Source organism: Arachis hypogaea, chromosome 5 (assembly GCF_003086295.3).
Source record: "Arachis hypogaea cultivar Tifrunner chromosome 5, arahy.Tifrunner.gnm2.J5K5, whole genome shotgun sequence".
NCBI classification, from domain to species: Eukaryota; Viridiplantae; Streptophyta; class Magnoliopsida; order Fabales; family Fabaceae; genus Arachis; species Arachis hypogaea.
The window spans coordinates 27838746-27910666 of NC_092040.1; the positions used below are offsets into that span (position 1 = coordinate 27838746).

Genomic DNA, 71921 nt, shown 5'->3' on the forward strand with positions numbered 1-71921 from the left:
GTTGATGTTGTTGAATGGTTGATATATATGATGTGGTCATATATGTGATGATGATTATTAATGCCTTGATGGTATGATGTATGAGAAATATGCATGTTGTGATATATGCTTGATGATTGATTATGGTTGAATTGTGGGTGAAATCATGTTGATGGTGAGTATGATATTGATTATGTACAATGATGGTTAATTGGAATTGGTGTTGTTGAAAATTGGCATGAGGAAGAGTATATGATATGTCAATGTATTTGAGTTTGAGCCACTTGGGTGAAGTGGGTTAAAATGATGGGATAGTGATTTTGGTGAATTGTAGTAAAGTGTCAATGTGTGAGTTGAGGAGGCTTGATATGTTGAATTTGATATATTTTGATTGATTTCAAAGAAAAGGGATGAAATTGGCATGTTTTGATTGATTTTGAAAAGAGTTGAAAATGGCTTGTTTTAAAATGGCACTTTGTGGTTTTGTATGAAAAACATGGTTTTTTGGGCATACTTTGACGGGACATAACTTGGACTACGGATTTCTGTTTTGTGCCAAATCTATTTAGAAATGAAATTGGATCCGGGATGTCCATGCCGTTCGAAGAACCGGTGAAAAACGATTTAAAATGAGAAAGTTATGTCCGTTGGAAGATTGGGGGTTGAATCTGTGAATTCTGCAACTTTTAACTTTGAAAAATTTTACCAGAATGACCCCCCCGCGCATAGGCGCACTTAGCGCGTACGCGCCGTTCTTCCAGAAAGCGCCATCCACGCATGCGCGTGATGTGTGCGGGTGCACCGAATGTGCTGCACCCAATGCCCAACCATTTTGCAGAGAGTTGTGCCAGAATTGTGCCAGTTTTGTGCCTGGGGCACGAGAGCACCCACACGTACGCGTGGTTGAGGCGTGCGCGTCGATTGGCTAATTTTCAATCCACGCGTTAGCGTGCATGACGCATACGCGTCGATGAGTTTTGTGGCCATCCATGCGTGCGCGTGGAGTGCGCGTACGCGTGGCCTGTTTTCATCCCAAAGTTGATTTTTGAGTTTTGAAAGCCAAATCTCATACTTCTAAGCCTCCGATCTCACCATTTATGTCTTAAATCATTATGATATGCCTAGCTATTAGAAAAGGAGTTAGGGGATGTGGTAACTTGCGAGTGAAGCAAGGGAGAAATGAATGATCAATGAAGATCAAAGATGATTATGTGAGAGGTGGAGGATGGTGGTGGAAGTGCTTGTTATGCCATGGGCCGAAAGGTCGTAATTGTTAATGAAATGGCTGGTTATGGATTTAACCGTGAGCCGAATGGCTGGTTATGGATTTAACCGTGAGCCGGATGGCTAGATTATTGCCGTGTTACGGCGGAGCCATGATTATGGCTATGTATAAATGCATATATGCTGTTGAATGAATTGTGAATGTTGCACTTCCACTGTTGGAGATGAGAGTTTTCCTGGAAGGAAGCAGTGGCTAGCCACCACGTGCTCCAGGTTGAGACTCGAAGCTCTTTTGACCCTATGTCGTAAGGGTGGCCGGGCACTGTGAAAGCCCCGGATGAGCTCGCCCCCGTAAATATTCACCAGTGAAGGTGATGGATATAGATCATGATTATGATCAAGTTTATGATGAGTATAACTCGAGTTGGGGATGCGCGACAGAGGGACAGTCCAATGGTTAGCTACCAGGACTTGTCGGGTTGCCTTTATAACTGACAGATGATATCATCTGCCACTAGGGACAGGCATTCATCATATGCATACTATGTGAATTGATTGAGATTTGCCTATTTGACTGCATATTACTTGCTATTTGTCTAAGTGCCTTACTTGTTCCTATTTGTATATTTCTTGTCTGATATAACTGTGTTTGCTATATTATACTCCTGTTGGTGGTTGGGAGGTCTGAAGGAATTGGAAAGGGAAGTATTAGTTAGACTGAAGGATCTTTAGTCAGATACCCTTTATGGTTTAACTTGTTTATAAGCTTTGAATTATCTGGAGGAAGTTCTAGGATTGCCTTCGGCTTTCCTCTATTATTATATATTATATATGTGGAAGTTGTTACCATGCTGGGAACCTCTGGTTCTCACCCATGCAGATTTTGTGGTTTTCAAATGCAGGACGTGAGGTTTCTCGCTGAGGCATGCTGGAGACTTATGGATTAGCGAAGATCCTTTGTTCTCGGGACTCTGTTTTGATTCATATGTTTTATTTAGATACTTTTATCTCCACTAAATAATACAAACTGTGATGACTCCTCTTATGGGAGATTTTGGAGAATAGGTTTCTGTATTTGTGTCCCTTTGGGTTTTCCTTTGGGGTTTTCCTTATTTTATCATATGTATATATTGCTATGCTCAGACCGGTTATCTTCGCAGCCGGATTTTGAGTCTTGATATTCCTGTTTTTGACACTCCTTTGTATATATATAATCTCGCGTTGGTTTATCCTTGTTCGTTACGTTATAGATCGGAGTGTTGCGCTTTTGAGTTGCGATTTTTGTTTACCCATTTTTCTACAAAGGCTCCTAGTTATAATCAATCATTCATACTACTATACGTACTAAATTTTTATTTTAGAGGTCGTAACCTTGCCATCTCTGAATTATGACTTAAGCATAAGACTCTGTATGGTAGAGTGTTACATTATCGTATCAGAGCAGTTCGTTCCTGCAGAGCATGATGGATGGACTGACTATGCTTCTGTGCATTCTCTGTGTGTGTATTATGTGCTATTAGTATATCTGCTTGATATAATTGGCATAAACATTCATGAGCATGCATTTGGGACCTTGAAGTACTAGACTTCCGATATTGAGACTGATCAACTTAATATCGATTGTTTAGTGTGTGTAGGAACCAGATGGCGCCTCGTGGACGCGGTAGAGGCCGTGATAGAGGTCGTACTAATGCTCGTGCACCGGAGAATAACCCTAATGATCCGGTGAACTTTATGACGGCGTTGAAGAATATGGCTGCTGCTATGCAAGCCACTGCTGAGGCTCTTGGTCAACAGATGAACAACCATGGTAATGATGGAGGTGGAGTTCAGGGCCCGATGACACTGGAAAACTTTTTGAAGGTTAATCCACCTAAGTTCAAGGGAACTCCTAGACCGACTGAGGCTGATACATGGTTTCAAGCTATAGAGTGAGCACTGCAAGCACAAGTGGTACCTGAAGGACAGCGTGTCGAGTTTGCTACCTATATGCTCACCGGTGAAGCGTCACATTGGTGGCAAGATAGCCGACGTCTTCTGCAGCAGGGTGATGATTATATCACCTGGGATGTCTTCCAAGAGGAGTTCTATAAGAAGTACTTTCCGACTTCTGCTAGGACGGCCAAGGAGCTTGAATTATTACAGCTGAAGCAGGGTACTATGTCCGTATCTGAGTATACTGACAAGTTTGAAGAGCTGTTCAGGTTCTCTCGTATGTGTCAAGGGACTCCGGTGGAATATGAGGAATGGAAGTGTGTTAAGTACGAAGGAGGACTCCGGAGCGATATCTTCAGCTCAGTGGGACCAATGGAGATCAGAACTTTCTTCGAGTTGGTAAACAAGTGTAGGGTTGCTGAAGAGTGTGTAAAAAGGGCAACCGCTGAGAAAGGGAGTCACAAAGGATCATTTCCACAGAACCGAGGGAAGAGCTTTGCACCTAGAGGTCTGCCTTTCAAGAGGGGAAGCTCTTTTAGGAGGCCCAACAACAACAACTCCCAAGGAAAGAAGTTTGGGAAGCAGCCTCAGTATGATCAACTTGTACTAGATGTGGGAGTCACCATCCGGGAGCACCATGCAAGGGCAGATGGGGGTTGTGCTACAGTTGTGGAAAGGCGGGACATAAAGCCGCAAGCTGTCCAGAGAAGCAGAAACAAGGTGCTGGGAAAACACAACAGACTGGTCGGGTGTTCACCACCTCAGCTATAGGTGCCGAGGGATCTGAGATACTCATTCGGGGTAACTGTGAAATGGCTGGTCAAACTTTAAATGCTTTATTTGATTCGGGAGCATCGCATTCATTCATTGCATTTGAGAAAGCCCATGAGTTAGGATTGAAGATTGTAACTTTACGTTATGACCTAAAAGTATATAATGCTACCCATGAAGCCATGGTAACTAGGTTAGGATGCCCGAAAGTTTCGTTTAGGTTCAAGCAGCGTGATTTTGTCCATAATTTAATCTACTTACCGATGATCAGTCTTGATCTTATCTTGGGATTGGACTGGTTATCTGAGAACCATGTCCTGCTTGATTGTTCTACAAAGTCGGTGTACTTTATGCCGGAAGATACAGAAAGGCCGGTCGTGGTGAATAATTATTACTTGAATTCGATGATGGTGAACTGTTCCGGAACCGAATGTCAGGGTATCCTGTTGTTAACCGCGGGTGTTTTGGGTGATGATCAAAGGTTGGAACATATTCCGGTTATGTGTGAGTTTCCGGAAGTGTTTCCCGATGATATTGATGAGTTTCTACATAACCGAGAGGTTGAGTTTGCTAATGAATTGGTGCCTGGGGCAGGACCAATCTCAAGTGCTCCTTATAGGATGTCACCATTAGAGATGGATGAGCTAAAGTCTCAGTTAGAGGATTTGCTGGGTAAGAATTTTATACGACCAAGTGTCTCTCTGTGGGGTGCGCCAGTGCTATTGGTAAAGAAGAAAGATGGGAGTATGCGGCTCTGTGTGGATTACAGGCAGCTAAACAAGGTTACAATAAAGAATAAGTACCCATTGCTGAGAATTGATGATCTCATGGATCAGTTACAAGGAGCTGGAGTTTTCTCCAAGATCGATTTGCGATCCGGATATCACCAGATAAGGGTGAGGGGTGAAGATATCCCTAAGACCACTTTCAGGACTCGTTATGGTCATTACGAGTACACTATAATGTCCTTTGGGTTGACGAACGCTCCTGCGGTATTCATGGATTACATGAACAGGTTTTTCCGTCCGTTTCTGGATGAATTTGTTGTTGTCTTCATTGACGACATACTAATTTATTCCAAAACTGAAGAAGAGCATGCGGAACACTTGAGGACCGTGTTGCAGATTCTAAAGGAGAAGAAACTTTATGCAAAACTATCTAAGTGTGAGTTTTGGAAGAGTGAGGTGAAGTTTTTGGGTCACGTGGTGAGTAAGAAGGGAATAGCCGTAGATCCAACTAAGGTGGAGGCTGTGATGGATTGGAAGCAGCCAACCACCGTAACAGAGATAAGGAGTTTTCTGGGCTTAGCTGGCTATTATCGAAGGTTTATCAAGGGCTTTTCACAGATAGCTTTGCCAATGACAAAGTTAACCCGCAAAGACACTCCGTTTGTTTGGACTCCTGAATGCGAAGAGAGCTTTCAGACATTGAAGAAAAAGTTGACCACTGCACCTGTGTTAGTGTTACCTGAGCCGAACGAGCCATTTGAGGTGTACTGTGATGCCTCATTGAAGGGTCTAGGGTGCGTGCTGATGCAGCATCATAATGTGGTGGCGTATGCCTCACGGCAGTTGAGACCGCATGAAGTTAATTATCCTATGCACGATTTGGAGCTTGCTGTGGTCGTGTTTGCACTAAAGGTGTGGAGGCATTACCTCTATGGGGTTAAGTTCCAAGTTTTCTCTGATCATAAGAGCTTGAAGTACCTCTTTGATCAGAAAGAGCTTAATATGAGGCAGAGGAGGTGGATGGAATTGTTGAAGGACTACGACTTTGAGTTGAATTACCATCCGGGAAAGGCGAATGTAGTGGCGGATGCGTTGAGTCGAAAGTCGTTATATGCGGCTTGGATGATGCCACAAGAGGAGAAGTTACTCAAGGGATTCGAGAGTCTGAAAATTGGTGCTCGAGAAGTATCCGGAACTTTGTGTTTGAGCTGATTAGAAATCTCAAGTGACTTTAAGTCCCAACTCCTAAAGGCTCATCAAAATGATGAAGCATTATGGAAAGTGTTACCGGCTATTGAGCAAGGAAAACAATGGAGAGTGTCGGAAGAAAAAGATGGGTTATGGAGATTCAAGGGTAGGATCATTGTGCCGGATGTTGGCACTTTGAGGCAGGATATTTTAAAAGAGGCACACAAAAGCGGATTCTCCATTCACATGGGAAGTACTAAGATGTACCATGATTTAAAGGCGATGTTTTGGTGGCCGGGTATGAAGAATGATGTGGCGGAATATGTTTCAAAGTGCTTAACTTGTCAAAAGGTAAAGATTGAACATCAAAGACCTTCCGGGATGTTGCAACCCTTAGAGATTCCGCAATGAAAATGGGAAAGTATTGCAATGGACTTTGTGTCAGGATTGCCAAGGACTAGGGCTAGTTTTGATGCTATCTGGGTGATTGTGAACCGACTGACAAAGTCAGCTCACTTTTTACCCATTCGGATGACTTACACCCTTGAGGAGCTAGCACGGTTATACATAAAGGAGATTGTGAGACTTCATGGTGTACCTACTACCATAATCTCTGATAGAGATCCTCGTTTCACTTCAAGGTTTTGGGGTGCATTTCAGAAAGCTTTTGGAACCTGATTAAGCTTGAGCACAGCTTACCATCCTCAAACAGATGGTCAATCCGAGAGGACGATCCAAACACTAGAGGATATGTTAAGAGCTTGTGTTTTAGACCAACTGGCGAGTTAGGATCGGTATATGCCATTAGTGGAGTTTGCATACAATAATAGTTATCATGCGAGCATCGGAATGGCTCCGTATGAGGCCTTATATGGGAGGAAATGTCAATCTCCACTATGTTGGTATGAAGTTGGGGAGAAAGGTTTGTTGGGGCCGGAAATGATAGCTGAGACCACTGAACAAGTCAAGAAAATCCGAGATAGGATGCTTGCGGTGCAGAGTCGTCAAAAGAGTTATGCCGATCAGAGGCGAAAGCCATTAGAATTTGAGGAAGGAGACCATGTTTTCCTTAAGGTTACTCCGACTACGGGAGTAGGTAGGGCGATTAAAGCAAAGAAGTTGAATCCTCGATACATTGGTCCATTTCAAATCCTGGAGAGGGTTGGACCGGTGGCATATCGGATGGCTCTACCACCTCATCTTTCAAACCTGCACGACGTGTCTCACGTGTCGCAGCTTCAGAAGTACACTCCTGATGCTAGCCATGTGTTGGAACCTGAATTGGTTCAGTTAAGAGAATATTTGACGCTTCCGGTGGCTCCGGTCAGAATTGATGATACTAGTATCAAACGGTTGCGTGGAAAGAAGGTTTAATTAGTCAAAGTGGCTTAGAGTCGAGGCAGTGTTGAGGAACACACTTGGGAACTTGAGTCGGAGATGCGAACGGATTATCCGCACTTATTCTCAGGTAATTGCATTTGAATTTTGTGGGCAAAATTTCCAATTAGGTGGGTAGAATGTAAGACCCGGTTAATTAACGGCTAATTAACCCATAAATGAGAATTTATTCTAGAAAACCTAAAATGTGATTTTTGTGGTTAAATGTGATAGAGGAGATTGAGACGAGAATTTCGGTACCAATTTTATAGAATTCAGACCAAGATTGGACCGAACGGGCCAAACCGGGCCAACCGGATCCAAAGTGGACCCTTGGCCCAACATAACTAAACCAAAACTCTAGTTTTCAGCACTCTCTCTCCTCATTTGAGACACTAAACACGCTGAAATGGAGGCCATGGAGGGAAGAACACTCTCTCAAGTTCTTTCTCTCACTTGATCTTCAAACCACCATAACTTTTGATCTAGAGCTCCGATTGCCGCACCGTTTGCGGCCACGCGTTCACTGCAGAGAGCTCTACAAAACCCATACAATTAATCTTGAGATAAGTCACGTTTTACTCTTCGAATTTCTAGCCTTGATTTCGAGTTTCATGAGCAAAAATGTTGAGACTTTAGGCTCTTTGATGTTATAGGACCCAACTCTCTTGAAGGAGAAGGCTAATCTTGTCTCCTTGGACCTTGGTTATGGTAAGATTCTCAACCCTAGTGTAATTTTTGGTTCTATGATGTTTGGGTTTTGAGATGTTGTGTATGGGTGTGATGATTGTGGCTTAGGTTGTGTATATGTGAATATTGGAGCTTGATTGGTGATATTGAAAAGCTTGAAAAGGGTTTGTGGTGAAAATTCTGTTCTTGGAGGTGTTGAGGCCTTGAGAGCTTGAGGAAAAAGTGGTTTGAAAGTGCTCCGGTTGAGCTTGGGAAATCGGCTAAGGTATGGTCTCAGTTTCCCGTATCTAATATGTAATGTGGTAGGAAATACTTAGGCTAGAGACCCTAAGATAGGCATTGAATTGTTGATGTTGTTGAATGGTTGATATATATGATGTGGTCATATATGTGATGATGATTATTAATGCCTTGATGGTATGATGTATGAGAAATATGCATGTTGTGATATATGCTTGATGGTTGATTATGGTTGAATTGTGGGTGAAACCATGTTGATGGTGAGTATGATATTGATTATGTACAATGATGGTTAATTGGAATTGGTGTTGTTGAAAATTGGCATGAGGAAGAGTATATGATATGTCAATGTGTTTGAGTTTGAGCCACTTGGGTGAAGTGGGTTAAAATGATGGGATAGTGATTTTGGTGAATTGTAGTAAAGTGTCAATGTGTGAGTTGAGGAGGCTTGATGTTGAATTTGATATATTTTGATTGATTTCAAAGAAAATGGATGAAATTGGCATGTTTGATTGATTTTGAAAAGAGTTGAAAATGGCTTGTTTTGAAAATGGCACTTTGTGGTTTTGTATGAAAAATATGGTTTTTTGGGCATACTTTGACGGGATATAACTTGGACTATAGATCTCTGTTTTGTGCCAAATCTGTTTAGAAATGAAATTGGATCCGGGATGTCCATGCCGTTCGAAGAACGGGTGAAAAACGATTTAAAATGAGAAAGTTATGTCCGTTGGAAGATTGGGGGTTGAATCTGTGAATTCTGCAGCTTTTAACTTTGAAAATTTTTAGCAGAATGACCCCTCCGCGCGTAGGCGCACTTGGTGCGTACGCGCCGTTCTTTTAGAAAGCGCCATCCACGTGTGCGCGTGATGTGCGCGGTTGCGCCGAATGTGCTGCACCCAATGCCCAGTCATTTTCCAGAGAGTTGTGCCAGTTTTGTGCCTTGGGCACGAGAGCACCCATGCGTACGCGTTGTTGACGCGTGCGCGTCGATTGGCTAATTTTCAATCCACGCGTTAGCGTGCATGACACATCTGCGTTGATGAGTTTGGTGGCCATCCACACGTGCGCGTGGAGTGCACGTACGCGTGGCCCTGTTTTCATCCCAAAGTTGATTTTTGAGTTTTAAAAGCCAAATCTCATACTTCTAAGTCTCCGATCTCACCACTTATGTCTTAAATCATTATGATATGCCTAGCTATTAGAAAAAGGAGCTATGAGATGTGGTAACTTGCGAGTGAAGCAAGGGAGAAATGAATGATCAATGAGGATCAATGATGATTATGTGAGAGGCGGAGGATGGTGGTGGAAGTGCTTGTTATGCCATGGGCCGAAAGGCCGTAATTGTTAATGAAATTGTTGGTTATGGATTTAACCGTGAGTCGAATGGCTGGTTATGGATTTAACCGTGAGCCGGATGGCTAGATTATTGCCGTGTTATGGCGGAGCCATGATTATGGCTATGTATAAATGCATATATGCTGTTGAATGAATTGTGAATGTTGTACTTCCACTGTTGGAGATGAGAGTTCCCTAGAAGGAAGCAGTGGCTAGCCATCACGTGCTCTAGGTTGAGACTCGAAACTCTTTTGACCCTATGTCGTAAGGGTGGCCGAGCACTATGAAAGCTCCGGATGAGCTCGCCCCCGTAAATATTCACCAGTGAAGGTGATGGATATAGATCATGATTATGATCAAGTTTATGATGAGTATAACTCGAGTTGGGGATGCGCGACAGAGGAACAGTCCAATGGTTAGCTACCAGGACTTGTCGGGTTGGCTCTATAACCGACAGATGATATCATCAGCCACTAGGGACAGACATTCATCATATGCATACTATGTGAATTGATTGACATTTGCCTATTTGACTGCATATTACTTGCTATTTGTCTAAGTGCCTTACTTGTTCCTATTTGTATATCTCTTGTCTGATATAACTGTATTTGCTATATTATACTCTTGCTGGTGGTTGGGAGGTCTAAAGGAATTGGAAAGGAAAGTATTAGTTAGACTGAAGGATCTTTAGTCAGATACCCTTTATGGTTTAGCTTGTTTATAAGCTTTGAATTATCTGGAGGAAGTTCTAGGATTGCCTTCGGCTTTCCTCTATTATTATATATTATATATGTGGAAGCTGTTACCATGCTGGGAACCTCTGGTTCTCACCCATACGGATTTTGTGGTTTTCAGATGCAGGACGTGAGGTTGCTCGCTGAGGCATGCTGGAGACTTCTGGATTAGCGAAGATCCTTTGTTCTTGGGACTCTGTTTTGATTCATATGTTTTATTTAGATACTTTTATCTCCACTAAATAATACAAACTGTGATGACTCCTCTTATGGGAGATTTTGGAGAATAGGTTTCTGTATTTGTGTCCCTTTGGGTTTTCCTTTGGGGTTTTTCTTATTTTATCATATGTATATATTGCTATACTCGGACCGGTTATCTTCGCAGCCGAATTTTGAGTCTTGATATTCCTGTTTTTGACACTCCTTTGTATATATATATATATATATATATATATATATATATATATATATATATATAATCTCGCGTTGGTTTATCCTTGTTCGTTACGTTATCGATCGGAGTGTTGCGCTTTTGAGTTGCGATTTTTGTTTACCCCTTTTTCTACAAAGGCTCCTAGTTATAATCAATCATTCATACTACTATACGTACTAAATTTTTTATTTTTAGAGGTCGTAATACCTTGCCATCTCTGAATTATGACTTAAGCATAAGACTCTGTATGGTAGGGTGTTATAAAGGTCACCTAAATCCTCAATCCCAAACCAAAAATACAAAATCTACTCTAAAATCAAAGAAGGTATTTCAACAAAACACTTGGAAGGCATAAAATAAAAATATCATAAATTGTAAGAACTAATAAAAATCATAGCTACCAAATTTAAATAAGGCAATAATAACAACTAAAAGAAGCAACAATAAACATGAAAACATAAAATTGTATTAAAGAAAAATTAGAATTCGAACAAGTGTCCGTAAACTAAAATTGAAAAAAAATAAAGAAACTAATAAGTAAAACTAAATAAGGCATGCATAGTATGCATAACCATGAAAATCTCCAATCTTTATTTCTTCATGAATTCTCCACTTTTGCATGTTTTTTCTTCATTTCTTCAAGCCATCCTTACCTTCTAAACCTTCAATCACTCAAACAAATATATCAAGGCATTGAATGAAATAAAAGTGAATTAAATTTGACAATTTTCAAGCATAAAAATAATATTTTTTATAATTAAGCACAATTAGGAGAAATTTACAAAATTATACATTTTCTATGAATAAATGTAAGATAAGTTGATAAACTCCACATTTTTCTATCCAAAAATCATCATAAATAGGAGTTTATCAACCTCTCCATACTTAAACAATAGCATGTTCTAATGCTAAACATCAAGAAAGATAAAATCAAGGGATATTCAATATTTATTGAAAGTAAACTATGTATACCTATTTTATCTATATCTATATATCTATCTACTTGTATTTATTAGTATCTACTTGGTTAAAACAAATCAATTTTCAAGAAAATATATATGTATAAAGGGCTAACTCAATATAGCAATTGCACTACTAGAAATAGGATTTTTTTCGGACGAATTTTGAGACAAAATTAAAATAAATTTTGAACAAATTACAGACAAAATTTTTTTTAAAACAAAATTGGGACGAATTTTTTTATCCCAAAAAACCTTGTTGCTAATTTACATTTTGTCTGAAATTTCGTCTAAAATTTTTTTTCAGAGGATTTTGTGCCAAATTTCGAACAGGCATTTATCTGCTAGATTTCTAACTATTATGATATATTTTAGACGAATTTTAGACAGATTAGCCAACATAAAAACAATGTATTTCAGACAAATTTCAAACGTAAAAATATTTCAATTTAGACAAATTTCAAACAAAAATATATTTTATTTCAAACAAATTTCTAACGAATTTAGTCAAATATAACAAATTTTTTTCGAACAAATTTTAGACAAATCAAATATTTCTTTTCAATTAAATTTCAGACAAATTTAATTTAAAAGAATTTACGTATTTAAAACAAATTTCATACAAAACAAAAAATTATTTTCGCACAAATTTTTTACAAATTTAATATAATATTTCAAACAATTTTCATACAAAATAATTTGCTATTTATTATATAAATATTTTAGAAAATAAATGGTATTCGATCTACTTTCTATATTAAGACCATCATAATCATTTTTTTCATATTACATCATCGAAATTATAAACACATAATAAAGTCATGAAAAAAGTAATTACCATAAAAGAGTTAAAAAATATTTATTATTAAAATACTTTTGTCCATAAATATAATCAAACTAAAATAAGAAAAAAAATACTTAAACTAAAACAAAGAAAGCCTTTAAAAAGGTCAAATATCATGAATAAAATAAAATATACTAACTAATTCACCTAAAAATTTCTTAATCTAAATCAGAAAAAACATGTACTCTTGACATCAATCACTTATGTTATCATTGTCATCATCACTAGAGCCTGTCCCAAACTCATCTTCTGCAGGATCAGACAAGGTTGAAGGAAGTGAGAGATTCAACTTTTTATACAAAGATGAATTGTCTTTTTAGAAGAACCAATTCTTTTCTGTTGAACCTTTAGTTGACGTCCTTGATCTTTTAACTTGTGCTCAACATCATTCAACTTAACATTTTGCTCTGACCACTGGAGAATACATAAATCAAAACAAAATGTTAAATTGAAAGACATTGGCAAATGATAGAAAAAGAAAAGTGTTAATAGAGTTAAAGGAAAACTACTAGCAGTGCTAATAGGATCAAGAGTTTGTATTGAATCAACAACCATAACACGAGGAAAAAGAAGCTGAGCTTTCTTCAATATGTCCTGAAAACTAAATTAAATAAAAAAGCATACAAGTATTTAGACTTCACCATACTGTTCTCGCAAGTTAAGGCTATTACATAAAATAATCGCTTAATAGGACCCAGACAATAACTTCAACAAAAATCCATGTATAAAACAGAAAATAATATAGCAAGAAGAATGCTAGCAGCAAAACTAATAAAAAAATCCAAATTTTCACCTCAATATCAGTACTTGAATATAAATATATATCTGATTTAATCCTAAAGCGTTCTGCTCTGTTACCAATTTTCTCAAGGCTCTGTTACATGACACAAAACAAAATAAATGCAACCAAATTAGAGAAGGTTAACTGACTCTAAACTCAAAGTACAGTCACAAATCAAATGTTAAACTTCAGTGCCCACATCAGAGAAATCAAATATTATCCCAAACTACAATACCAGGATGCAGGAAAGAAACCCAATAAAAGCTAACCTCTTCACCAGACACATATAAAACTCGAGACGCTTTGCCTTCACTGCAACCCTTTGCTATCATTGTTGTCATTTTCCAATCAAATTGTGACAATAAAAGAAAGCATTAGTGGTAAGAGTTTTGTATCCTCTTAATTTAAAAGAAATCAAATTGAACTCCTCCCAAGTCTAATAAACAAAATCTGAAACAAGATAGATAATAATAACATTACAATCCACAAGATCGATTCTGTTACAAGTGAGCCAATCATTTCACTTCATTTGTATCCTCTTAATTTATTTTGTGGCATTGCAGATGCGATCCAGAAAAAACTTATTATTGTATAAATATTGCTCTCATAAAATTTTAATATCAAAAATAAAATCTCTCACACAAGGACATATTTATAAAGTTTAACTTTAATGCACTTTCAGGTTATGCAATTTTAGACATGCATTCAATTAGGTAAAGTCACCTAGCAAAAGTAAACTACTTTTTTACATTAATTGTATGAATGAGAACAATTGTAATTGAGCAACTGTGTAAAAACTGTGTAAAAATTTTAGATTATTTTACTCACATCAAAATTGGATTTATTTTGAGATATATATATATATATATATATATATATATATATATATATATATAACTGATTTATTTTGAGCTTATTTTTCGTAAAAGCTTACCATAATAAGATGCACCAACTAAGTTAGATCATAGCTCTTGACTCAAATTTAGAAAATACCTTTTGCACTTGCTCTTTAAGACAGTAGAAAAAGAAGGATTGCTGTGCCAATTCCTCTTCCTCTGATCTGCTTTAATTACAGACCAGTTTTCTGCATCAGCCTTACCTTATCTTTCTCCTGAAGAAATCACATAAATGTTCATCAATCTTTATGGAATATCCAATGTGAATGTGAAAAAAAAACATATCAATATATTTAAGAGTTTTCCCCTTGAATAACAATGTGATCAAGTAACTACAAGATACCATGAATGAATACCAATTATATTAGATACCATCAAGATAAGAACTTGGACGCATAAATAATACTATAAAAAGTCAAATGCTTCAACTGCTCTATCAATTTCTAATACGAAGACAGAAGTGTGTATCTTATCTATCTTGTCTAATGATGTTGTACTAGTAATAGAAGTTAATATACAATAATGTTTTTGTCCTATTATATCACATGGTGTACATATGATTCTCTGCTAGGCATTATCCAATAAATTTTGGCGAGGCTCACTAATTCATTTGAAAGAAAACAAAATACAAAATGCTAGATGAGTACAAATTAAACAAGATTCTTTAATTCTAGAACAAACTATTCACCATTTCTTTTTTTCTATTTTCTCTATCCCACATGCTTTATATATACACATAGAAACTATGGTTACGAGTTTACATACATGGCAAATAATAACGCTGGCACTTAAATTTAACTTGAAGATATTCTTATTTTTAGCATAGTAATACAAGCACCAACGGTTATTGGGGAAAAATGAAAAAAAGAAAAAAGAAGACAGTTGAATTTGGAGAGAAAGTTACGTTGTGATGTATATTACTTCCTATTAATTAATTAATAGAAGTTACCAAAGTTTTCTTGTTCTTCCAATTCGATACCAACCTCAGCAAACCTTTTCTCTTTGTAAACGTACCACTTGTATATATAAAGTTTGCAGCCAAAACAAAAGTGATATGTCTGTAAATTTGGATCCAACAACAAGAAGTAGCCAAAGTAAAGAAACACCCAAAATAATCAAAATGAAACTTTTCTGCAGCAAGCATCATTAACCCTTAAAATTAAAGATGACAAATTTCTCATTCTAACACAAGCATAGTAAGCTATGTTCTTTAGCTGTGATTGCAATGCAACAACAAACCGTTATGTCCCAATGTCATACACGACATTAAGGTAATACATTAAAAAGAATAAATAAATAAACAAAAGGAGTTCAGCTCAAAACATGAGTAAGCCCTTCAAATAGTTAAAAGTTTATTTGGTCCTTCGAATATGCATTTGACATCAAATTGATCATCAATTTATATATATTACTAAAATGGTCAAATTAGTCCCAAAGATATATGAGACATCTAGTTGTCTCTTCACTATCAATCTGTTACATTTCTCCATAAAATTAGACCTCAAAAACATAAAATTGGTCCTTGATGAACAAAAAATTGATTATTAAAGGACCATTTTGATGCTATTGACACAAATGAGCATCAATGTGGGTACCTGAACTTTTCTAGGCCTACATGAAACATAAAGATTTAAAATAACAGCATAAAAAGCAGCAGAAGCAAAACTTTAAACAGAAACTGAATTTTAATTCAATTCTCTAGCAATAACTTGATACATCATATGCATTGTTGGCTCTGTATAAGAAAAGAAAGATCTGAGAAAATATTTTCCTTGGAATTATATCAATTCATACAGCATTTAAAATCCAGAATTATATTTAGCAAAAGTCAATGTAGCATTCGAAATCCAGAGTCCCAAAATTGTATCAATTCTATATGGCATTCAAAATCCAGAATCCAAAATTGTACTTATATCAAATTTATATTAAACAAATTCAGAATTACAGAATGATTAATTCATATTATTAACAAAATAAAAAAAACTGAAAAGCAGAAGAAGAACTCTGCATCAAGCCATCAATTCATATAATTAACAAGACAATTGAACTAACAATCTTCCAACAAACAATTCATATAGTTAATTAACAAAATAAAAAAATTAATTCAAAAACCCAAGAACTCACTGTGGCAGAGAGCAAGAAAGCCTGAGTTCCAGGACGACCAGAACGACGACGCCGACGACCAGGGCGACCAAACGACACCGACGCCAGAAGCTCCAGCGTTCATACGACTAGATGACGATGCCGCTGACAGAAGCTTCGATCCGTGACCAGGAGTTCCTTCTGCCCGTTGGAGTTTCTTTACCGGCGTCGACTGTGGAGCTTGTTGCCGGATTAGGGTTCAAAAATGGAAGAGGAAATTAGGGCAGCTATGGGTTAGGGTTCGAAAATGGAAGAGGAAATGGATGGGTTGGGTGGGTGGGTCACTAGTACAGTAAGTTTTTTTTCTCGGGGTCAAAACAACGCCGTTTTGATGGATAATGAAAAACCATTGATTTGAAAAACCGGACTGGTTTACCTGGTTTGCCGGTTAATATCCGGTTTGGCCGATTTTTCTACCAGTTTTTTGTAAGACGATTCTAAGAGTTATCCGGACCGGCTAAATACCGATTTCCGGTTATCCCGATCGAACCGGTCGGTTCGGTCTGGTTTTCAGAACCTTGATATATATATATATAAGCAAAACGAACTGGCCGGTTATTTAAAACCGCCGGTTGACCAGTTTTATCAAAACCATCTGATTCAAACCGGTTATCATTGGTTCTTTTCCTTCTTCGGGCAGATATCTCAACCGGATCGGTTACTTGATCGGTTCATCGATTTTTCGGTCAAATCAGTCAGTTTGGTCCGGTTCTTACAACTATGGATTTACAGCCAGAGAACCAAAATAATGGCCCTTATCATAAGAACAGAGAAACAGAGGGAAGAAATAGTTACCTTGTACTATTCATAGCGAGGGTTGAGCGCCAATTGAGGGATAGGCAGTGACGGTTGAGCACCGATTGAGAGATAAGCAACAATGTCTTTGGTGTTTAGGGTTTACGACAGACAGCGCCGATTGAAAAAGGGCACGCCGATGCAAAGTACACCGACAGAGCAGTGACGACGGAGCAATGCCGATGGAGCAGTACCGATAGAGGGTTGTGAGAGAGGGTGCGAGGTTGCGAGTCTGAGGAGGAGTCTTGCAGGTAGGGTGCGAGGGTTGCGACAGAGGAGGTGCGACGGAGGCCTGCAAGATAGGGGTCGGAGAGAGGACTGAGTGCAAGGGTTCTTAGCAGTAATAAAGGTTCTCAACAGTAATGAAGATGAAGGGTTTGGAGAGAGGGCTAGGTGCGATGGTTTTCATAGCTGTGATGAAGATGAAGAGTTGGATGCCAAAAAGCCTTTGATGTATTCATTTGTATTTTTTTTAATTTTTAATATATCTTAATCTTATATGAAAAAAGTATACGATTTTTTTATTTTACGTAATTTTTTTATTCTTATTTATTATTTGTATTATTTTTTTAAAAGATTTGTTATAATTTATTTTTAAGTTTTTATATATGTGATTCTTTTAGATACACTTTGTCTTAAATTTTAAATTATTATAACGTAAATAATTAAAAGAATAAATTTAAGAAAATAGACTAATTTAAAATATAAACAATATTTTATACTAAATGTTAAAATTTTTCAATAAACATTTGAAATTCATTTGAAAACTGATGCACTTTCAAACAAAATTTACAAATAATGTTATTTTCATCCCAAATTTGCGGGAAAAAATTTTAGCTACTTCAAAGGGTAAGCTATAGTAAAAGCATTTAAGACTAATTATAGACAAATTTGGGATAGAATTAACATTTTTTAAAATGCGTCCCAAATCTGCTGAAATTATTGCACATATTCAGATGGAATACAGACGAATTATAGTTTTTGTCCAAAATATGTTGCTAATCTGTATGAAAATTTTGGCGCCATCCAAAAAAAATTTGGCGCCAAAATTTGGGACAAAATTTAGACAAATTTAGGACATAATATATTATTCCAATGTCTCCACTAAAAGTTGTTCAACATTTGTCTCAAATTTGTCTGAAATAAAAAAGTCATTCATACGGAATAAATTTCGCTTGAAATTTTCGTCCAAAAAAAGCTCACATCTAGTGAGGGGTTCGATTGCTCAATTCTATATTTTTACCTTTTATTATCTATTATCTTACAAGTTATTATATCTTTCAGAATTTAAATTAATTCATGGGATTGCATTAGTTGATGCATAGGGTTGATTCACTCAATTCTCTTTTAATTTCTTTAGCTCAAGTTATTTTCCTTAGAATGTGAAGAGGTCAGCTGGCGCCTTCCATGCTGGTGCTATGCTCACCTTGTGTTTTTCAGGGTAAATTGCAACCTCAAATCCAGTGTCCACTTTAAAGTGTTATATATGGTTAAAAAGCTCTTGAAGTCTAATTTCTATTGACATTACTAGAATCATCTCATTTGAAATTTTATAGCTCAAGTTATCTATATTTAAAGGTGAGAAGGTCAGATTGCAAAATTTTCATAAACTTTTCTTTGCTTCATAAATTTCATCTTTGAGCACCTTAAATCCCAGATCATTCTTCATTATCATTCTCCTAAAAATCATTAAACTTAAGTGCATCAAATCTTGGTTCATAATCTAACGAATAACTACAAGATGAATTAGTGTACATAAGTGCAAAAAATTTAGTTCTTATAGTCACAAAAGTACCCAATGTACACAAGTGCATCAATCTTAGCTTACATGTTCATGAATGAACATAAAATCAACTAATGTTTAATGATTTTTTGCATGCAAACATAATTGAAATTTAGGTACTAAAACACTATAATTAAGAATTATACATTGATTTTTTATATGAAAAAATATAGAAAACACAACATGATGTGTATACATCAAAGAGTGCATGCACGATCATTAGGGTCAGAAGCCCTCATGTGACCGCTCACTACTAGCCGACTTAGCCAGGCAGCAAAGATTTGGGCCCATAGAAATGTGTCATCGTCCATACCAGACCGCCATGTTTAGAGGCACTATTATGGACCCGAGTTCCAACCACTACGGCCCAACAATGACTCGGCCCAGAAGTTAGATCATCTCTTGCAGACCTAAGATCCCACCGCCTATCAAATTACCGGACCACTAACTAATATTCAAATTCAAATATCAATTATATCTCAAGTGACTAGAAGATAAGAGAAGATGACCAAACCTATATAAAGGGGAGCCGTAGGCTTCCTCAAGTACATTACACACATCCCCTAAAATCCTATCTCTGAAATCAATTTTGACTTGACCATCGAAATATCTTTGTAGGTCATTCCACTATTCACCAGACCAAAAATCGTAAAACTTACTAACCAAAAAACTGTAGATCCTGATATTTCAAGTAACCCACAAACACCTATTAATCCAACAATATGCAATTATGCATGTCAATTTTTATTATGTCTTTTAATCTTTTACCAAATTCCGTTATTTTCTCGTATCTCCTTTTTCTTTTTTTTTTTATTTCTCTCTCAGTCTCTTTAATTTTCTCCTTATTTTAGTAAGATTATGAAAATTCATGTAACCATTAAATTGATAAAATTAAGTATTTAAAATTTTAAAAATTTAATCAAGATTTAATCGATTATAATAAAATATTATATATATAATTTTTTCAAACTTAAAATTTTAATTGGTTTTTTGATTAAAAAAAACTGTATCCATTCAGTCGTTTTGATTATTTTGATAGGTTTTTACAATAAATTTTTTAGCCTAAACCGAACCAACCAGTGATTGAATTTGGTAGTTCCAGTCCCATTATCAACACGTTGATTTTGTTCTTTTATATTCTTTCTCTATTTGAAGTCAGAATTTATATTCTTTAAGTGATTGAAAAGATAGAGTGAGAGATTAATCCTCTTTATTATTTTACTAATATTTTTTCCAAAGAAGATCTTACTCTTGAGGTTTAGAAAGATGGATACGTCTCTTTAGGCCCTAATTAGAAGACCTCATTGATCCAGTGTGTAAATCTCCTATGATAGAAAACTTGCTGTTATTTGGAAGTGGCCCATTGTGCAAATATGGATCTTACTATCTCAATTCTCAAGTACTAGGCCTCAGGACCCCTTTGTTAACCAGAAAAAAAAATCTCAAGTACTAAGCTAGCTCTCTAAATTAATTTTTGAAAATTATCATTCCGTGGCTGAGGCAATCACCAAAAAAAATAAGTTTGCCTCGAATTAAGTAACACCCAAGATGTATACAAGGGTTTGAGTTTAGGTTGGACTATGGGTTTTCGTAGAATTATTGTTGAGATTGATTCTGCGGCAGTGGTGAGTCTCTTGAATGGGAGGAAGGAGTTGGGGAGACACCCTAACCACATAATCAGAAAAGTGAATGAACTAAGGAGAAGAGAGTGGAATATAGTTTTTGTACAGATTTATAGAAAAGGAAATAGAAGTGCTAATTACCTGGCTAAATTGAGTATGAACTCAGAAACTGACTATGTTTTTTGGGACTTACCTCCTCCTGAGATTCTAAGTATTCTCTGAGATTCTAAGTATTTTTAAAGATGATGAAAAAGAAATTACTTTATCCCGTTTAGTTTGTATGTAGATTTCTCTTTTCTTGAGCGTCAGTCCGTATAATACCAAAAAAAAAAAATAAGTAACACCCAAGATCGATTTCCACTTCTAGCAATAACTGGAGTTAATGTGTGTGAGTGGAAAATGTGTGTGTGCATATGTCCAAAGAAAAAAAAAAACGGAAAATTATCATTCCAGGCATGCAGGATGCCCACTCCAAATAAAAAAATAAATAAAATAAATAAATAAAAAAAGCTGCAACTTGCAACCTGAAGGTAGGTACATTTGTCTAGCTATAATAAAGCTGCTGTCTTAAAGTTTGAGGTTGATAGGGTTTCTTTTAGCTAGCTAGGTTGGTGAGATGGCTCCATAGCCAGTGAGATTAGTATGACTGATCAAAACCGTAACTAATTTCCTTTAATTTTTCTGCGGGTATATAATATAATAAAATTGACACCATATAGAATTCGTTTTTTATAAGATACATTACATAGGAGTTTTTCAAAATAATTTATTGAATTGAAATTAGAATTATATTTTTTATTTATTAGATTTTTTTAAAATTATGAATAATAAAAATATGTGTCTTTATTCTACACAAATATATAAAGTTAAATGTTATATATTTGGTACAATAATCTACGCATCCCCCGGACATTTACCTAGTATAATATAATAAATAGAAAAATTTAGAGGTCAGCGACATTTATGTTTTTTAGTCAGTACTTAATTATCAATATAAAAATGAATAATTTTCTGTTATTAAATATAATTTCATACTGTTAAAAATATTATTAATGATCAATTGATAATTATAAAATACTAAAATTACTGTCCCCTAATATTCCTTGTAATAAATATCTCCACAGCCATCAAGTCTTGTTTTCTAGGACTTGGGGGTTTTGATATAATTAGATAGATAATTATCATTTTCGTTTCATGTCTTTGTACGAATTCTTGTATAAAATAATGCTGAACCCTTTTGTTGAATGACACCCTTTTCTTTCACTACAAAAAAACTTGGTAATTTCGGCGGTTTTTTTGGGTTATTACGGCGGTTTGAACCGCCGTTATTACCTTGAATGACGGTTAAGAAAAACCGCCTGAATTCTAAGCGCCATTTGGTTATTACGGCGGTTTTTAAAAAACCGCCACAATTTCCATGGTTAAAACGGCGGTTTTTTAACATGTTAAAACGGCGGTTCAAAACCGCCGTTATTTCCGGATAAAACGGCGTTTTCTTGGTTGGTTAAAATGGCGGTTCAAAACCGCCGTTATTTCCGGATAAAATGGCAGTTCAAACCGCCGTTATTTCTGGATAAAATGACATTTTTTTAGTTAGTTAAAATGGCAGTTCAAACTGCCGTTATTTCCAGATAAAACAGCATTTTTTAATTGGTTAATACGACGTTTAAAACCGATATTTTTTCCGAATTAAAATGACATTTCATATTTTTTAAAACGGCATTCATGAACTACTTTTACTAAATAAAAATGACATCTTTTATCGTTTAAAAAGGCATTTTTAACTATTATTTTTACATTAAACAAATAATTTTTTGTTTAAAATTTCACAATAACAAAAAATCATAACCCATAAACAAAATATTACACAACTCATAAATAAAGTATCAAATATAATATATAATTTTTTAGTATTAGAAATCAAAAGTAATAACTTCTATACAGCAAATCATATCCACTAATTATTACTTTGAGAAGTATTAGCATAGGCATGCCAGAAAAAAAAAAAGCTCAAAGGATATGAGTTGTGAGCTAAAAAGTTGATTTCTGGCATCATAACATTTCTGATAGCATTGGCATGAGCTTGAAAAAGTAACCCACCAAAATTCCTAGTCTCCAAAGAACTTTCTTTAACTTTCCACTGCTTTTAAGCCTCTTCAAATTCTTTTCGTCCCAAATCAGTAGAGCATAAGTAATAATTAGTATGAGGAAAGGAAAATAAGACTTTACCTGCAAAACAAAAATGAATGATGGAACCAACCTTTCATTATTTTCTACTTACATCAAGTCATATATATATGACCCTCCTCAAGAGAAAAAGAAAGGAAAATAAAACAAGTTCAAAAGATCAAACAAAGACATTAGGTATAAATGAGAAGGTGGTGACGAAAAAGGATAAAAGTACAAAACTAATATCAAGAAACAAATCAATTTAAGAGAATAAAATATTAGGTATAAGGCCAAAAAATTGTTTTATACCTCGCTACACACCCACATGCTTTGGCCTTTAAACATGGATAAACATAGCCTAGTTTTTCCATGTGCCAAAAATTAATTTAATTATGAAGAATGAGGAAGCAAGCATCAAACTCCTAATCCTTGATAAAGGAATCACAATTTTACCTGTCTCTCTGTTCCAAGAAATCCAGGCATTAGAAAATCAAAAAGGGACCACAAGTCCATGATGTTATTCTGCACACAAAAAAAAAGAGGTAGTGTGTTTATTTAATTAGTCATGATATGTTTACCTTTAATGAGAACAGAAAATCACCACACCAACCTGTATTGGAGTCCCACTCAATATCAAGTGGTGTTGGGCTTTTAACTGCTTTACAGCAAGTGTAACTTTGGACTTAGCATTCTTGATTATATGCCCTTCATCTAAAATGCAGTAATTCCACAGAAGCTGTCCCAAATAATCGATGTCTTTACGGACAACATCATATAAAATTCCATAAGCTTGAAACGTTTCAAAAAGCTCTAGAATAAGACCCAGAAACATACCATAACATAATAGTCACCTTACCTGCCCTTGTAATGTACTTGAGGCACACCATGACTGCCACCAAGAATTCTGTACAAGCAGAGGGAAAAGATTGAAAAGAAGCAAGGTACACAAACCGAGCCAAGAGAAAATACAGAGGTCAAAACTAGCACTCACTTGTACACTTGCCACTCGTATGGTGGTCCATAATTACATCCTTTACTACTTCTATGCTCAAATTTTAACGCAACCTGGGAACAAAAGTTTAACGTATGGTGGTCCAGTTCTCTCATTCAAATTTCCACCAGAAAGATGTCGACCAACATATACTTGACCAAATCCACCCTTTCCAAGTTTTCTTTCTAATTTATACAAAGGGGAACCAGTAACCACCTACTTGAATCTATGCCAGTGACAAAAAGATTAGTACACAGGTATCAATTAAACAAAAGTATGGTAGGTTCCCTCTAGAAGCACACCATTCCCTAGCTTTCTTCTCAGTCACTTGCAACAAGTTGAATGAGATTTCAACTTCAAAACTATGCATATTAATCTCAAAGGCCCAAACTCTTTTTAATACCTTTCTACTGTTCCCACCATCTACATCAACCTTGTTCCCAAGTAACACAAAGGGAAATGCTTTATGATCATTCAAATCTGCCTGAGGCCAAACACCAAAACATATAAGATATAATCTTCATGTATTGCTCATTTAGAAAGGTGCTAAATAGTACACACCTGCTTAATGAACTCATCATGCCAATTGTTTAGTGTGTCAAATGTGTTGTGTGCATTTACATCATACACCAAAACACAACAATCTGCACCTCTATAAAATGCAGCACCTAAACTATTGAACCTTTCTTGTCCTGTTGTATCCCAAATCTGCCAAAAGAGTCTCATTTATTGTTTTGACCAAAATAAGAATGTGTTAGTTAAAAGTAAAGTTATCAGATAACTTAAAATTACTTACATGTAAAGTGACGAGTCATCTACTTGTAGCTCCTTTGTAAAGTAGATTACATAATTGGTTTAGGTAGAAAACCTGAAAATTTGATCCTCACGAAGATACTGCTTGAGCGATTTTGTTAAAGCAGCTGAAGATTCTGAGTCTCGACCAAAAGGCTTCTCAACAATGACTCTTGTCCAACCATTACCAGAAGATGCTGATGAACTGGCACATTTTACAGCATCTATGAATATGTTTGGAGGAATTGATAGATAGAACAGGCGATTAGAAGCTTTCCCATTCTACAAGCAAAAACCAGATGGCTAAATTAAGATCAGAAAGAAAAGCTTAGAAGAGCATACATAGAATGAAAAGAAAAGGATAAGTTCATGCATCCTTCATATGTTGATCTTGAGTTCTTGACACAAATTAAAATGATGCGCCATAATTAAAATTACCTCATGTTCCTTAAGCTTCTTGTCCAGTGTTGCAAAGTTTTCCTGAGAGTCATACTGACCAGAATGGTAGAAGCATCTCTTAAGAAATTCATCCATCTTTTCACCGCAGTTCTCTCTGAAAATCAATAGAATAAGTTTTCATACATTAAACATGTTTCTTAAGCATGACAAATAAGGAAATCCCAATGGAAAATTTATTCTCCATTATGAACTAGTTGACAACTAAAGATGATCATAATCACACTGCAATGGAAAAAACATTAGTTGATAACATAAAGTAAACTTTTAAATAACCAAAATAACCTCTTAAGAAGATCATATTTATCACCTGGATAACCGGAGAATCAGGTTCCAGTTCTGTCATAAAAGCATTGATAAGGGCAGAATTTAGTTGAAGCATTTCATCGAGCAGGTTGTGTGCTAGTAAAATAAAAATGAATTTTAATGCAAACAAAATTTAAAGCTTTCAACAAAACAATCCACCACATAGTAAGATATAAAGCATGAGCTTTCATATTAAGAATCAATGAAAAATTGAAAATTACAAGCAACATTAGAAGTACCAAATTATATCAAATCAAATGAAATAAAAGAAAAAGAACATAATCATTATCAGAAGTGAACGGTTGAATAGCAAAATTGAACATTTATAATGTAAGAATGGAAACAAATCAATAATCATGGATTCACTTTTTCTTTTCTTTTTTTGGAAGAATTAAAGCAAATTTGATATGGATAGACAAGAATACTCACAGTTAGTGTTGCCATAAATAACCAAAGAATAACACTCACCAGGGCTTTCTCCCATAAATTTTCTGCCAACTTCATGAACAAATAGAACAAATTATCAAGAATTTAAAGAATGTACTTTACAATTTACATCTGAAAAGAATTCGATTGTTAACCACCAATTTAGAAGCACAATAGAAGCTGATATACAAAAGTACCAATTTAGATACATTAACCATCACACACACATAAAAACAAACACATGGTGCTCAAAACACAATAAGCTACAATTCCTGTCTCTCAAAACCCTAACAATCATACAATTAAGATGTCATGCTTAACCTTAATTATTAATCAAATTGAACCAGCAACACAAGAACAAATATTAATTAATTATATTGTTATACCGCAAAAATAAAATAAAAAATTAAGGAAGGGACAAGAGAAAGGATGAGAGAGATCTATAGTACTTACAGAAAAACAGAGGAAGCAGGGGAGAGTTGTGCTTGTTCTGTTTGTGATGGCTTGGATTTACAGATCTTCAATAGAGAGATGTCATCGAAGAAGACACTGAGGGAGGCGCTGAGGATTTTGGCAAAGAAGGCGCAGAGCTAGGATGGAAAGGAGAGGAAGTTAGAGGTGACATCACCGGAGGAGATTACCATGGGAAGAGATGTGGCCAAAGGAGGTCGTCGCCGGAGGAGATGTCACCGGAGAAGATTCGGGATCTGAAAGGAGATCCGTTATCGTCGTACAATGGGGAAGCAAGGTGTGTGGCTTGGAACCTTTGATTCTGTTGAAGAGGAAGCGATGGTGGAGGGTGAAAGTGGCGGTAGCGATGGATTGAGCACGAGGACGAGGGAGAGATAGAAGGGAGATTGAGCGAGCCATCGTGTGTATATGTACAGTGTTTCAGTTAGGGATTGCACTTTTTCCTTTTATATATTGGGATAATGGCGGTTCAAAACCGCCATAATCACCAGAACTGCCATTAAATACACAGTCAATTACGACAACAACCAAAAACGCCATAAAGTTTGGATATTACGGCGGTTCTTTAAAACCGCCGTAATATAAATGCCATTTTAAAACTCTTTTTTTGTAGTGTTTAATTAAAAAAATAGTTGAGTATATATTATAAACTTTATTGTTTTATCAAAATTGTGGCTATTATAATTTCTCTTTCTTAAAAATATAATACTAAAATAATTACTGTTCTATTTTTGGATTTTTAATTTCATCTTTTTAATAACCATGTAGATACATATATATTTCTATTATAAAATTATTCATTTCAAAAATTTTAGTTGTTAAGAGAAAAATATAATATTATGAGTTTAAATCCACTTACTCAAAATACTTAAATTAATAAAAAAGATATATAAATAAGAGAAAATATAAAGAACTATTTTATAATTTATGATTCAGATATAAAATTCAAAATAAATAAAAAATAATATTAAAAATTTTGACTTATGATAGTAAAAAAAATTCATTCTCTAACATTACTCAAAGTAATATTAGAGAATTAACATTTAATAATATAACAGCTAATTTTAACTAACACTAAAGTGTATTGTTAAACAAGCCCAGTATAAAATTTATTTAAAATGAGTTTTTGTTAAATTTATATTTATATTTTTCCCAAGACTTTTTCTTGCATTCATAACAATTTCATAGCATTCTCCGTGTCTCCATAATTTTTGAGCCTCACGCCAGAGATTGCTATCAAAACAATATCGAAAACAAAAACGAAATCAAGTAGAAGACAGAACGTAAGTAATTAATTAACTGCTTACCATAATTTGAAGCTTAATTAGTTTGTTACCACACTTCAGAAATTAAACACGAAGCAAGTGGCCAAGTGGCCTAGTATTCGTCAGTCCCGTGCCACGAAATGCCAATCATCAATATGGAAACCAACGTGTATATGTCTTTATGACTATTATCTTCCCAGAAAGTTATATATACTTATTATTATATTCATCTTCTGTCTATTATTCAAAACAAACGGCTGAAACTGATGGCCTGTTGGGTATCAGTAGTATCCTCTACTAGTTAATGGATAGGTAGGTACATACCCGTGAGTCACATGTTAGGTTCGTACCTTTAGTGATTTTGCATGACACTCAATTTTGTGTGACCCATTTATAATCTTATGTTAATTAAATTGATATATGAATGTTAATGGAATTCACATTTCATAATCTATTAATGGTATGCGATTATTTTTTAGTTCTATGATATTTTTTAATTCGATAGATCAATCACGTATTTGAACTCTATTTAAAAGTTTGTTATTAAGAATTATTACACGTATAAAATGAAATTCGAATCTCCAATACTTATTTACTTATTTAAGTGGATTAATAAAGTAATTATTAGACCAACCGAAGTTGTTATAGAAGTTGATTTTTGGTGGGCGGATATATATAGATAAAGATTTACATACATATATACTGTTCCATATATTACCTCATTTTATTATGAATAAATAATAGTCTCTTAAAATTTTAGTTTAGCACGCACATAAAAGCATATATGTTTCCACATTCATCTGTGTCATAATGGGTTCCACCTCCAAGAACTTACCGAGTGAGCTTCCAAAACCACTGGCTGGGCTTCTTCTGATCCGTCCCTAGACATTGATTCTTCTTTGTCCGATCTTTATGGACGCACATATGTTATATATATTGCCATCAATTCCCTTATTTGGAGAGAATTTTCAAAGCATTGTCAGAAAATTTAAGGATACATTAAAGATAAAACTTCCTCAAGAGGCTGACAAAATTGGATATGATTGTCTATAGTTTTCTAGTTTGTGAATAGGAGTTTATTTACTGAAGAGAAAATCGCATCAATATATCAAAAATTAACTTAAACATACAAAATTGAGTAACATATACACACAATTTTTCTCTCGGATTTAATTAATATCTGAATGATGGTTTATAATCAATTTTATTGAGGAATCTCAGTTTTTATTTATGTTATTAGCGTTAACTGTCCTCTTGTAGTTCCTCTAAATAAATATTATCTTCCATACAAAATTTAATGTGTAATTAAATGGATTAAAATATATTGAAAACATAAGGATGACTTCTATTAATATTATATTTTTATATTTCCTTTTCCTTCGTGCTTATATTATGTTTTTCTTTCATTTAATAAAGTTATTAGTAAAAACCAAAAATTAATATTGTCTAAATTGTTAAATGCGTGCGCAATTATTTTGGACCAACAAAATTTAATATTAAACATTGTTTTGTTCCGACAGAAAAAAGTATACCTTTTAAGCATTATAAATAAACAGAATTTAATTTTATAAAAATATTATGTACAAAAGCAATTAACAGAATTTAATTTTTACATATACTAAACATGGTTGTAAATTTTAATATATTGACCATGTAAAGCCTTTTTATACAATTATTTAATTACTTTTTTATGACTATGTAGACGGTAAATGAGAAAATTAAAAAAATAATCTAATTATTTTTATTAATGTGATAATACATCATTTAAATTTAGAATAAATATTTAAATTAATTTTTAAAAAATTTTATATTAAATATTTTGATTTTCAACAAATTTTTATTCTCAAAAATAAATTAAAGTGTTTAGAAATTATTTCTGTCAGATATATTGATACTTGTGTGATTTTAAATGAGAATTAATTTGTCCTAAAGTGTATTTTTTGAGTATCTAATTATCTTATAATAAAGTTTATTAGGGATTTATTTGTTTAACACATATGGAACAATTGATTAAAGTAACTTAGGACCAATCTATCTGATGAGAGTGATTATCAAAAAATTTTAGAGAATAAAAATTTGTTGAGAATTAAAGTGGCCGACCAAAAATTTTGTAGAGACTAAAGTGAGTATTTACTCTAAAATTTACATGTATAATTATTTTCTATACTAATAGTGTATCAACATTAAATTCTTATATTTAAGGTATTAAGTAGAGTTGTGAAAAATTATAAGAGTCGAAATAAATTGAAAAGAAAAAACGAGAAAGAAAGAAGTTAGAGAGAAGAGAAAAATACAGAGAAGTTATTTTAGAAAAGATTGTTTAATTGATAGTAACAGTTACAAAATTTGTACATATATATAATTGACTCGTATAACTAATTTGAACAAACTGAGCAGCTAGCACAAGTGATGCAATTAACTAATGAGCTAGTTGCGTTGTTGCAAATTAGCCTTGATCTGTTATCTAAACACTGACCCACCACAATAATCTCGGAATCGAATTCCACCAAAAGAGATAACCTCTTCGAGAATCTCTCCAACCAAAATCACTAAAATCCCGAAAATTGGAGTACCATAAAAAGACTCCGTCAAACCAGTAATAAAGATGCAAAGAATTGCCACAGAGAAACTCAATATATACAAGTGACTCATTCAGTCAAAGGTATGTAATTCATTCCATATAACTCTGAATAATCTCATACTCTTAATCACTTATGCGTTGGAGTCCCTTTGCAGGTGTCCAACGCCGCCGCCCTTACAAGAAGACAACGTTTTTTCCCTTTGATTCAAGAAAAGCGAGGTCGAGCACCAGCGAGACAAGCTATACCTTGGAAACAATCATATACGCAGGAATATTTGACGCCCATCGTGGGGCTCGAAATTTATATAACCCCACATAAAATGCCTGGACGCAACAAATGCTAAATTAGCAATGGACGAGGTTCACGAAGGCGTCTGCGGAACGCATATAGGAGGACGAAGCTTGGCCTCCAAAATACTTCGAGCAGGCTACTATTGGCCAACATTGCAACAAGATTGCACATACAAGGTTCAACATTGTGACCATTAATAATGACACGCACCGATTATTCACAACCCAACCGAGCAGTTACATTCGTCAGAGGTAAGCTGGCCCTTCAATAAATGGGGGCTAGACATCCTCGGACCCTTTCCACCAGCTCCAGGCTAGGTTAAATTTTTAATTGTTGCTATTGATTACTTTATGAAATGGATAGAGACAATACCATTAGCAAAAATAACTTCTGAAAAAATGATATCTTTCGTATGGAAACACATACTCTGCAGATTTGGTATTTCTCATTCCATTATAACTGATAATGGTAGACAATTTATAGATAAAAAATTCACAACTTTCCTACAAAATTTTAAAATAACTCAACAGTTCTCGTTTGTAGAGCACCCGCAAACTAATGGTTTAGCTGAGGCTGCCAATAATGTTATCTTACAGGGACTCAGAAAGAAACTCGAAGATTCCAAAGGAGAATGGGCCGAGCTCATCCCAGAGGTACTATGGAGTTATAACATAACAGAGCAGTCATCAACAAAGGAAACTCTCTTCAGGCTGGTGTACGGGTGTGATGCTATGCTACCTGTTGAAATCTCTCTACAATCTCCTAGAACCAAAAGCTTGAATGAAGACAACAACACTGAAAATAGAAAAACCGAGCTGGATCTCATCGAAGAACATTGCAACAAGTCAACACTTCAACAACTCGCTACAAAACGAGCTATAGCTCCGAAATATAACAAAAAAACTCAAACGAAGACATTCCAAGAGGACGACCTTGTTCTGAGAAAAATAAAAGATGTATGCAAACCACAAGGACATGAAAAACTAAGTGCCAACTGGTAAGACCCATTCCGGATTTACAGAATAGTTGGCAGAGGAGCATACAAACTCCAAACACTAGAGGGTATAATATTACCAAACAATGCAATTGGAACATTTCTTCCTTAAAACTGTACTACAGTTAGCCTATAAGTCGGGAACGGTGATGTACTCTTTTTTCTACTACCAGATTCTTTTCCTAAGTTGGATTTTGTTGGAGAGGTTTTAGTGAGGCACACTACCCCACCTTTACAATTATAAAAAATTTACAATCCAACAAACTACAAGTTACTTTACATATTTGCTTTCTATCCTACTCGGCCGAATACCATGGCACATGCTACAAACTCATAACACAAGTATTCAATCATTCAAAAAGAATTTCAAATAACATAAATTACTAAGAACGCACTGAAAGTGCAATCACAATCCAAGAGTCAAATAATAACATGTTTTCGGCCAAATACTAAAAGCCCACAACTTTCAAAACAACTACATTAAACAGTTTTTGGCTAAAAGCCAGAAATTTCAAAATACATACACAAGAAAAATAGTGTATCAACAAAAATCTATTACAAACAGTTCCTTAGCCATCCGGGTTCTCACCCCCCTCCATCATTTTCATCATCCTCCACCAACTCACTGCCAACAACAACCTTGCACGGATCCATCGCCGAGAAATCTACACTAGGAGCTAGAAGTTTTGCCTGCTCCATAGCCCTATCAAACCCGACAGCAAACATCTCGAGGCCGTGATCCTCCTTATCATTCTCAAATTGTTTTTTCTCAATGCCAAGCACCACAAATCTAGCCTCTAAGACAGTTTTCTCTTCAAATTTCTTTCCAGCATTCTCATCGGCAGTCAGCTTCTCTTGTAACGAATCCACTAAATCTAAAGCAGAACGAAGTTTATTCCCTTTATCCAAGTTCTCCTGCACCAACTAGTCAATAACGGCTTTGTCGAACGCGTCTCGGGCATGTTTTAGCTCTTGAGTTCGGCCAATAGATATCAGCCGAGCCCCCATCACCTAAAACAACCAAAAAAATTCAATCAAACCAGCACAAATCAACATTACTAAGAATAGACAAACCCAAATACCATACCTGAAGATATTGACAAACGTCAATATCACCAACATCTTGAACAAGCTTGACGTTCGTAGGACTTTGACAGTATTCATTAGCTACTATGGACAGTGGGAAGTGTTCACTCCATAGGGATGTCAAATCTTCACCCCCTCTATAACCATGAAGAGGCTTCTAGTTTTCAGTGAATCTCTTAACTACTTCCAAGTCAATGTCCTTCTCGCCGATTTATCCTCGGCCAAATTCACAGGTCATCACTCCTTCTTCCCATCACCTCTTTTCCGTTTAAAGCTAACTTTCTTCGCAGGGGAAGGCTGGTCAACCTTAGCGCCTTTCTCTGCCATGACATGATTGCTCGAACCCTGCCTCTCGAAATTCTTGGTCCAAAAATATGCTCGTAAACTACCCGAAGTCACCTTCGCAGCTTTTTCAACTGCAAAAAATGCAACAACATATTCAGATACCATAACAATCAAATCCACACTGCATACACACAACTATTACCTATATATCCTGACAATGCATCTTTATCGAATTCCAATTCAAGAAGCTCCACAACAGACAACAACTCAGATGAGGATATATGGTTAATTAGAAATTTCACAATCATTTCATTCCTGTATTCCATCCTTTCCATACTTAATATCTGCCTAGGTCTAGGAACCCAAAACAAAGAAAATCCCTTTAACAGACACGCATCAACATATCAAGGAAACTCATCCTCAGCGGGGCTGATTTTCAGAAACATAGACTTAAAACCCGTATACAAAGACCTATACAAGCTAAAAATAGCATGGCTAGGAGCACTGGCCAAATTCAACCACCAACCCCTCTTGACCCCATTACATTGAAACAAAGCAAAAAAGACTTCTAACAATGACTCCACCTCCATAACACCCATCAAAATCTCAAAAGCTCTAACAAACGCCCAAGAGTTAGGATGCAATTGTGACGGCGCACACTTCAACTGCATCAACACTCAGCATTCAAACTCTGAAAAAGGAAACCTCACCCCCAATTCGATGAAGACACAGCTATACATGAAGAAATACTCAAAACCCTCACCACGATGATATACACGATCAACAACATAGCACAGTAAAAATCTAAGGTTAATACCACACCATCTCTAACCCATGAAGATGCTAGACCCAATTGAGACACACTAATTTCATCATCAAACACAGAGGCTCATTTTTTCACTGAATCAGAGACCCATGCAAAGGGATCATCTGGATCCCAAACAAACATCTCCTCCACAATTTTATCCCCATCATCGACAATTTTCCCCTTTCCCCGACCCCTAGCCCTTTTCCCTTTTTCGACTTTCTTTCCCTTCTCCATCCCAACAACACAATGAGTACATAAAGACAAAAACAAACTGAACGAAAAATCACTAACCTTTCCTGCTCATTGATGCGTGAGCATCTTTTTTATCTTTTCCGAGTGAATTTGCATTTAAATTGTTGAGTTTAATCCGGAATTAATTATCTTTTACCCACTATGGATGCTACTTTGAGTCTCGTGCAATTTTGTTTATTTTAGGTAGTATTTGGCTGGATTTGATGGAGATGAAGCTTGCACAAATGGAAGGAGCTCAAGAATTAAAGGAGATGATCAGCAAGGAGTGACGCATACGCGTGCGCATGATTTGGAGATTTGTGTAGTGACGCGTGCGCGTACCTGACGCATACGCATGATACACGAAGAAGACCATCGACGTGTACGCGTGACTGACGCATACGCGTGACACGCGAAGAAGACCATCGACGCGTACGCGTGACTGACGCGTATGCGTGACATGCGCCACGTGCAGAAAACGCAGAAAACACTGGAGCGATTTATGGGCCCCATTTTGGCACTCAAGTAAGGCGCAACTCTCTGCCAAGTTAGGAGCGGATCCAGTGAAGTCAAGTGGTCCCCATGTTACAAGGCACGAATTATTTAATTGATTCTGATTCAAATTTGAATTTGAAAATAGGAAAAGATATTATCTTAATTTTAGATATTAGATTTTAAATTGATTAGGATTAGATATAAAAGATATTAGAATTCTATACCAATTAACATTCCGTACTTCCAGTTTACCTGAATCCTTATTTTCTCTGAGTCATGAGCAACTAAACCTCCACTGTTAAGGTTAGGAGCTCTTTCTATTATATGGATTGATACTATTATTCTTCTATTTTAATTCATGTTTTGATTTATATTTCAAGAATTATTTTCATTCTTTATTTTATGAAATTGGATGGAGCGGAAGTATGACCATTTTTCTAATTGAGTTTTTGTATAACTTGGAAATGCTCTTTACTTGAACAACAGCTTGAAAATATATTCTCCTAAATTTCTAATTGTTTGTATTTAACGGGATACATGACATATAATTCCCTTATTTTTGAATAATTAGGATTCTTATGGCATATAAACTGGAATTTGATCATCACCCTCTAAGTGGAATTAATTGACCAAGGAATTGGCAGTTAATGAATTTTAGAGGAGACTAGGAAGGTCTAAGGAATTAGGTTCTAGTCACATATAGTTTGCCATGAATTAAATCTTACATGATTAAAATAGTTAATAAGAAAAGTCAATCAGGAAAATAGATAACTCTGAAGCCTTAACTATCTTCTCCAATATTTTATTCCCAATTTATTCACCTGCTGTCTTCAAACTCTGAATTTACTATTTAATGCTCTTTGAACAACTGGACACTATTTTCTGTTTGCCTAACTGATGAGCAGATATTTTATACGCTTCTTGGGGGTAATTTCATGTAGTTTTTAGTATGTTTTAGTTAGTTTTTAGTATATTTTTATTAGTTTTTAGGCAAAATTCATATTTTTGGAATTTACTATGAGTTTGTGTATTTTTCTGTGATTTTAGATATTTTCTGGCTGAAATTGAGGGAGCTGAGCAAAAATCTGATTCAGGCTGAAAAAGGACTGCTGATGCTGTTGAATTCTGACCTCCCTGCACTTGGAATGGATTTTTTGGAGCTACAGACGTCCAATTGGTGCACTCTCAATTGTGTTGAAAAGTATACATCCAGGACTTTCCAACAATATATAATAGTTTATACTTTGCTCGAAGATAAATGACTTTAACTGGCGTTTAACGCCAGTTCCATGTTCTATTCTGGCGTTAAACGCCAAAAATAGGTTACAAGTTGGAGTTAAACGCCCAAAACAGGTTACAACCAGGCGTTTAACTCCAGAAATAGCCCAGGCACATGAAAGGCTCAAGTCTCATCCCCAGCACACACCAAGTGGGCCCCAGAAGTGGATTTTTGCACTATCTATCTCAGTTTACTCATTCTCTGTAAACCTAGGTTACTAGTTTAGTATTTAAACAACTTTTTGAGTTTTATTTTGTACCTCATGACATTTTTAGATCTGAACTTTGTACTTTTTGACGGCATGCGTCTCTAAACTCCATTGTTGGGGGTGAGGAGCTCTGCTGTGTCTCAATGAATTAATGCAATTATTTCTGTTTTCTATTCAAACACGCTTGTTTCTATCTAAGATGTTCGTTTGCACTTCAATATGATGAATGTGATGATTCTTGACACTCATCACCATTCTCAACCTATGAACGCGTGCCTGACAACCACATCCATTCTACATTAGATTAAATGAGTATCTCTTGGATTCCTTAATCAGAGTCTTCGTGGTATAAGCTAGAATCCATTGGCAGCATTCTTGAGAATTCGGAAAGTCTAAACCTTGTCTGTGGTATTCCGAGTAGGATTCAGGGATTGAATGACTGTGACGAGTTTCAAACTCACAAGGGTTGGGCGTAGTGATAGACGCAAAAGGATCAATGGATCCTATTCCAGCATGAGTGAGAACCGACAGATGATTAGTCGTGTGGTGACAGCGCACCTGGACCATTTTCACTGAGAGGACGGATGGTAGCCATTGATAACGGTGATCCACCAACACACAGCTTGCCATAGGAGGAACCTTGCGTGCGTGAAGAAGAAGACATGAGGAAAGCAGAGATTCAGAAGACAAAGTATCTCCAAAACTCCAACATATTCTCCATTACTGCATAACAAGTATTATTTAATCCATGCTCTCTTGTTCATTTGCAAGTCAACTGATAATTATAATTGATATCCTGACTAAGAATTACTAGATAACCATAGCTTGTTTCAAGCCAACAATCTCTGTGGGATCGACCCTTACTCACGTAAGGTATTACTTGGACGACCCAGTGCACTTGCTGGTTAGTGATACGAGTTGTGAAAAGTGTGATCTACAATTTCATGCACCAAGTTTTTGGCGCCATTGTCGGGGATTGTTCGAGTTTGAACAACTGACGGTTTATCTTGTTACTTAGATTAGGAAAAATTTGTCTTTTTGTTTAGAGTCACTAGGATTGCATCTTCTATTATTCCTTTTAAAAATCTTTCAAAAATATTATTTTTCTTTATTAGTTTTTAATTTTTCTTGGAGTCTTTTGTTTGAGTTTAGTTTCATATTTTAAGTTTGGTGTCAATTGCATGTTTTTATTTTCCTTTAAAAATACCTTTTTTAAAATACGTTAAATTTATAGCTCAGTTGGTTAGAGCGGTGTGCTTGTGTTCTTGGTAATTGGGTATCTTCCTTTCAAAACTTTTTCAAAAATAATTTTTCTTTGATTAAATCTTGTGCCAAAATTTATGTTTGGTGTTCTCTTGTTAATTTTCCTTTAGTTTTCGAAAATCTTATTTTGGTTTTCTAAAAATTTTAAGTTTGGTGTTCTTTCTTTTGTTCTTGTTGTTCTTGTGAGTCTTCAAGGTGTTCTTGAGTCTTCTTTGTATTTTGATCTTAAAATTTTTAAGTTGGTGTTCCTTGGTGTTTTCCCTCCAAAATTTTTGAAAACAAGGAGCATTAAATCTAAAAATTTTAAGTTTTGTGTCTTTTGTGTGTTTTTCTCTTTCATCATAAAATTCAAAAATAAAAAAATATCTTTTTCAAATCATATCATTTTTAAAATTTTTTTAAAATCATATCTTTTTCAAAAATATCCTAACCACTTTCTCTCTCCTCACTTTTTCGAAAATCTTCATAAAATATTTTTAAATTTTTTTATTTTTATTTTAGTTTTTATTTTATTTTATTATTATTTTGAAATTTTTTAAATATAATAAAATAAATCCATGTCATCTCCCTTTCTCCATCATGGACCTAAGTAGAAATGAACAGTCCAGAAGGACTTTGGGGTCATATGCTAACCCCACTACTGCTTCATATGGGAGTAGTATCTGTATACTCTCCATTGGAGTCAGTAGTTTTGAGTTGAATCCTCAACTCATTATCATGGTGCAGCAAAGTTACCAGTATTCCGGTCTTTCACAGGAAGAACCTACAGAGTTTCTGGCACAGTTTTTACAAATTGCTGACACGGTACATGATAAGGAAGTAGATCAGGATGTCTACAGATTGTTACTGTTTCCATTTGCTGTAAAAGACCAAGCTAAGAGGTGGTTAAATAACCAACCTAAGGCTAGCATAAGGACATGGAAACAGCTGTCAGAAAAATTCCTGAATCAATATTTTCCTCCAAAACGGATGACACAGCTAAGGCTGAACATCCAAGGCTTTAAACAAGGAGATGATGAATCTCTTTATGATGCCTGGGAGAGATATAGAGAGATGCTAAGAAAATGCCCCTCTAAAATGTTTTCAGAGTGGGTGCAGTTAGACATATTCTATTATGGGCTTACAGAGAAAGCTCAGATGTCTTTGAACCACTCAGCTGGTGGATCTATACACATGAGAAAGACAATTGAAGAAGCTCAAGAGCTCATTGATACAGTTACCAGAAATCAGCATCTGTACCTAAGTAGTGAGTCTTCTATGAAAGAAGAGGCTAAAACAGTAACTGCTGAACTCAGTCCTGCAGAACAAGTTACTGAATTCAATCAGCAATTAGATTTTCTAACAAAATAGCTAGCCGAATTCAAGGAGATACTATAAGACACAAGAATGGCTAACATGAATATAGAAGTACAGTTGAAGCAAACAAAACAATAGTTATCAAAACAAATAACAAAAGAGTGCCAAGCAGTTTAATTGAGAAGTGAAAAAACATTAAATACCTCACTTCAAGGTAGCAGGAAGCCAAGAAATGAACAAACTGCTACCCAAAATCCCTCTGAGGACAGTAAGAGCCCAGAGAGGAATAATTCTGGCATTCAAATGCCAGAAAAGGGTGGAGAGCTGGAGTTAAACGCCCAACCCATGCTCAATTCTGGCGTTCAAACGCCACAAACAGGTAAGGAGTTGGCGTTAAATGCCCAAGGAAAGCTCAATTCTGGCGTTCAAACGCCAGAAATAGGTAAGGAGTTGGCGTCCAACGCCAATCCAGCTTCTAACCCTGGCATTCAAACGCCAGTGAGGAATCAGACACATACAAGTGGCAACCCCTCTAAAAAGGCTTCTTCAACCACATCTGTAGGAAATAAACCTGCAGCAACTAAGGTTGAGGAATACAAAGCCAAAATGCCTTATCCTCAGAAACTTCGCCAAGCGGAACAGGATAAGCAATTTTTCCGCTTTGCAGACTATCTCATACTCTTGAAATAAAGATTCCGTTTGCAGAGGAACTTGAGCAAATACCCTCTTATGCTAAGTTCATGAAAGAGATCTTAAGTCATAAGAAGGATTGGAGAGAAACTGAAAAATTTTACCTCACTGAAGAATGCAGTGCAGTCATTCTGAAAAGCTTACCAGAGAAGCTTAAAGATCCCGGAAGCTTCATGATACCATGCACATTAGAGGGTACTTGTCCCAAGAAAGCTCTATGTGATCTTGGAGCAAGTATCAACCTAATACCTGCATCCACTATCAAAAAGTTTGGTTTGACTGAAGAAGTCAAACCAACCTGGATATGTCTCCAACTTGCTGATGGCTCCATTAAATACCCATCAGGCGTGATTGCAGACATGATTGTCAAGGTTGGGCCATTTGCCTTTCCCATTGACTTTGTGGTGCTGGAAATAGAGGAGCACAAGAGTGCAACTCTCATTCTAGGAAGACCTTTCTTAGCAACAGGACGAACCCTCATTGACATCCAAAAAGGAGAAATAACCCTGAGAGTCAATGAGGACGAGTTTAAGTTGAATGTTGTCAAAGCTATGCAGCATCTAGACACCCCAAACGACTGCATGAGTATTGATATTATTGACTCTCTGGTGGAAGAGGTTAATATGACTGAGAGTCTCGAATCAGAGCTAGAGGATATCTTTAAGGATGACGTTCAGCCTGATCTGGAGGAACCAGAGAGAATAATAGAACCTCTGCAAATTCCTCAGGAAGAGGAGAAACCTCCTAAACCCGAGCTCAAACCATTACCACCATCCCTGAAATATGCATTTCTGGGAGAAGGTGACACTTTTTCTGTAATCATAAGCTCTACCTTAGAGCCACAAGAAGAGGAAGCACTAATTCAAGTGCTGAGGACACACAAGACAGCTCTTGGGTGGTCCATCAATGATCTTAAGGGCATTAGCCCAGCCAGATGCATGCACAAGATCCTATTGGAGGATGATGCTAAGCCAGTGGTCAACCACAGAGGCGTCCCTTTTATGCCTTCCAAGTGTTTGATGAAATGCTTGGTTGGATTTTAGAGTAGGATTTTATACTCTTGGCTTGGAAAGGTAACTTAGGACCTCTTGAGTTACTAATGTCCAAGTGATTGATGATTGGGAGCCATTGACTCTAGTTCTCACTAATTGAATTAGTGGAGAGTTAGGACTTATGGACTAGGATTGATATAGCTCATTTGACTTTCCTTTACTACTAGTTAGAGGATGATTTAATGAGATTAATCCTTGCCAATTCTCATATTGTGGTTAGTGATTAGGATAGAGATCCTTGACCACCAACCCTTGCCAAGACCTTTTTAGCCATTAGTTTACTTTCTTGCCATTTATCTTTCATGCTTCATATCAAAACCCCAAAATAACTCACAACCAATAACAAGACACTCTATTGTAATTCCTAGGGAGAACGACCCGAGGTTTCAATACTTCGGTTTATAAATTTTAGGGGTTTGTTTTAGTGACAAACAACTTTTTGTATGAAAGGATTAGTGATTGGTTTAGAAACTATACTTGCAACGAGATTTTATTTGAGAAATTCTAAACCGTCAAAAATCCATTCGTCAAAATGGCGCCGTTGCCGGGGAATTGCAATGGTGTTATGTTATTGGTTATTGTATATATGTGAATATTGTGAATAGCTTGATTTTTTTTGGATTGCTTGCTAGTTAGGACTTTGTTTCATTATTTCTTAGTAGTTTTTGTTTTTATTTTCTCTTTTTATCATGGATTCTCATTTTGGCTATGAGTGTGATTACAATTATGTTGTAGGTGATGAGAGTTATAATGGAGAGATGTATCAAGGATGGAACAATCAAAGGTGGGAGGAGCCATATGCATATGATCAATCCTCATGGCAACAACCTCCTCCACCAATGCACTATGAAGAAGAGCCATTCTATGATGCATACCAATCCAATGGCTATGGTGAATCTACTTGTGACTTTCAAGAACCACCACCATATGCCTATGATCCATACCCTCAACATAACTCTCAACCATACTCACAAGCCCCTTCTTACCAACCACCCTCATATGACCCTAATCCATATCCACCATTCCAACAACCATATGAGCCATATGAACCACACATAGAGCTACCACCATCCCAACATCACCACTTTCAAGAGCCACCCCTTCCATATTATTACCAAGATGAACCACCTCCAACATATGAAAATTTCCAACCACAAGATGAATACTACTTTCCACCACAACCTCCCATGGAAGAATACTTATGTCCTTTAATCCAAGAGCCCTATGATCCTACTCATGACATCCAAGAGGAACAAGAGTCAAGGGATCATCTCAAGGAAGCATTGGATCAATTTCAAGCAACCATGGAGTGTGTTGTGCAACAAGTGGAAAGAGTGGAGAATATTGAACCACCACAACTCTACCAAGAAGAACCACCTTCCTACTATGAACCCTTCCCCCAAAATAATGACCCCTTCCACCCACCCCAACCTCTAATGGATGAAACCCTTAGTGTTCTTGCTCAAGGACAAGAAGAGATGAAAAGGGATGTGCAAAATTTCATGGCCGCCTTGGATGCGGTAACAAATCAATTAGCCTCCCAATGCTTGAACACTCAAGGAACTCCCATGGCTCAAGAAGAGCATAGCATGAAGGAGAGATTGAAAACTCCGGTGGGAAATGAAGGAAGTTGCTTTGTATTGGAACAATTGGAGGAAGCTTTAATTGTTGAAGACAAGGAAGAAGTGGTAGAAGACTTAGGAGATGTGGAGCCTCCATGGGAACATAGAGTTGAAGAAAACCCCTCCAAGATGATTGAAATTGATGCTAGGGAGGAAAGTGCACCCCTTCCAAGGCATACTCCATATGAAGACTTGGATGGGATAGAGCAAGGATTGAGTTCCCTTGGTGATGAAGAGCAAGTATCAAGTCCTAGTGGTGGAGAATCCTTTAAACTTGAAGAACCTTCTCCCGGTGCATTTGAAAATGTTGTGGAGGTAAACTTCTTTCAACCTCCCAATTATAGTTTGATTAAGGGAAAAGGCTTAGATAGTATTGATGAACAAAGGATTGAATTAGAGAAATTTAGTGAAGAGGTGGAAGTCCTTAAAAATAGAAAGATGGGAGTGGAATACGCTTTGTCAAGATCTTTGGGAGCATCTTTGCCTAGGTTGTCATCTACTCCTTCACTTGAGTGGGTAAAATTCATTTCTATTAGCTTTATTGTCCCACTTGAGTATGGCTTGCTTGAAACGGATGGTCAACTTAGGATGCTTTGTGGGATGAAGCGTAAGCGAAAGATGTTTCGTGGTTGGCGTTGCAAATCAAGGCTCATTTTGGTTGATACTTCAAGAGTTGAATACAAAGGTGAGAATAGTGCTCAAATAGATGGGTCTAGGATGATTGCTGGACACTTCATAGAGGATTCTTCTTGTTTACCACCCGGATGGACTAATAATGATGATCAACTTCAAGACGGGTGTGAAAACAAAGTGTGGGATCCCGGATTAGAAAAAGAGGACCAACTTTGGGAGCCCCAAGCTTGTGAAGAACTCCATCAAGACTTGGCTCAATCCATGAAGAATCTTGGGGCACAATGGAGAACCAAGCATTGGTGGGAGTTCCAAGATGAATACAAGCGCAAGCCACCTTGATAAGAAGCTCCCCATAAGTCCAACTTAAGGACAATAAATAAAAGTGCTAGGTGGGAGACACCCCACCATGGTAAACTCTTTCCATCCTCTTTTAGTTTTGTTTAATAAGTGATTTGAGTTGCCATTGTAGGTAGATTTTCATTTCATATTGATTTGTTTGTAAAGATTGGTTGTTAGTTGTTTGATATTTGATTGAATAAAGAAGAGTTTTGGACATTATAGGGAGCTCTAGGGCATTTTTCTGCTTTTTGGGCAAAAAAAAAAAAAAAAAAAAACGGCCATCAACGCGTAAGCACGCTGTGCACGCGCGCGCACATTGTACTTCTGCAACTTCTGGTACAAAAACCAGAGAGTTGTGCGCGCGTTGTGCCAGCATTGTGCTGGGAGCACAAGCTCATCCACGCGTAAGCGCGCTGTGCGCGCGCGCGCGGATTTGCACCCTGCTTTTCTCTCTCCTCCTTTCTCCTTCTTTCCTCTTCTCTTCTTCTTTCTTTCTAATTTTTTTTTTCTTTTTCCTCTCTTGAAAGATTTTTTTTCTCTCTTTTCTCTTTTAATAAAAAAAAAAGAAAACAATTTTTTTAATAATAAAAAAAAAATAATAAATAAATAAAATACTAAAAAAAATTAAAAAAAAATTAAAAAAAAATATAAAAAAAAATATTTTTTTCTTTTCTCTTCTTCCATTTCCTTTTGTCTATTACATTTGCATACTTTTATTCTTTGCATTTTAATTTTGTTTCTATAATTTGTTCTCATTTTATTTTCTAAATTTCTCATTTTAATAATAGTGTTGAACTCTCTCACTCAATTGTTGAGAATTTCTTGCATTTGTTTTGGTGCTTCATGACTTGTTACATTAATTGTAATATTTGTCAACACACAAGATTAGTGCTTTATTCCTTCCTAATTCATTACCCTTTGTTTTTTTTCTTGTACCGCTTCATCATTGAGTTAGGATGGAATTAAATGCTTTCATGCGTATCACTAATCTTGTTTGTGTCAATTCTTATGTGAACTTGATGTGCCATATGCTCTTCATGCTTCGATTTTACTCTTGCATCAAGTATCATTGATATGCCATTTTCTCTTATTGTTTCCTCCTCTACATGTTGTAGCTACCATGTAGTAGCGAACCATACCTTTATTTGGCATTAGCCCCCGCCTATGTTCTAATTGCCTTGATCTCTTTGTTATAGGCTTAATTTTCTTTCCTTTTCTTTCCTTTTAGGGTGGCCACCAAGAAGGGAGAAAGGAAAAGCTTTTACATGGGGCAACAAACAAGTCATCCGCACAACCATTTGAGGAGCTCATCAATTGTAGCAACCCGTCCACCTTGCTCTTCTTTGCATGCACCGAGGACGGTGCAATCTTCAAGTGTGGGGAGGTCGTCGACCGATCTCCATGGGTAACAATTTTCCTTTTCAACACCAATTCTTAGTTTTCTTTGTTAGATTAGTTATTGCATTTGCATGATAGGTTGCATGTTAGTTAGAATTTGTACATATTTTACTACCTTCTTCTTATTAGGACTACTTGGTTAGAATGATGATTTCTTTTCCAAGAAACTGTTTTAGGGCAACCTACCAATTTGAAAAAATTTTTGTTGAACTTGCTTGATAGAATTTATTTTGGAACATGGTTTTTGAGCTAAGAACACAAGCATGTGAGTTTTGAGCCTAATTGTGTGGTTACATCTTATAACCACTTATTCTCCCTTCTTGTGTGCATTATTCTCTTCCTATGATTGTAATCTTTGATTTGTTTGAATCTATATGTCCTATTATTCCTTGTATTCATGCATTTATATGATTGAGGCCATTATTTCATTAGCTCACTTACCCAAATAGCTCACCTTTTATCATCCATTGTTAGCCAATTTGAGCCTACGCTTAACCCACTTGTTCTTTAATTTAGCACATTACAAGCCTTAAAGCGGAAAACAATGAATGTCCTTTATTTGGATCTTTGATTGGCTTAGGCTAGTGAGTGTGAGTGTCATTCAAGAATGGGAAAACTTTGGGACATTGGTTGGGATAAAAAGGTGTTTGTGTTTTGTATTTTTACATTGGGAAATTGGGTACATACTCATGTATTGATTAAATGTATAGACCTTATGCATTGATGTTCGTGTGTATAGTTTGAAAGAAAAAGAAAAAAATGAAAAGGAAAAAGAAACAAAAGTGAAAAAGAAAAAAAGAAAAGAAAAGAAAAGAAAAGAAAATGTAAATAGAAAAAGAAAGAAAAAGAAGAAAAAGAAAGAAATAAAAAGGGGACAAAATACCCCAAAGTAAAGCTCAAATAAAAGTCAATGCATATGTGTTGTGAAATGAAAAGAAAATGCATGAGTATGTGAAAAAGTGAGGAATGGGTAGTTAGATTAGTACTTGATTGTATAGGTCATTATATAGGTTAGGTGGGAAAGTTTAAGTTAATCAAAGATTCAAATCCCAAGTCCACTAGCCATATATGATCCTACCTTGACCCTAGCCCCATTACAACCTAAAGGAAAGATCTCATGATAATTGTATGCATGCATGAAATAATTGTTGATTGTTAGATGAAAAACAAATCTTGGAAAGCATGATTAGGGGAGAATTGAGAGAATCAACCCCAAACACCGAGCGACTAGAGTGCAAACACTTCCGGTGAGGGTTCGATGCTCAATTCCTTGATTCCCGGCTTTCATGAGCGTTCTTCTCGCAAGTCCATTTGAACTTCAATTTTTATACTTGAATTGGTAGGATTCATGAATCATTATATGATCTTGGCCCTACTTGTGCATACATGCTCTTGGAGGATTGATTTATTTTTAACCAAGTAAGTAGAATCATTTTGCATTTAGTTGCATTCATATAGATAGATGCATATAGTTTATTCACATTGAATAAATGTTGATACCCTTTGTTTCTCTCTTGGCTTTAGCATGAGGACATGCTTGGTTTAAGTGTGGGGAGGTTGACAAACCCCATTTGTAGGGTTTATCTTGTATTGATTTTAGGGGATTTTATAACCTTTTACCCACATTTATTCAATGAAATAGCATGGTTTTATAACTTCTCCTTTAATTGTGCTTAAGAGTGAAAACATGCTTTTTAGATCTTAAAATGAATAAATTTAATTCACCTTGATTCCATTAGATGCCTTGATATGTTTGTTAAGTGATTTCAGATTTAGGAGGCAAAGATTGGATCAAGGGAATGAAGAAAGAAGCATGAAAAGTTGGAGAACTCATGAAGAAATGAAAGAACCGGAAAGCTGTCAAGCCGACCTCTTCGCACTTAAACGACCATAACTTGAGTTACAGAGGTCCAAATGATGCGGTTCCAGTTGGGTTAGAAAGCTAACATCCGGGGCTTCGAAACGATATAAGATTTGCCATAGTTGCTACAAGTATGGTGGCGCGCACGCGCAAAGTACGCGCACGCGCCGTTGCTGCCATATGGTCCACTTAAAGTAAAACGTGGCCAACGATTTTAGAAGCCTTGTGGGCCCAATCCAACTCATTTCTGATGCTATTTAAGTCAAGGATTGAAGAGGGATGGGGCATCTAGTTACCATTAGTTTAGTTTAGTAGTTAGAATTAGTTTCTAGAGAGAGAAGCTCTCACTTCTCTCTAGAATTAGGATTAGGATTAGTTCTTAGATCTAGGTTTTAATCTTTGCTTTCTTCTACTTCTACCTTTCAATTCTTTGTTGTTACATTCATCTCCCTCTATTCTTGTGTTGTAATTTCCTTTATGTTGTTCTTATACTTTGATTGTAGATCCACTTTTGTTCCTTCCTTTCTCTTTCAAATCAATTCAAGGTAAATCATAATAATTGTGTTCCTTTTGATTTGTGTTGTTAATTCCTTTCAATAATTGTTGTTAGATTTTGTTCTTGTTGTTGATTTACTATGTTTCCCTTTTATGCCTTCCAAGTGTTTGATGAAATGCTTGGTTGGATTTTAGAGTAGGATTTTATACTCTTGGCTTGGAAAGGTAACTTAGGACCTCTTGAGTTACTAATGTCCAAGTGATTGATGATTGGGAGCCATTGACTCTAGTTCTCACTAATTGAATTAGTGGAGAGTTAGGACTTATGGACTAGGATTGATATAGCTCATTTGACTTTCCTTTACTACTAGTTAGAGGATGATTTAATGAGATTAATCCTTGCCAATTCTCATATTGTGGTTAGTGATTAGGATAGAGATCCTTGACCACCAACCCTTGCCAAGACCTTTTTAGCCATTAGTTTACTTTCTTGCCATTTATCTTTCATGCTTCATATCAAAACCCCAAAATAACTCACAACCAATAACAAGACACTCTATTGTAATTCCTAGGGAGAACGACCCGAGGTTTCAATACTTCGGTTTATAAATTTTAGGGGTTTGTTTTAGTGACAAACAACTTTTTGTATGAAAGGATTAGTGATTGGTTTAGAAACTGTTCCGAGGGTTACCTGAAACGTGTAGCTCGGTCGTCTGGAGAGGCCCGAGGTGGGGGTTCAGGGACCCGAGCTTGATATGCAGAGTGGTTGGTGGTTGTACCTGCAATGACACTCCGATGCTTAAGTTAGCATGGGTCCAAGCAGATATGTGTAGAATGTGGAATGAATGCCATACCTGGGTGCTCCAGTGTATTTATAGTAGTTGGCCGTGATCTTCCCTGGATAAGATATTCTTATCTTATCTTATCTTTGGGAGTTTTATCTCTATCTTTGTGGAACCGCCTTTTCTAGGCCTTTTCGGCCTTTAGGTTTTGGGCTGCGTTCCTTTTGATGGGCCTTCCTTGCTTTATTGTCCGAGGTCCGACCTTTAGGCGTGAGCCTTAGGACGAGGTCGGACCTTTTATGATTTTGCCGAGTTGGAGGAGCCCGGTCAGGGTATGAACAGTGCCCCTGCCCGAGTTCGTCCTTTTTGGGAGGTCGAGCTCGGGCATAGTAGTTTTTCAAAATTCAAAAATGGCCGTTCCTGCATTTATTGCATTTTACCGTTTTTCCTCGATTTCCGTTCGGGCCCTGTGAAGGCTTTATTTATTTGCCCCTTTCCTCCTTTTCTGCCTTTTGTTTTTCTTTATCCTTTTTCGAGCACTGCTTCTTCTTTCTCTTTGCTCTGCTTCCCCGAATCTCTCCGTGTGTCTTTCTGGGGTTTCCTCTGTGCCGTCGTTTTGTTCTTCCTTGCTTCGGAGCTCGTCGTCTTCGTTTCTTTCTTCCAGGTTTGTTCCCATGTTTCTCTTTTCTTGTGCACATATGCTTCTGTTCTTTGTGTGGCTCTTGTTTGTTTCTTTTTCTTTATGCCTGGGTTGCCCCGAAAAGAGGCGCCGCCATTTGCTTGTTGTTTGTATATATGGGGGGGCTCTTTTTGTTCTCTGGTATTTTTTGTTCCGGGTTGCCGCATTTTCTTCGTGGGGTTTTTGTTTCTTGTTTTGCTGAATGGGTTTTCGTTGTCTTCTTTATGTGATTTTTGCTTGCTGTTGTATTCTTCTTTGTAGGTAAGAATTTTATGTCTCGAAAGGTTCTTCAAGCGATGTCGACTAAGATTCCATGTGGTCTTGGTTGGGTAGACCCTCTTCCTCTAAGAGTCCCTTCTGTGGTAGATTCTGAGTATTTAGCTAGGTTCCGTAGGCACTGTAGCATATGTGAAAATAGAGAGTCTGAGAGGGATTATGAACTAGTGGCCCCGGATTCCGAGGAGAGAGTGTGCTTCCCGCCCTTAGATAGTTCCGAGAAGCTCTTTTTTTATGCTTATGATTGTTTTTTCTCTAAGCTGAGTGTCCGACTTCCCTTTACCGATCTGGAGTCCGAGGTGTTATGGTCTTGTAACCTTGCCCCTACGCAGCTCCATCCAAATTCTTGGGCGTTTTTAAAGCTGTTTCAACTTTTGTGTCAATTTTTGGGCGTCTCTCCCTCTATTTCTCTTTTTTCCTATTTGTTTGTGTTGACGAAGCCGGGGTCGGGTGGAGGGAAGGTATCTTGGGTCTCTTTTAGGGCTAACCAGGGAAGGAAGTTTTGTACCCTGTATGATGAGTCTTTTCATGATTTTAAGAACTTTTATTTCAAGGTTCGGGCTACTGGAGACGTCCGACCTTTCTTTCTAGATGAGAGTGGGGAGCCTTCTTTTCCTCTCTGTTGGCAGGAGAATGTAGTGTCTACTAAGTATACCCTTGAGAGTCTAGATGAGGTGGAGCAGGCTTTTGTGGGTGTGGTAAGCAGTTTATGGGGTCGGGCACCTCACTTGGACATGAAGAAAATGTTGGGAGATCCAAGCCTTCTCCGTTCCGAGTTAGGTAGTTCCCGACCTCTTCGAGATTCATCCTTTTTAGTATTTTGGTTTTGCTTGTTTTGGTGGAATTTCTGTTTGTGGTAATCCTTTTTCTTTTATTTCTGCAGAGATGTCTTCTCAGGCGGATTCCATGAAGTACCTTCGTCGGACGAAGAAGTCTGTGGCTGCTCGAAATATCGAGGCTGGGGAGGCTTCTGCCCGATCTTCTCCGAAGAAGACTACTGTGGGTGTTACTACTCGGTCGAAGACTATTCCGACTCCCCAGTTCCGAGCTATTAATCAAGATCCTCCGGCCTCTGGACCCGGTCACTCTTCCCCGCCTTCGTCCTCGGGTCCTCCTCCCAAGAAACAGAAGACCTCCCAAGAGCTTGCGGGCTTTAATGACAAGGATTTTGATGCTCTTGGTTGGATTGAACAACATATTCTCCCTCAGACCTTTATTTCTACTGATGATGTGTCTATGGAGCACCATTTTCAGTATATGGCGCGGAGTTGTGTCCGGATGGCTAGTCTTCATGCCGCTATTGCCCGGGAGTTCAAGAAATCCCCCTTGGTGCGACCAGTTCCCGACTTGAGAAGGCTCAGTCTGAGTTCGAGAGGATTAGTGAACTGAAGGCTGCTAGGATTACTGAGCTGGAGGCATCTTTGGAGAAAGAGAAAGCTAAAGCTACCGCGGCTGTGGCGGCAGCGAATGCATCTGAGGAGATGGCGAAGGCGGCGAAGGAGAGTTATACTCGGACATTTACTGAGCTTGTGGAGACAAAGGAGAGGTTGCGATCTGCTCAGGATGATTTTTACGAGCTAGAAGGACATGTGGCTAAGGGTATGGATGCTATGTTTGAAAATTTGAAGGCTCAGGTCCGGGTTCTTGCTCCTGACCTGGATCTGAGCTTATTTAGTACGGATAACGTTGTTGTGGAGGGAAAGATTGTTCCTGCTCCCAACGAGGATGAGGTTCCGGTGTCCGACCCCAAAGTTTCGGTTGCGAACCCGACTTTACCTTTGGCCGGGGATGGATCTGGCGTGGAGGTTTTAAACCGAGATGATGGCGCCGTCAATGCTGTCCCGATTTCTATGTTTCCTCCGCAGCCTTCTGCCGATGTGGAGTCTGGAAAGGATCTTGATTCTCTGTAATCCTTTTATCTTTGGTTTTTTGCCCGGCCTGTGGGCTCTTTTTGGATGGTTTCTGTTGGATGCTTTGGACACCCTTTTGCTATTAGCTACTTGTAGTAACTTTTTAGCTTATTATGCGGTGTTTGTTCGCGTTTTGACTCTTAGTTCCGCTTTTATGCTTTTTAGTTGTTTTTGGATAACAACCTTTTAGCTAGCGCTTTTTGAAACTTTGTTTTGCCCTTCCCTTTGATTTCATTTTTTCGCTTGTACTTTTTAGTTGTTTATGTATAGCAACTTTTTAGTAAGCGTTTTCGAAATCTTTGTTTTCGCCGTTCTAAGGCTTCTTTCTCGGATCCGGGCTTTTTCTTCGGACCTCAGGGGGGTGCGGCTGAGTACTTCCCTTTGTTAGGTCCGACCTTGTCGTTGGTCGGCCTTTTAAGTTATTTTTGTAATCTCTTTTTATTTGGCTTTTTGAGCCTTTTCAGAGTTGCTTTATAACTTCTCACATTAATTTGAACCTCGTCGCTTTATCTTTGCCGACCTTGTATGGTCTCTTGGCAATGATTTTGTGCGTTTTGCCGAGCATAAATTAATGCGCCTTGGCGGGGTACTTTCCGGGATTTGTTTCATCATGAAGAAGAAAGAGAAAGAAAAGAGAAAAATTTTATTAGTATTAAAAAAGAAAGAATATTTACAGAGTGTTTACCCTTGGCTAGGTCGGGTGCCTTTCTTGACCGGGTGTCTCATTAAAAAACCCTTGTAGGGAAAAAGAGTACACCTCGGGTTATATTTTTCTAGCTGTAGTATCGTCTTAGATTACAGGCGTGCCAGGCCCTGGGCAGCTCATTGCCTTCTAGGTCGGATACTTTGTAATAGCCTGTTCCTAAGACTTCTGTTACCTTGTAGGGTCCTTTCCAATTTGCAGCTAGCTTTCCTTCTCCCGACTTTTGTGTTCCGATGTCATTTCGGATTAGAATCAGGTCGTGAATGGAGAAGCGTCGCTTTATTACTTTCTGATTGTATCTGAGGGCCGTTCGCCGTTTTAAGGCTTCTTCTCGGATCCGGGCTCTTTCTCGGACCTCGGGGAGGAGGTCGAGTTCTTCCTTTTGAGCCTTCGGGTTACCTTCTTCGTTGTAGAAGATGACTCTGGGTGACCCTTCATCTATTTCGATAGGAATCATTGCCTCCGTCCCGTAAGCTAGTCGGAATGGCGATTCTCCCGTTGTAGAGTGTGGAGTTGTCCGATATGCCCACAGTACCTGGGGGAGCTCCTCGGCCCATGCCCCTTTGGCCTCTTGGAGTCTTCGTTTTAACCCGGCCAAGATGACTTTATTCGCGGCCTCTGCTTGTCCATTGGCTTGTGGGTGCTCGACTGAGGTGAATTGCTGTTTGATTTTTAGCTCGGCCACCAAGTTCCGAAAACTTGTGTCCGTGAACTGTGTTCCATTGTCTGTGGTGATGGAGTAGGGGACTCCGAACCTTGTGACAATGTTTTTGTATAGGAATTTGCGGCTTTTCTGAGCCGTGATGGTGGCTAAGGGTTCAGCTTCGATCCATTTTGTGAAGTAGTCGACCCCTACTATGAGGTATTTGACTTGCCCCGGTCCTTGGGGAAACGGGCCGAGTAGGTCAAGTCCCCATTTTGCGAAGGGCCATGGTGCGGTGACGCTGATGAGGTCTTCGGGTGGCGCTTTGTGAAAATTGGCGTGTTTTTGGCAGGGGGGCATATTTTCACAAATTCCGTTGCGTCTCTTTGCAAAGTCGGCCAGTAGAACCCGGCTCGGACTACTTTCTTGGATAATGCTCGAGCTCCGAGGTGGTTCCCACACATGCCTCCGTGGACTTCTTCGAGGACGCTTTTTGTTTCTGAGGTCGGGATACACCTAAGGAGGGGGTTTGAGAATCCTCTTCTGTATAATATGTCGTGAATCAGTGTATAATTCTGGGCGTCTTTCGTGAGTCTTTTAGCTTCCTTCCTTTCGGTGGGAGAGTTCCCGATTTCAGGTAGTTGAGTATGGGGGTCATCCATCCTTGCTGTTGGTTGGATATGTTTAGGGCTTCTTCCTCTCTTAGCACGGAGGGGCTTTGTAAGGTTTCCTGGAGGAGACTTCTGTTGTTGCCTCCGGGCTTGGTGCTGGCAAGCTTTGAGAGGGCGTCTGCCCGGGCGTTTTGTTCCCGAGGTATGTGCTGAATCTGTATCTCTGAAAAGTGGCGTAGTTGTGCCTGTGTTTGGTCCAGGTATTTTTTCATGGTGGGGTCTTTGGCCTGGTAGCTTCCATTTACTTGTGATGTGACGACTTGGGAGTCGCTGAAGATCGTGATTTTCTGGGCTCCGACCTCTTTGGCTAGCTTTAGACCTGCTAGTAGGGCCTCGTATTCGGCTTGGTTGTTCGAAGCCTGGAACTCGAATTTTAGGGATAGTTCTATCCGTGTTCCTTGGTCGCTTTCGAGTATAACCCCGGCTCTGCTTCCAGTTTTGTTCGAGGACCCGTCGACATACAGGTTCCACGAGAGTGGGGTTCCAGGGGTCTCAGTATATTCTGCGATGAAGTCGGCTAGATACTGGGATTTTATGGCAGTCCGGGTTTCATAGTGGAGGTCGAACTCGGACAGTTCCACCGCCCATTGCAGTATTCGTCCTGCCAGGTCTGTTTTTTGGAGGATGTGTCTCATTGGTTGGTTTGTCCGGACTTTGATGGTGTGGGCTTGAAAGTAGGGACGGAGCCTCCGAGCTGTGAACACTAGGGCGTAGGCAAATTTTTCTATCTTCTGATAGTTTAATTCGGCCCCTTGTAGTGCCTTGCTTACAAAGTATATGGGGTGTTGTTCTCGGTCATTTTCTCGTATTAACGCGGAAGCGACTGCTCGGTTTCCAACCGAGAGGTATAGTACGAGTTCTTCTCCTTTTAGAGGTCGGGTTAGGATTGGTGGCTGCCCGAGGAATTCCTTGAATTCTTGAAAGGCTTTTTCGCACTCCGGGGTCCATGAGAAGGGTTTCCCTTTCTTTAGGAGTGAGTAGAGAGGTAGTGACTTTATTGCTGATCCTGCCAAGAATCTTGATAGGGCGGCTAGCCTTCCATTCAGTTGTTGTACTTCTTTGACACACGTCGGGCTCTTCATTTTGAGTATCGCTTGGCATTTGTCTGGGTTTGCTTCGATGCCCCTTTGAGTCAGCATGAAGCCTAAGAACTTTCCGGCTTCTGCGGCGAAGGTGCACTTTGTCGGGTTAAGTCTCATGTTGTGTTTTCTGAGGGTGCCGAAGATACTGGTGAGGTCGGTTAGCAAGTTTCTGTCTTCTTGTGTCTTTACCAGCATGTCGTCGACGTACACCTCCAGCTGTAGTCCGATGTGCTCTGAGAACACTTTGTTCATTAGCCTCTGGTAGGTTGCCCCTGCGTTCTTCAGCCCGAAGGGCATTACTACGTAGCAGTAGTTTGCCCTTGGGGTTATGAACGAGGTTTTTTCTTGGTCGGGTCCGTACATCGGGATTTGATTGTATCCCGAGTACGCGTCCATGAAGGAGAGATATCTATAGCCTGAGGCTGCGTCTACTAAGGCGTCGATGTTTGGTAGTGGATATGGGTCTTTGGGGCAGGCTTTGTTGAGATCCGTGTAATCGACGCACATCCTCCATTTTCCGTTGGGCTTTTTTACCAGGACCACGTTTGCGAGCCACAGGGGGTATTTTACTTCCCTAATGAACCCTGCATCTAGCAGTGCTCGTACTTGTTCTTCTATCGCTTGCATGCGCTCGGGTCTGAGCTTCCGGCATCTTTGTTGGATAGGTCGGGATCCCGGGTAAACTGATAGCTTATGGCACATCAGGTCGGGACTTATGCCTGGCATGTCGGAGGCTTTCCAGGCGAAGAGGTCGGAATTCTCCCTTAAGAGGGTTATGAGTTCCTCTTTTAGGCCCGTTTCGAGGTTTGCTCCTATGTTTGTTATTTTTTCAGGTGTGTTCCCGATCTGGACTTTTTCGGTTTCTCCCTCTGGTTGTGGTCGAAGATCTTCTCGGGATTGAACTCGTCCGAGTTCTATTGTGTTGACCTCTTTCCCTTTTAGGCTCAGGCTTTCGTTGTAGCATCGCCGCGCTAGTTTTTGGTCGCCTTTTAGGGTAGCGATTCCTTTTGCGGTAGAGAATTTCATACAGAGGTGTGGGGTCGAAACTATAGCTGCCAGTCTGTTTAGGGTTGGTCGTCCAATGAGGGCATTGTATGCTGAAGTGACGTCGACTATAATGTAGTCGATGCTTAATGTTTTAGATTGCTCGCCTCTTCCAAAGGTAGTGTGTAGCGAGATGTATCCTAAGGGATGGATCGGAGTATCCCCTAGTCCAAATAGGTCGGTGGGATAGGCCTTTAGTTCTTTTTCTTCAAGTCCGAGCTTGTCGAAGGCCGTTTTGAATAGGATATCTGCTGAGCTTCCCTGGTCAATCAGGGTTCGATGTAAGTTGGCGTTTGCTAGGATAATGGTGATTACCATTGGATCGTCGTGTCCGGGAATTATCCCCTGAGCATCTTCTCGGGTAAATGAGATAGTAGGTAATTCGGGCAGGGGACTGTCTTCTCGGACGTGATAAACTTCTTTGAGGTGTCTTTTTCGCGAGGATTTGGATGTTCCTCCGCCTGCAAAACCTCCATTTATCATGTGAACATGTCTTTCAGGGGTTCGCGGGGTTTGTTCGGCCCGATCTTCGTTGTCTCCCCGCCTTCTCTTCCTGGTCTCTTCTCCTTTCTCTGCTATGTATCTGTCGAGTTTTCCTTCTCTGGCTAGCTTTTCTATAACATTTTTTAGGTCGTAGCAGTCGTTAGTAGAATGACCGTAGAGCTTGTGATATTCACAGTATTCGGACCGATCTCTCCCCGCTTTCTTGTGTTTTAGCGGTCGGGGCGGTGGGATTTTTTCGGTGTGGCACACTTCTCTGTAGACGTCTACCAGGGAGACTCGGAGGGGAGTGTAGTTGTGGTACTTCCGTGGCTTGTCCGAGTTGGGTTCTTCTTTCTTCTTCTGTTCCCGATCCCGATCTCGGAGTGGGTAGGTTGATTCCTTCCTAGAAGAGTCTCTTAGCTGGGAGGTTTCTTCCATGTTGATATATTTTCCTGCCCGCTCCTGTACCTCGTATAGGGAGGTCGCGTATCGTTTGGATAGGGATTGGCTAAACGGTCCCTCTTTTAGGCCGTTTGCTAGTCCCATGATGGCTGCTTCAGTGGGCAAGTGTTGTATGTCCAGGCAGGCTTTGTTGAATCGCTCCATGTATTCTCGAAGAGTTTCTTGGTTACCTTGTTTGATCCCGAGTAGACTGGGGGCATGTTTTGTCTTGTCCTTTTGAATAGAGAATCTTGTTAGGAATTTTTTGGTTAGGTCTTCGAAGCTGGTGATTGATCTTGGTGGCAGGTTGTCGAACCACTTCATGGCTGACTTGGTGAGGGTGGTGGGGAAGGCTTTGCACCGAGTCGCGTCGGAGGCGTCGACTAGGTACATTCTGCTTCTGAAGTTGCTGAGGTGGTGACTCGGATCGGTGGTGCCGTCGTAGAGGTCCATGTCGGGTGGTTTGAAGTTTCGCGGTACCTTTTCCTTCATGATCTCTTGCGTGAAGGGATCATGGTTGCCTTCGGTGGTGGTGCCGCGTTCTGTCCGGTCTTTCAGGTTGGCCTCTATTTTCCGCAGTTTTTCTTCTAATTCTCTGCGCTTTCGAACTTCCCTTTTCAGATCTTGTTCAGTTTCTTTCTGCTTTTTTATGTCCTCTTCGAGTCGTTTTAGTCGGTCTTGTTGTGCTCGGACTGCTTCTAGAATTTCCGAGCTCTTCTCTTTTTCGGAATTTTGTGGATCTTTGCTTGGGAGTGATGTTTTTGGGCGATTCTGTTTGTTTCCTCCTGGAGTACGTGGTGATAGAGGGCTGTCCGGTCGTTCTCCGGTGTCAATTTCGTCCTCTTGTTCAGATGCGGCGTGGTCATTGTTGAGAGGGTCATCCGCCATGGTAGAGGGATGACTTCCAGGTCCCCGGCAACGGCGCCAATGTTCCGAGGGTTACCTGAAACGTGTAGCTCGGTCGTCTGGAGAGGCCCGAGGTGGGGGTTCAGGGACCCGAGCTTGATATGCAGAGTGGTTGGTGGTTGTACCTGCAATGACACTCCGATGCTTAAGTTAGCATGGGTCCAAGCAGATATGTGTAGAATGTGGAATGAATGCCATACCTGGGTGCTCCAGTGTATTTATAGTAGTTGGCCGTGATCTTCCCTGGATAAGATATTCTTATCTTATCTTATCTTTGGGAGTTTTATCTCTATCTTTGTGGAACCGCCTTTTCTAGGCCTTTTCGGCCTTTAGGTTTTGGGCTGCGTTCCTTTTGATGGGCCTTCCTTGCTTTATTGTCCGAGGTCCGACCTTTAGGCGTGAGCCTTAGGACGAGGTCGGACCTTTTATGATTTTGCCGAGTTGGAGGAGCCCGGTCAGGGTATGAACAGAAACTATACTTGCAACGAGATTTTATTTGAGAAATTCTAAACCGTCAAAAATCCATTCGTCAGCGGCTGAATTCAGCCATGAAGGAGGTGGTGCAGAAGGAGGTCACTAAATTACTAGAGGCTGGGATTATTTATCCTATTTCTGATAGCCCTGGGTAAGCCCTGTCCAAGTCGTCCCTAAGAAGGGTGGCATGACAGTGGTTCATAATGAAAAGAATGAACTGGTTCCTACAAGAACAGTTACAGGGTGGCGTATGTGTATTGATTACAGAAGGCTCAATACAGCTACCAGAAATGATCATTTTCCTTTATCATTCATAGACCAGATGCTAGAAAGACTAGCAGGTCATGATTACTACTGCTTTCTAAATGGATATTCAAGTTATATTCAAATTGCAGTAGATCCCCAAGATCAAGAGAAAACAACATTCACATGTCCATTTGGAGTATTTGCATACAGAAGGATGCCATTTGGTCTGTGTAATGCGCCTGCAGCCTTTCAAAGGTGCATGCTCTCTATTTTCTCTGATATGGTGGAAAAATTTCTGGAAGTCTTCATGGATGACTTTTCAGTATTTGGAGACTCATTCAGCTCCTGTCTTGACCATTTAGCACTTGTTCTAAAAAGGTGCCAAGAGACTAACCTGGTTTTAAACTAGGAGAAATGTCACTTTATGGTGACTGAAGGAATTGTCCTTGGGCACAAAATTTCGAACAAAGGAATAGAGGTGGATCAAGCTAAGGTGGAGGTAATTGAAAAATTACTCCCACCTGTCAATGTTAAGGCAATCAGAAGCTTTCTGGGGCATGCAGAATTCTATAGAAGGTTTTTAAAGGATTTTTCAAAAATTGCAAAACATCTGAGTAATCTGCTAGCTGCTGACACGCCATTTATCTTTGATAAGGAGTGTCTGCAGGCGTTTGAGACTCTGAAAGCTAAGCTGGTCACAACACCAGTCATCTCTGCACCAGACTGGAAATTACCATTTAAACTAATGTGTGATGCCAGTGATCATGCCATTGGTGCAGTGTTGGGACAGAGGCATGACAAGCTTCTGCACGTCATTTATTATGCCAGCCGTGTTCTAAATGATGCGCAGAAGAACTACACAACCACAGAAAAGGAATTGCTTGCAGTGGTTTATGCCATTGACAAGTTTAGATCCTATTTAGTAGGATCAAAAGTGATTGTGCACACTGACCATGCTGCTCTTAAATATCTAATCACAAAGCAGGATTCAAAACCCATGCTCATAAGATGGGTGTTGCTTCTGCAAGAGTTTGATATAGAAATAATAGACAGAAAAAGGACAGAGAACCAAGTAGCAGATCACCTGTCCCGAATAGAACCAGTAGAAGGGACGTCCCTCCCTCTTACTGAGATCTCTGAAAACCTTTCCGGATGAGAAAATTTTTGCCATTTAAGACTGAGACTGGATTAAAGCTCAATAATAGTCCAGCTAAAGACGATAAAGAAGCACTTATTGGGAGGTAACCCAATTTTATCTATCTATGTTAAAATTCCATTGTTATTTTGTATTTTCTTTAGGTTGATAATCATGTGAAGTCACAAAAACAACTGCAAAAATTAAAGTAAAATAAAAAACAACATTAAAAATAGCACACCCTGGAGGATAAGCTTACTCGCATTTAAACGCCAGTAAGAAGCATCAGACTGGCGTTTAACGCCAGAAAGGAGCATCAAGCTGGCGTTAAACGCCAGAAACAGGTTGCAAGCTGGCGTTAAACGCCCAAAACAAGCAAGGACTGGGCGTTAAACGCCCAAAGGAAGCATCTCCTGGGCGTTTAACGCCAAGATTGTGGGGAGGAGAATTTTCGAAATTGCCTCTCCTTCTATTCCTCTCCTTTCCTTTCTTTTGCTTGAAGACAAGCAAACCTCTAAGTTTGGTGTGTTTTTCGTGATCACTGAGCTAAAACTCATCAAGATCATGGCACCTAAGGGAAAACAAACCACTTCAAGAGGCAAGAAAGAGAATATTCCAAAACCACTTTGAAATCAAGAGAAGTTCTTAACCAAAGAACATGCAGACCATTACCACAAAATAATGGGTCTGAGATCAGTGATCCCGGAAGTTAAATTCGATCTGAAAGAAGACGAATATCCGGAGATACAGGAGCTGAAGCACGAGAAGCTATCTCTTGAAGGACCAGACACCCCACAGGTTGAAGGAGCAACCATCATCTCCCAAACTAAAGGTTTTTGAGTCCTAATCTTAACCTTAAATTTGTGATAGCTTTTATTTTTAGGAACCTGTCTGATTAGTATTAATTAGTATCTTTATTTTGATTTTATCTCCAATTAAACTATAATTCATTTTTCTCATCATCATCAAACATGAATAAAATAGCATATTTTTAGAATAAGGAGGCAATATTTTTTTCGAGTTTTTAATAAGGAAAATTCTAATTATTTATATGTGGTGGCAATGCTTTTTGTCTTCTGAATGAATGCCTGAACAGTGCATAATTTTGATAGTGGAGTTTATGAATGTTAAATATGTTGGCTCTTGAAGGAATGATGAATAGGAGGAATGTTATTGATGATCTGAAAAATCATGAAATTGATTCTTGAAGCAAGAAAAAGCAGTGAAAAAAAGAGAAAAAAAGAAAAAAAAAACAGAAAAAGCCAATAGCCCTTTAAACCAAAAGGCGAGGATAAAAAGGATCCAAGGCTTTGAGCATCAATGGATAGGAGGGCCCAAGGAAATAAATCCATGCCTAAGCGGCTAAATCAAGTTGTCCCTAACTATGTGCTTATGGCATGCAGGTCCAAGTGAAAAGCTTGAGACTGAGTGGTTAAAGTCATGATCCAAAGCAAAAGAGTGTGGTTAAGAACTCTGGACGCCTCTAATTGGGGACTTTAGCAAAGCTAAGTCACAATCTGAAAAGGTTCACCCAGTTATGTGTCTGTGGCATTTATGTATCTGGTGGTAATACTAGAAAACAAAGTGCTTAGGGCCACGGCCAAGACTCATAAAGTAGCTGTGTTCAAGAATCAACATACTAAATTAGGAGAATCAATAATACTAACTGAATTCCGAGTTCCTATGGATGCCAATCATTCTGAATTTCAAAGGATAAAGTGAGATGCCAAAACTGTTTGGAAGCAAAAAGCTACTAGTCTCGCTCATCTAATTAGAATCTGGGCTTCACTTAAAACTCTGAGATATTATTGCTTCTTGATTTCTTTTTATCCTATTTTATTTATCTAGTTGCTTGGGGACAAGCAACAGTTTAAGTTTGGTGTTGTGATGAGCGGATATTTTATACGCTTTTTGGGGGTAATTTCATGTAGTTTTTAGTATGTTTTAGTTAGTTTTTAGTATATTTTTATTAGTTTTTAGGCAAAATTCATATTTCTGGACTTTACTATGAGTTTGTGTAATTTTCTGTGATTTCAGGTATTTTCTGGCTGAAATTGAGGAAGCTGAGCAAAAATCTTATTCAGGCTGAAAAAGGACTGCTGATGCTGTTGGATTCTGATCTCCCTGCACTCGAAATGGATTTTTTAGAGCTACAAAAGTCCATTTGGTGCGCTCTCAATTGGGTTGGAAAGTAGACATTCAGGGCTTTCCAGAAATATATAATAGTCCATACTTTGCGCGAAGATAAATGACATAAACTGGCGTTTAACTCCAGTTCCATGTTCCATTCTGGCGTTAAACGCCAGAAACAGGTTACAAGTTGGAGTTAAACACCCAAAACAGGTTACAACCTGGCGTTTAACTCCAGAAACAGCCCAGGCACGTGAAAGGCTCAAGTCTCAGCCTCAGCACACACCAAGTGGGCCCCAGAAGTGGATTTTTGCACTATCTATCTCAGTTTACTCATTCTCTGTAAACCTAGGTTACTAGTTTAGTATTTAAACAACTTTCAGAGATTTATTTTGTACCTCATGACATTTTTAGATCTGAACTTTGTACTCTTTGATGGCATGAGTCTCTAAACTCCATTGTTGGGGTGAGGAACTCTGCTGTGTCTCAATGAATTAATGCAATTATTTTTGTTTTCTATTCAAACACGCTTGTTTCTATCTAAGATGTTCATTCGCACTTCAATATGATGAATGTGATGATCCGTGACACTCATCACCATTCTCACCCTATGAACGCATGCCTGACAACCACCTCCGTTCTACATTAGATTGAATGAGTATCTCTTGGATTCCTTAATCAGAGTCTTCGTGGTATAAGCTAGAATCCATTGGTAGCATTCTTGAGAATCCGAAAAGTCTAAACCTTGTCTGTGGTATTCCGAGTAGGATTCAGGGATTGAATGACTGTGACGAGCTTCAAACTCACAAGGGTTGGGCGTAGTGATAGACGCAAAAGGATCAATAGATCCTATTCCAGCATGAGTGAGAACCGACAGATGATTAGCCGTGCGGTGACAGCACACCTGGACCATTTTCAGTGAGAGGACAAATGGTAGCCATTGACAACAGTGATCCACCAACACACAACTTGCCATAGGAGGAACCTTGCGTGCGTGAAGAAGAAGACAGGGGGAAAGCAGAGATTCAGAAGACAAAGCATCTCCAAAACTCCAACATATTCTCCATTATTGTATAACAAGTATTATTTAATCTATGCTCTCTTGTTCATTTGCAAGTCAACTGATAATTATAATTGATATCCTGACTAAGAATTACAAGATAACTATAGCTTGTTTCAAGCCAACAATCTCTGTGGGATCGACCCTTACTCACGTAAGGTATTACTTGGACGACCCAGTGCACTTGCTGGTTAGTGGTACGAGTTGTGAAAAGTGTGATTTACAATTTTGTGCACCACTAACTAAGTAGTTTAACCAACCATTGTTGCTTAGTCCATCAATCCTCATGGGATCAACCCTCACTCAACTGAGGTATTACTTGGTACGATCCTGTGCACTTTCTGGTTAGTTTGTGGGTTATAAATCATGCACCACTCATCTTCAGCAAAGTACACAAAAAATGTAAATCCCAAATGGATAACCAAAGAGTCCAACAATCCACCTACTAGCCCACTACGCGCACCTTCAAGAACCACGGTAAAACACTCAGAAATCCACAGCCGTTGATTGAAAGAAGCACTTCACAAATCAATGGACCATATTTATAACCGTTCACTTCCCCGATGCACATTAAATGCATATATCTTTTCCAATATTTTCTCTCTCTTCCAAACACTTTCATTTAGTTCCCACCAAAAAACCAAGCTTTACCTATTTTTTCAAATTTTGCGATAACCAAGTCGACCTTGGGGGCTACCACAATATCCAATTCTGAGTTATACAAAAACTCGACCTGTTATATCTCGATTCTGCGAAACAGGTCAAGCTTGGGGGCTATGATCCGTTACCTAAACACTGACTCACCACAATAACGTTGGAATCAAATTCCACCAAAAGAGATAACCAACCCGAGAATCTCTATAACCAAAACCACTAAAATCCCAAAAATTGGAGTACCATAAAAAGACTCTGTCAAACCAGTAACAAAGATGCAGATAATTGCCACTGAAAAACTCAATATATACGAGTGACTCATTCAATCAAAGGTACGTAATTCATTCCACATCCCTCTGAATAATCTCATACTCTTACTCACTTGAGCGTTACAGTCCCATTGGAGGTGTCCAATTCCACCGCCATTACAAGAAGATAACGTTCTTTCCCTTTGATTCAAGGAAAGCGAGGTCGAGCACTAGCGAGATGAGCTATACCTTGGAAATAGTCATACACGCAGGAACAAGCCTAATATTCCCCCTTAAACTAAAGGGTTTGTTTTGTATACTTATTGTCTTTGAATTCGAGGAAGGTAGGTGATGAGCGGATAATTTATATGCTTTTTGGCATTGTTTTTACATAGTTTTTAATATATTTTAGTTACTTTTTAGTATATTTTTATTAGTTTTTATGCAAAAATCACATTTCTGGACTTTACTATGAGTTTGTGTGTTTTTCTATGATTTCAGGTACTTTCTAGCTGAAATTGAGGGACCTGAGCAAAAATCTGATTCGGAGGCTGAGAAAGGACAGAAGATGCTGTTGGATTCTGACCTTCCTACACTCGAAGTAGATTTTCTGAAGCTAAAAAAGCCCAATTGGCGCACTCACAATTGCATTGAAAAGTAGACATCTTGGGCTTTCCAGCAATATATAATAGTCCATACTTTGCTCGAGATATGATGGCCCAAACTGGCGTCAAAACGCTGGTGAGAGACCCTTTTCTGGCGTAAAACGCCAAGACTGGCACCAAAGCTGGAGTTAAACGCCCAAACTGGCATCAAAACTGGTGTTTAAACTCCAAGAAGATCCTATGCATGTGAAAGCTTCAATGCTCAGCCCAAACACACACCAAGTGGGCCCCGAAAGTGGATTTCTGCACTACCTACACTTAGTTACTCATTTTCTATAAACCTAATTTACTAGTTTAGTATAAATAACACTTTTCACTATTGTATTCATATCTTTAGATCATTTTTGAGACTATCTTTAGATTATTTTTGAGACTATCTTTGGATCACTTTTGATCTCTTGATCACGTTTTGGGGGTTGGCCATTCGGCCATGCTTGGACCTTCATCACTCATGTATTTTCAATGGTGGAGTTTCTACACCTCATAGATTAAGGTGTGGAGCTCTGCTGTTCCTCATAAATTAATGCAAAGTACTATTGTTTTTCTATTCAATTACGCTTATTCTTGTTCTAAGATATTCACTCGTACTTCAACCTGATGGATGTGATGATCCGTGACACTCATCATCATCCTCCCTTATGAACGTGTGCCTGAAAACCACCTCTGTTCTATCTGCGAGAACTTGAGTGTGTATCTCTTGGCCTCCTCATTCACGATGCATGGTTACCTCTCCTGAGAATAGAGCCTTCTATTCCGTGAGATCAGAGTCTTCGTGGTATAAGCTAGAATCAATTGGTAGCATTCTTGAGATCCGAAAAGTCTAAACCTTGTCTGTGGTATTCCGAGTAGGATCTGGGATAGGATGACTGTGATGAGCTTCAAACTCATGATTGTTGGGCGCAGTGACAGTGTGCAAAAGGATCAATGTATCTTATTCCGACACGATCGAGAACCGACAGCTGATTAGTCATGCGGGAAACCGTAGCAGACATGTTTTCATTGAGAGGACGGATGGTAGCCATTGACAATGGTGATCCACCAACATACAGCTTACCATGGAACGGAGTACGCATGATTGGATGAGGACAATAGGAAAGCAGAGGCTCAAAGGGAACAAAGCATCTCCATACACTTATCTGAAATTCCCACCAATGAATTGTATAAGTATCTCTATCCTATTTTATGTTTTATTTCTCTTTAATTATCAAAACCTCATAACCATTTGAATCTACCTGACTAAGATTTACAAGATAACCATAGCTTGCTTCAAGCCGACAATCTCCGTGGGATCGACCCTTACTCACGTAAGGTATTACTTGGACGACCCTGTGCACTTGCTGGTCAGCTGCGCGGAGTTATGAGAAAAGTGTGAACTCATAATTTCGTGTACCAGTAGGTGTTTAAAGGAGTTTGGTCAATGTGTTTTACCACCTGATCTTGGACTGATATATATGTGTTCAACGAAGACTTCTTTCTTTATCACTTGATTTCTAACAAAGAATTGATCTAATGCAAAGTGTTTGGATCGGACTTGTTATGTAAATTTAGTTAGCACACAGTAGTATTACTCTTTGATTGTCAAGTAAGGAATTTTGATTTTAGATAGCAGATACTATAGCCAAATAATTTTAGTGAGTGTTTCTGATATTCCTCTTAATTCATCCTTCATTTTTTTCTTGACCATGAGACTAGAATTGGGCCTCGATAGATCCGAGAACCGTTTATGAATTTTTTATTGTCCACATCACTTTTTTACTTCGAATTGTAGAAATTATATATCCTAAGGTCTAAAAATATTTTGAAATGTAGACCATAGTTTAATGTACTTTATTAATATGAGAATTCTCTTTGCAATTTTTCAATGAGAATCAAATGGCCATTGCAAGAACATGCTAAGCAGGAGGTCAAGCAACCTCCATGTATAGTTCTTCATTATCAAATCTACATATTTTTTAATAGCTACTTTCCAATGGGATCTAGCTAGAGCCTTTGCTATTGTTTTTATTGGATTATGTGTTAGCTCAGTTGAGTTTGAAAGTGTTGCAGTAAAGATTTGTGTTTTAAAGATACAGTTAGAAGTGGTTGGTGGTACATTGTTGTGCCATCAATATGTAAGCATTAGCAAAATTAACAATACTTAAGGTAGTTAGTATATATTATTGGCTTAATAACAACCTGCAATGACATTATTTCAACTGAACATGGATTTATACCTTCATTAGCAACAAAGGTAACTGATGCAAAAAATAATGAATTCGATATAACATTGGAAATATTGGAAGATGAATCATGCCTATCTATAGATGCAATATAAGAAGGAAAAGAGAGGGTGGTGTAGTATTACATGTTGGTTTGGATTATTTGGAAGTGTTGAAGGATACTGAGTTGGTGAAAATAGGAGTAATGGATGTGGTTGCTGATGCTCGTAAAACTAATTCGGCAAGTGTACCAAATTGTATCAAGTAATACCATGGTGAATGGTTTATCGTTTCCGCGAGGATTAAAGGACTAAACAATAATAATTAACTGACTATTCTAATTAGACAAATCAAAAACAGAGTGAATAATTAAAACATGAACAGAGACAAATAAATAGCAAAGTAGTGAATGAAAACAATGATTATGAGAATGTTAAGGTTTCAGAGATGCTTATTCCCTAGAAAAGCAATCCTTGTATTCATTTATTTAAGGCTATTGAGATTAATTCACGAAAAAATCATATATAATTGAATTTCAATTCCTTGACAACCTAATTTTTTCTTAATTAACTAATCGCTAGTTCCTTGGTCAATCAATTAAGAAGGGATATTAAGCACAAATCTGATTTAGTTTTAAATAAGATTCAAAAGTAGTTCTTAGGTTAAATTATACGTCACGTATTCAACTAGTCTTAGACAATCGAAACTTACAAGAAATAGTAATTTTCAAAAGTTTTCTAATCCGAATTATATGTCACTTATTCAAACTAGAGCAATTGAAAAGTATAAAGTGTCACACATTCTTTGAAACACTATTCCTAGTTAAATCAAAAAGTCATGGGAAAGAGTTTTCAAGCTAATTCCAATATTAAGTTTTCCAAAGCAATATTAGAATCCAAAACGGAGTTAGAATGTTTTCTAACAGTTCTAATCTTTAGGGATGAAGATCAAAAACTCAATCATGAAATAGATTAAAGTATAAACCTCAAATAAAATAAAACACTTAGATTAATAATCCATAAAAGAGATAACCAGAACTCCTAACCTTAACAAAGGAGATTAGTTGCTCATAGTGCAAGGAAAACATAATTGTAAAATGTGGAGTAAGATGTATTATGATATGTTGTCCTTCTCCTCATTTGTTCTTATCTAAAATCTTTCACAATTTTCTACACATATCAAAGCTCAAAGCAACTCGAATAAACATTGATTAAAGTACAAAAATCTCAATTATAATAAAAAAATCACTAACTTTATTCAAAGAAATAATAAAAAATAACTAAAGATCCTCATGTATCACAACACTAAACTTAAGATCTTACTTGTCCATAAGCAAGAAAAGAATTATGCACAAAAGATTCCCTTAATTGAACCGGGATGAAAAATTGCTTGTGATATCTCAATGAGTAAAGTGATCAAGTGACAGCGGGGTAAACTTTGAATTGTATGATTATGTATGGATTCCAGTGCTTGCTAGGCCTACAAGTGAAAGTCTTAGAACTTAAGAAATTCATTCGGATGATATTATAGAGGTCTCTTTATATATTTTCACCTTGAAGACAATTTTCCCCCTTTTTTCTTGTTGTTATCATTATTTTCTTTCTCAGCTCTTTTTGGGGGGTTATTTGCATTTGACTTTGACTCTAAATGTTCTATCTTAAGGCGGCTTTTTATAGTAGGTTTTCAATCGACACTCCCAAACAAGTTGGTTTAAGGTATCGGGTTATGAACTACCTTCGAATTTACTCACCCAAGCCTCTCCTTGACACAGTCATACCACAAGCACTTAACTATGAAAATAACTCTTTGAGTTTTTGTTTCTTTTTATCCTTTTTAGTCATTGGTGTTCAGAGCCTTGGGCTTTTTTCTTTTTTTTCTTCTACTGCGTCTTGGTTTTATTAATTTTTGTGAACTTTCATAATACTTCTCTAAACTTCATTCCATGTCTTAGAGCTCCCATGCAAATTTTCACAAACATAAAACCTCATTACATAATCACAATATCAGACCTCCACTTTTCTTAATCTTACTTACCGTAAAATTTAAAAATTTTCTTTACCTTTTTTCATTCAAAATCTCTTTGTTGCATGCTTAAAGATATTGGGTACAAGCAATTTGTAAAAGTAAAGTGATGTGAGGAAGAATGGAATCATGATTATCAATTAAGAACAAAAACATATATAAGAAATTAAAGCTCAAAGATAGAGTTACCTCCCTTATTGTTCTTCTAGGCTATGTTTCACGTAGCCTCTAACACCAAATTTAGAATGGTTGCTTGTCCTCAAACAAAAAAGAAAAATAGAGGTGGTAGAATGTAATAAAGATATATGTTGAATGATCATGATTTATCCAGTAAAATGCGAATAAATGATGCAAGAGCTGATTTAAATAAAGCAAACAAAATTAAAAATAAAATAAAAGATTAGCGACGGTTGAGTTTACTCCCAACAAGTGCTCTTTTAATGTTACTAGTTTGACAGTTGCTTCTCCTCCCTCGCAATGGCGCAAAAAACTTGATGATTGTAAAATCAACTTGGCAAGTGCACCAAATCGTATCAAGTAATACCACGGTGAGTGGGTTATTGTTCCCACGAGAATTAATGGACTAAACAATAATGATTAATTCATTATTTTAATTAGACAAATCAAAAACAGATGAGTGAAGAATTCAAACGTGTAAACAGAGGCAATTAGATAGCAAAGTAGTGAATAAAAACAATCATGATGAGAATATTATGGTTTCAGAGATGTTCACTCTCTAGGAAAATAATCCTTGTGTTCATTTATTTAAGGCCACAGAGATCAATTAATGACTAAATCATATGTAATTGAATTTTAATTCCTTGACAACACAATTTCTCTTTAATTAACTAATCGCCAATCTCTTGGTCAACCAATTAAAAAAAAAGGTTAAGCACAAAATCTTATTTATTTTCAAATAAGATTCAAAATTCATTCTTGCTAAGTTGGAGGTTGATCATGGTGCTTCAACTCCTCTCCTCTCATTGTGAATTTTCATCTTGTGTCTTCTTTGATAATCTCAATATGCTTAAGAGAAAGAATCTTATTCACTATATAAGGTTCAGACCAATTTGAGTTGGATGCTTCTGAAAATGGCTTCAATAGATAGTGAGCTAACATCACTTTCTCTCTTGATGAGAAATCTCTTGTAGGGATCTTCTTGTTTTTCCACTCTCTGGACTCTTCAGAGTCTTTTCTTCCTCTTTTCTTACCAAGCCTTGCTATGGTGGCTCTTGGTCATGGTTCAGAAGATGTCAGGCTCAATGTCCAAATAAAAACACAACCCCTGTACAACGAGAGTGAGGAGGCGGACAATGTTAGAATACTTCACCGCATATTTTGGAGTTTCAATCCATACATTAGGGAGTTCAAGCATCGCAAGCCTCTGGTTCAGTTTGACAGTACACACCTATATGAAAAATACAAAAGTACACTTCTGATTGTTGTTGCACAAGATGGAAACCAGAAAATTGTGCATATCGCCTTTCCCTTGGTGGAGGGGGAGACAGCTGATGCGTGGCACTTCTTTCTAAGGAATCTACGAAGGCATGTTGTTAGAAAAGATGGTGTTGGTATCATCTCAGACCGACATGATTCAATTTGAGCAGCAGAAAATCGTTCGGGTGGTGATTGGCAACCTCCGAGAGCATGGTGCATGTTTTGTATAAGGCACATCGGCAGCAATTTCTTAAGGGCATTTAAAGTACCACACCTGCAAAAACTTGTTGTCAACATAGGGTATTCAAAGATGGTGGAGGAGTAAAACATCAACTACAAGAGGTTGGAAGTGCGAGGCAAGGGATATGCCCGGTGGTGAATTGCCATTGGACTTAGACACTGGGTATTCGCATTTGATGAGGGTCATCGATGGGGCCATATGACGACGAATCTTGTGGAGTGCATTGATTCGGTGTTGAAGGGTGCCCGAAACCTCCTTGTGTTGGTGGTGCACGAAATTGTTATTGCTAGGCATGGCTCCAAAAACTTGGTGCACAATACCATGATTCACACGTCTCTTCACAACTTCGCACAGCTGATCAGCAAGTGCACTGGGTCGTCTAAGTAATACCTTACGTGAGTAAGGTTCGATCCTACGGAGATTGTCGGCATAAAGCAAGCTATGGTCATCTTGTAAATCTCAGTTAGGTAGATTCAAATGGTTATGGGATTTTTATAATTAAAAGATAAAAAAACATAAAATAAAGATAGAGATACTTATGTAATTCATTGGTGGGAATTTCAGATAAGCGTATGGAGAAGCGTTATTCCTTCTGAATCTCTGCCTTCCTACTGCCTTCATCCAATAATTCATACTCCTTTCCATGGCAAGCTGTATGTTTGGGCTTCACCGTTGTCAATGGCTACCTCCCGTCCTCTCAGTGAAAATGGTCCTCTACGGTTTCTGTACGGCTAATCAACTGTCGCATTTCTCGTCTCGGATGAAAAATACCATGCATAGCTACCACATGGCTAATTAGCTGTCAGTTCTCGATCAAGTAGGAATAAGATCCAATGATCCTTTTGTGTCTGTCACTACACCTCATAGTCGTGAGTTTGAAGCTCGTCACAATCATCCCTTCCCATATCCTACTCGGAATACCACAGACAAGGTTTAGACTTTCCGGATCTCAGGAATGCTGCCAAATATTTCTAGCCTATACCACGAAGATTCTAATCTCGGATTCAAATACCCCATTGTTAGAGGGGAAAAGATGTGAATCATTGATTAGAGATCCAAGAGATATGCATTCAAGCTTGTTTTCAGGTAGAACAGAAGTATTTGTCAGGCACGCGTTCATAAGTGAGAATGGTAATGAGCGTCACTTGATCATCACATTCATCATGTTCTTGTGTGTGAATGAATATCTTAGAATAAGAATAAGCTTGAATTGAATAGAAGAACAATAGTATTTTGCATTAATACTCGAGGAACAGCAGAGCTCCACACCTTAATCTATGAGGTGTAGAAACTCCACCGTTGAAAATACATAAGTGATGAAGGTCCAGGCATGGCCGAATGGCCAGCCTCCAAGTCTAAGGAAAAATGTCCAAAGATGATCTAAGGATAATCCAAAGATGTCAAAAGATCCAAAGATCTGAGTACAATAGTAAAAAATTCTATTTATACTAAACTAGTTACTAGGGTTACAAAAATAATTAAATGATGCAGAAATCCACTTCCGGGCCCACTTGGTGTGTGCTTGGGCTGAGCATTGAAGCTTTCGTTTGTAGAGACTTTTCTTGGAGTTAAACGCCAGTTTTTATGCCAGTTTGCGCGTTTAACTGCAACTTCTATCCTGTTTCTGGCGTTTAACGCCAGAATAGGGCAGGAAACTGGCGTTTGAACGCCAGTTTGCGTCATCAAAACTCGAGCAAAGAATGGACTATTTTATATTGATGAAAAGCCCAGGATATCTACTTTCCAACGCAATTAAGAGTGCGCCATTTAGGTTTCTGTGGCTTCAAAAAATCCATTTCGAGTGTAGGGAGGTCAGAATCCAACAGCATCAGTAGTCCTTTTTCAGCCTCTGAATCAGATTTTTGCTCAGGTCCCTCAATTTCAACCAGAAAATACCTAAAATCACAGAAAAACGCAAAAACTCATAGTAAAGTCCAGAAATGTGAATTTTGCTTAAAAACTAATAAAAATATACTAAAAAGTAGCTAGATCCTACTAAAAACTACCTAAAAATAATGCCAAAAAGCGTATAAATTATCCCCTCATCATAACACCAACTTAAATTGTTGCTTGTCCCCAAGCAACTGAAAACAAAATATAATAAAAAAAAGAGAATATACAATGAATCTCACAATATCAATGAAACTTAGTCCTAATTAGATGAGCAGGGCTAGTAGCCTTTTGCTTCTGAACAGTTTTGGCATCTCACTTTATCCTTTGAAATTCAGAATGATTGGCATCTATCGAAACTCAGAATTTTAGATAGTGTTATTGATTCTCCTAGTTCAGTATGTTGATTCTTGAACATAGCTACTTTATGAGTCTTGGCCATGGCCCTAAGCACTTTGTTTTCCAGTATTACCACCGGATACATAAATGCCACAGACACATAACTGGGTGAACCTTTTTAGATTGTGACTCAGCTTTGCTAAAGTCCCCAGTTAGAGGTGTCCAGAGTTCTTAAGCACACTCTTTTTGCTTTGGATAATGACTTTAACCACTCAGTCTCAAGCTTTTCACTTGGACCTTCATGACACAAGCACATGGTTAGGGACAGCTTGATTTAGCCGCTTAGGCCTGAATTTTATTTTCTTGGGCCCTCCTATCATTAATGCTCAAAGCCTTGGATCCTCTTTACCCTTGCCTTTTGGTTTAAAGGGCTATTGGTTTTTTCTACTTGCTTTTTCTTTTTCTTTCTTTTCCCTTTTTTTTTGCCATTTTTTTTCCGTAAGCTTTGTCATTCACTGCTTTTTCTTGCTCAAGAATCAATCTCATGATTTTTTAGATTATCAACAATATTTCTCTTTGTTCATCATTCTTTCAAGAGCCAACAATTTTAACATTCATAAACTTCACTATAAAAAATATGCACTGTTCAAGCATTCATTCAGAAAAACAAAAAGTATTGCCACCACATCAAAATAATTAAACTAATTTCAAGATAAAATTTGAAATCCAAGTACTTCTTGTTCTTTTGTAATTAGGCACACTTTTCATTTAAGAGAGGTGAAGGATTCATGGAATTATTCATAGCTTTAAGGAATAGACACTAGACACTAATGATCATGTAATGAAGACACAAACATGGACAAACATAAAGTATCAAATTCGAAAAACAGAAAAATAAGAACAAGGAAATGAAAGAATGGGTCCACCTTAGTGATGGTGGCTAGTTCTTCCTCTTGAAGATCCAATGGAATGCCTAAGCTCCTCTATGTCTCTTCCTTGCCTTTGTTGCTCCTCCCTCATAGCTCTTTGATCTTCTCTAATCTCATGGAGAATGATGGAGTGCTCTTGGTACTCCACCCTTAGTTGGTCCATGTTGTAACTCAAGCCTTCCAAAGAGGTGTTGAGTTGCTCCCAATAGTTGTGTGGAGGAAAATGCATCCCTTGAGGCATCTCAAGGATTTCTTGATGAGAAATTTCCTCATGCTCTTGTTGAGGTCCATGAGTGGGCTCTCTTGTTTGCTCCATCCTTTTCTTAGTGATGGGCTTGTCCTCTTCAATGAGGATGTCTCCTTCTATGTCAATCCCACCCGAATTACATA

At 37.8% G+C, this 71921-nt stretch overlaps 3 protein-coding genes and 1 long non-coding RNA gene across 62 annotated transcripts; 2 read left to right on the forward strand and 2 right to left on the reverse strand.

The window, feature by feature from the left end:
• The first annotated feature begins 7576 nt into the window (after window positions 1-7576).
• On the forward strand, window positions 7577-10607 carry LOC140184568 (uncharacterized). Its single transcript, XR_011881638.1, has 3 exons — window positions 7577-7913; window positions 8001-8157; window positions 10326-10607. It is a non-coding gene; the product is annotated as an uncharacterized lncRNA (long non-coding RNA).
• A 1823-nt stretch (window positions 10608-12430) lies between these two features.
• Window positions 12431-16561, reverse strand: LOC112801040 (uncharacterized). 10 transcript variants are annotated; one of them, XR_011881937.1, is made up of 6 exons: window positions 16242-16561; window positions 14215-14332; window positions 13491-13546; window positions 13234-13314; window positions 12993-13041; window positions 12431-12854 (listed from the first exon to the last, which is right to left on the reverse strand). XR_011881937.1 is itself a non-coding variant. In XM_025843562.2 (6 exons), exons 2-6 carry the CDS (start codon window positions 14156-14158, stop codon window positions 12726-12728), a joined length of 318 nt encoding a protein of 105 aa, XP_025699347.1. In that variant the 5' UTR covers window positions 14159-14332; window positions 16242-16561; the 3' UTR covers window positions 12431-12725. The 10 variants fall into 10 exon arrangements, 1 of the variants encoding a protein (XP_025699347.1); XR_011881936.1 differs by having other exon boundaries at window positions 12950-13041; XR_011881935.1 differs by having other exon boundaries at window positions 13491-13671.
• A 5773-nt stretch (window positions 16562-22334) lies between these two features.
• On the reverse strand, window positions 22335-26563 carry LOC114924003 (TATA-binding protein-associated factor BTAF1). 50 transcript variants are annotated; one of them, XR_011881952.1, is made up of 11 exons: window positions 26053-26541; window positions 25642-25671; window positions 25178-25269; window positions 24850-24964; window positions 24416-24693; window positions 24181-24327; window positions 23620-24103; window positions 23485-23532; window positions 23239-23364; window positions 23082-23150; window positions 22335-22688 (listed from the first exon to the last, which is right to left on the reverse strand). XR_011881952.1 is itself a non-coding variant. In XM_072236945.1 (11 exons), exons 7-11 carry the CDS (start codon window positions 23648-23650, stop codon window positions 22512-22514), a joined length of 471 nt encoding a protein of 156 aa, XP_072093046.1. In that variant the 5' UTR covers window positions 23651-24103; window positions 24181-24327; window positions 24416-24693; window positions 24850-24964; window positions 25178-25269; window positions 25603-25671; window positions 26053-26563; the 3' UTR covers window positions 22335-22511. The 50 variants fall into 49 exon arrangements, 35 of the variants coding, with proteins under 35 accessions (XP_072093046.1, XP_072093050.1, XP_072093045.1 ...); XR_011881951.1 differs by having other exon boundaries at window positions 23463-23532; window positions 25178-25206; window positions 25603-25671; XM_072236945.1 differs by having other exon boundaries at window positions 23239-23384; window positions 25603-25671; window positions 26053-26563.
• A 3704-nt stretch (window positions 26564-30267) lies between these two features.
• LOC112803354 (uncharacterized) lies at window positions 30268-31209 on the forward strand. Its single transcript, XM_025846852.1, has 2 exons — window positions 30268-30384; window positions 30739-31209. The coding sequence occupies exons 1-2, from the start codon at window positions 30268-30270 to the stop codon at window positions 31207-31209; spliced, it is 588 nt and encodes a 195-aa protein (XP_025702637.1).
• Window positions 31210-71921: the final 40712 nt, after the last annotated feature.

What these genes read in the sequence shown, in the direction of transcription:
- LOC112801040 (XM_025843562.2), bottom strand. An exon ending in TATATGTGTCTGGTGAAGAG is followed by an intron (nt 13,315 to 13,490) that starts GTTAGCTTTTAT and finishes GTCATGTAACAG; the next exon opens with AGCCTTGAGAAAATTGGTAA. An exon ending in ATTCAAGTACTGATATTGAG is followed by an intron (nt 13,042 to 13,233) that starts GTGAAAATTTGG and finishes TATTTAATTTAG; the next exon opens with TTTTCAGGACATATTGAAGA.
- LOC114924003 (XM_072236946.1), bottom strand. Translation starts at nt 23,650, where the DNA reads ATGGACCACCATACGAGTGGCAAGTGTACAA. An exon ending in TACGAGTGGCAAGTGTACAA is followed by an intron (nt 23,533 to 23,619) that starts GTGAGTGCTAGT and finishes CTGCTTGTACAG; the next exon opens with AATTCTTGGTGGCAGTCATG. An exon ending in TGAGTGGGACTCCAATACAG is followed by an intron (nt 23,151 to 23,238) that starts GTTGGTGTGGTG and finishes TTTTGTGTGCAG; the next exon opens with AATAACATCATGGACTTGTG.
- LOC112803354 (XM_025846852.1), top strand. Translation starts at nt 30,268, where the DNA reads ATGGACGAGGTTCACGAAGGCGTCTGCGGAACGCATATAGGAGGACGA. An exon ending in AACAAGATTGCACATACAAG is followed by an intron (nt 30,385 to 30,738) that starts GTTCAACATTGT and finishes ATAACTCAACAG; the next exon opens with TTCTCGTTTGTAGAGCACCC.